This window comes from Budorcas taxicolor, chromosome 18 (assembly GCF_023091745.1).
Source record: "Budorcas taxicolor isolate Tak-1 chromosome 18, Takin1.1, whole genome shotgun sequence".
Taxonomy (NCBI): Eukaryota; Metazoa; Chordata; class Mammalia; order Artiodactyla; family Bovidae; genus Budorcas; species Budorcas taxicolor.
Window position 1 is genome coordinate 6120611 of NC_068927.1, and position 71312 is coordinate 6191922.

Below are 71312 nucleotides of genomic sequence, written 5' to 3' on the forward strand. Positions count from 1 at the left end.
GGTAGGACAGGTGCTCTGGTATTCCCATCTCTCCAAATTTCCCACAGTTCATTGTGATCCACACAAAGGCTTTGGCATAGTCAATAAAGCAGAAATAGATATTCTACTGGAAATCTCTCACTTTTTTGATAATTCAGTGGATGTTGGCAATTTGATCTCTGATCCTCTGCCTTTTCTAAAACCAGCTTGAACATCTAGAAGTTCATGGTTCATGTATTGCTGAAGCCTGGCTTGGAGAATTTTGAGCATTACTTTACTAGAGTGCGAGATGAGTGCAATTGTGTGGTAGTTTGAGCATTCTTTGGCATTGCCTTTCTTTGGGATTGGAATGAAAACTGACCTTTTCCAGTCCTGTGGCCAATGCTGAATTTTCCAAATTTGCTGGCATATTGAGTACAGCTCTTTCACAGCATCATCTTTTAGGATTTGAAATAGCTCAACTGGAATTCCATTACCTCTACTAGCTTTGGGTAGTGATGCTTCTTAAGGCCCACTTGACTTCACATTCCAGGATGTCTGGCTCTAGGTGAGTGATCACACCATCGTGGTTATCTGGGTCATTTTTGTAGAGTTCTTCTGTGTATTCTTGATGCCTCTTCTTAATATCTTCTGCTTCTGATAGGTTCATACCATTTCTGTCCTTTATTGAGCCCATCTTTGCATGAAATGCTCCCTTGGTATCTCTAACTTTCTTGAAGAGATCTCTAGTCTTTCCCATTCTGTTGTTTTCCTCTATTTCTTTGCATTGATCACTGAGGAAGGCTTTCTTATCTCTCCTTGCTATTCCTTAGAACTCTGCATTCAAATGGGTATATCTTTCCTTTTCTCCTTTGCTTTTCGCTTCTCTTCTTTTCACAGCTATTTGTAAGGCCTCCCCAGACAGCCATTTTGCTTTTTTGCATTTCTATTTCTTGGGGATGGTCTTGATCCCTGTCTCCTGTAGTGTCACGAACCTCCGTCCATAGTTCATCAGGCGCTCTGTCTATCAGATCTAGGCCCTTAAATCTATTTGTTCCTTCCACTGTATAATCATAAGGGATTTGATTTAGGTCATACCTGAATGGCCTAATGGTTTTCCCTACTTCCTTCAATTTAAGTCTGAATTTGGTAATAAGGAGTTCATGATCTGAGTCACAGTCAGCTCCTGGTCTTGTTTTTGCTGACTCTATAGAGCGTCTCCATCTATGGCTGCAAAGAATAGAATCAATCTGATTTTGGTGTTGACCATCTGGTAATGTCCATGTATAGAGTCTTCTCTTGTATTGTTGGAAGAGGGTGTTTGTTATGACCAGTGCATTTTCTCGGCGAAACTCTATTAGCCTTTGCCCTGCTTCATTCCGTATTCCAAGGCCAAATTTGCCTGTTACTCCAGGTGTTTCTTGACTTCCTACTTTTGCATTCCAGTCCTCTATAATGAAAATGAAATCTTTTTTGGGTGTTAGTTCTAAAAGGTCTTGTAGGTCTTCATAGAACCATTCAACTTCAGCTTCTTCAGCATTAATGATTGGGGCATAGACTTGGATTACTGTAATATTGAATGGTTTGCCTTGGAAATGAACAGAGATCATTCTGTCATTTTTGGACTACATCCAAGTACTGCATTTTGGACTCTTTTGTTGACTATGATGGCTACTCCATTTCTTTTAAGGGATTCTTGCCCACAGTAGTAGATACAATGGTCATCTGAGTTAAATTCACCCATTCCAGTCCATTTTAGTTCACTGATTCCTAAAATGTCGACATTCACTCTTGCCATCTCCTGTTTGACCACTTCCAATTTGCCTTGATTCATGGACCTAACGTTCCAGGTTCCTATGCAATATTGCTCTTTACAGCATCAGACTTTACTTCCATCACCAGTCACACCCACAACTGGGTGTTGTTTTTGCTTTGGATCCACATCTTCATTCTTCCTGGAATTATTTCTCCATTGATCTCCAGTAGCATATTGGGCACCTATCAACCTGGGGCGTTCATCTTTCAGTGTCCTATCTTTTTTCCTTTTCATACTGTTTATGGGGTTCTCCAGGAAAGAATACTGAAGTGGTTTGCCATTCCCTTTTCCAGTGGACCACATTTTGTCAGAACTCTCCACTATGACCCACCTGTCTTGGGTGGCCCTACACAGTGTGGCTTAGTTTCATTGCGTTAGACAAGGCTGTGGTCCATGTGATTCGATTGGTAGTTTTCTGTGACTGTGGTTTCAGTCTGTCTGCCCTCTGATGCCCTCTCTTAGTGCCTACCATCTTACTGGGGTTTCTCTTAGCATGGGCATGGGATATCTCTTCACGGCTGCTCCAGCAAAGCGCAGCCGCTGCGCCTTACCTTGAATGTGGGGTATCTCCTCTCGGCTACTCACCGCTCCAGCGCCACGCAACCACCACTCGCCGCTCCCCTCTCCCACATAAATCAAAGACAAATATCATGATATCAGTTATATGCAGAATCACAGACATAGAAAACAAATGTATAGTACCAAAGGGGAAAAGGAATAGAGGGAGAGATAAATTAGGAGTATGGGACTGACAGGTACACACTATTATACATAAAATATATAAGTATCAAGGATTTGCTTTATAATTCCAGGGTCTATATTCAATATCTTGTACTAACCTACACTGGAAAATAATCTGAAAATACATATATATGTAACTGAATCACTTTACTGTACACCTGAAACTAACACAATATTGTAAATCAACTCTACTTCAATTAAAAACAAACTCCATGGAGGAATGTGTGTGTGTGTGTGTGTGTGCATTTCCTAAGGCCACAGTTCTATCAAATTTGACAACTCCAAGTATTCCTATTACAAGAACCCAGATCAAGAAAGAAAATACACACTTCAGTGCTACTAGATTGGAGGAGGTTGGCATGGCATCTATAAGGGTCTTATTCAAGTTATTTAAGAACTGACTGTTCACAGAGTTGAGATGGGTCCTGCGTTTCATACATTGGACTCCCTAAACACAGGGCAAGAGAAACCGTGCCTGTACGACTGTGTGAGTATGTGTAAGCAGTGACCACCATCCTTATGGAAATCTCTCTGGAGAGTGTAGGAAGCAGAGCAAAGTTTACCACATCTTCTAAAAAAGATTTCGTTGTATTTATTTGGCTGCACCAGGTTTTTGTGGCAGCACACAAACTCTTAGCTGTGGCATGTAGGATCTAGTTCCCTGACCAGGGACTGAACCTGGGCCCCCTGCATTGCGAGTGTGGAGTCTTAGCCACTGGACCACTGGGAAAGTCTCTACCACATCTTAACTCTGTGTCCTGTTCCAGGAAGACAATAGAAGCAGGATGGAGCAGAAGATGGACTGGCAGAGTCCTGGGAGCAGAGGCAAGGAAGAAACAAGACAGCGGGTGGAGCAACAGTAGCAAGTAAAGCAGGAGGCAGTGACAGAGAAAGGGGAAGATCAGGAGCTCATGGAATAAAAATAAAGGACAAAACCAGACGAAAACAAGGGGTTGAGGAAAGGCCAAGGGTACAGAGAGGAGAGGAGAAAGGGAAGGAGAGGGAGGCAGCAAGGCACACAGAGAGTGAGTGCCAGGTCCTGGGTTGAAGGAACAGGTGGGTCATTCATGGTAGAATGACCTGTCCTGCAGACATCAAGAAGGCATTTGAGTTACACTCTTTTCTGCATTTCATGCTATATCTATTTAATTCTGATCTATTGTTACTCAAAACTGCTCATGAAGACAGAAGCCAAACTTGGAAGGTGAGCATGGTGTGTCCACCCTGGGGTTTAAGTGAATCTAGCCCTGAGGGCCTCCAGAAGCCCTGGGCAGAAAAGCAAACCACCATGGATAAACAGTCCCAGGAGGGAGCACAGTGTTCCAAGTTACTACAGAGACACCACGGCTGTATTTCTGGTCTGTTGGCCAAAGTCGAGGGTTCCATGCCAGGGCAGTCAGAGAAGGCAAAGGGCTCGGAGTGTGTGAGCTCCTCCTAAAGGAGGTATTTTTGCTGGAAAGTCCTCTCAGGAATGTAACCATGGTATTTTTCCTCATCACTTGCCGAGACAAATTTGGATTTCCCCTCAAGAGATGTGACAATTTTCAGAGGAAAGAGAAAGGATGGTATGGCACTCGGGAATATGTATGCGGTGGGGGAGTGGGTTTTCGTATTGAATGAGGACCTGTCAGACTCCAGACACCCTGCGTGTTCTCTCAGACAGAGGGGGCTGGAGAACCTTTCGTTTCCTAAGGGAGATATACATGGGGCCAAGTTGGTAGGGCTTCCCTGGACATGTGCTCTCACAGGGTCGAGTTCTAGAATAAAGCAGTAATAGCTGAGTGGAAAGAGATGCATGCACCCTTCATGTCTAGGAACTCAAGATCCCACTCGTGTACCTCCAGCCACATCTCAAAATCACAAAATGTGCAGTCCCAATGCACCCACACCCAGGATCTGTCCCTCAACCACCTGACCTGGGTGAATTCTCACCCCTGAGAACCCAATGTTGAAACACCAGAGCAAAGCACCCTGCATTCTTAGGAGACCCCTCCCCACAACTTCTAAGTAACAATCCAGTGGTGTAGCAGTGCACAAGAGCAGGCCTGCCCCAGCATGGTGATGAGGCGCAGGGAGATGCAGAGACCACCAGGAAACGTGGGAGGCGGGAGCGTGGGGGACTTGGAAGGGTTTAGGAAAAGACCTTCCTGCAGTTTTCCTGTCTTTAATGATGCAATAGTGACAGAATGCAGATAAATAATTCTAGTGACTTATATTGCTTTAGACTCCTCAACTATGAGATGCAGATAATCATAGAACTTCTTTTACAGGATTACTGACAAGGTTACATACTTAATGCACAGAATTCAGTTGAGGTTACACCTGAAACCAAGCAAACATTCAATAAATTTGGATTTGTACTGTATATTCCATGGTTAATAGTTTTTGTTACTAACATTGCTCCAAGAAATAAGGATCAATCTCTTTTACACCTCACAATACTCACAGAAATATATATATTTCCCCCCAAATTTATAAGTATATTTTCATTCCTAATTATAGTATTAATTTCAATTATACTGTTAGTATAAAAGTAAAAAAATAATATCAATGAATCATGGTGGTGGTGGTTCAGTTGCTAAGTCATGTCCAACTCTTGCGACTGCATGCTGGTAGCCCACCAGGCTCCTCTGTCCATGCGATTTTCCAGCCAAGAATATTGGAGTGGGTTGCCATTTCATAACTATCTCAATTTTGTATATATTAAAAGCCAACAACAGGATTCACCAGGGTATACAGTATTAATCATGGTTATACTGTTATTTATGCAAATTAACAATGTACTGAAATCATCCCATGGGCTTCCCAGGTGGTGCTAGCAGTAAAGAACCAACCTGCCAATGCAGGAAAAGTAAGAAACTTGGGTTCGATCCCTGGGTCAGAAAGATCCCCTGGAAGAGGAAACAGCAACTCACTCCAGTATTCTTGCCTGGAAAATCCCACGGAGAGAGGAGCCTGGTGGGCTGCAGAAAGCTGGACATGACTGAAGCAACTAAGTACGCGCACGCACAAACACACACACACACACACACACACACACACACACACACACACACGCGCGCGCGCGCGCGCGCGCGCGCGCGCGCATAAATCATCCCCATTTCCTAAAGGGAAACCAATATTTCCAAAAAGAATGCCAGCATTCTTATGACTACTTTCTTGGCCCTAGTTATGAGGGTCCCAGCATAAGAAAGAACTCTAGGATGTCACAAATTGCAGAGATTAATCCCCACAGTCATTATTCCCCATTTTCCTTCAAAGTTGGCCATACATTTTCTTGGACATAGGACTTGTCCCTACACCCTTATCCCATGCTGGCCTCTCTGCAGACTGAGGCCACGCCCTGGTCTTTCCCCTTCCTCTGAGAATGCCCAAGTCCAGACAAGCACAGAGCCAAAACATACCCCTAACAAACAACATGCAATCATTTTTAGGTTATAACCACACACCCTGCCTTTGGCCTCAGGAGAAAGTCACAATTAGGTTAAGGATCAGCTGCTTGTCCCCATGCTCTCTTCCAGGGCCTCTCAGTGCCACCAATGAACTCAGCTGACCTCACCTGCATAAGCAAGGGGTTAGAAATGGTACACTGTATTCTGTGGTGATGTAATAGTCAGAGATATCAGTGCAGTGACAATTCATGTCTATTTCACTATATACTCAGATACACAGATGCAGCAATAATTATAGTTATGCTTATATACAAAGTTAGCTATACATATAACCTACTTATTAAATAGAAATTTATTGAATACTTATTTATTCATTTGTTTGTTTCTTGGCTCTGTTTCCTGAGCAGACCTAGAAGCACTGACACCCTGAAAACAATGAGCACATTTAGTGCCCAGATTGTGGTTTCCAAACACCATAATGCATTAAAAAGAAACCAGAGCCCTTTAGAAAAAGGGTTGAATACAGGGCTGGGGCAGGTAAAACAGGAGATGAATTCATCTATGTTAAAAGGACACACAAATCAATATGAAAGGGCTCCCAATGTCCAAGGCTGGAAAAATTTTCCTAGAAAACTACAGAACAACTGGAACAATTAAAATATGGGACAAATTTTTCTAGAAAACTAAATATATAATATTGAATTATACCTCAAAGAGCAAAACAAACATCCATCAGCCCATACCAATATTAATAAAATACTGAATAAGCTAAATAAATGGGAAGAGGGGAAAAATATTCCATTTGGAAGAATTCCAAATAACATGTTGAGACACCTGCCTTCTAACAAGTGGAAATTCATTTACTTCCCCTTAAGTATGAGGTGGACTTGCCATATCCCAAAGAATAGAATATAGAAAGAAGAAAATAGCGATTTTATAACAGAGAAATAGAGAAGAAACCATCTTAACTAAGCAATCAAGACTAATTTCAGCAGTGATCATTTTTACTGATATCACACATCCCCTGACATAATGCAATGAGAAAATAACTCTAACTTTGAGTATACTTTAGAAATATACTTTTTCTCTTTTCAAAGTGAAGTTTACTTAAATATGTAATGAATACATTATATTTGAATTACAATTCTTTGTAAACCTGTTATAACACTGTAGTTGTTGTTCTTGTTTAATCTCTTAAGTTGTGTCTGACTCTTTTGTGACCCCATGGACCATAGCCCACCAGGTTCCTCAGCTCATGGGTTTTCCAGGCCAGGATACTAGAGTGGGTGGCCATTTCCTTCTCCAGGGGATCTTCCTGACCTAGGGCTTGAATCCACATCTCTTGCATTGGCAGGCAGATTTTTTACCACTGAGCCACGAGGGAAGCCCTTATTATACTTATAAGCTTATATGACTATATGTATAATCTCTAACTTTAATGCAATAAATAAATAAATAAATGCCGACAGTTACAGATTTACCCTCATTTTGTTGTTGAAGTTTCTCATCTAGTATCCACCAAGTTAATGCAAAAAAAATTAATCTCGAAATTTGACTCCTGGAGCGTAGGGGTCTTGCCTTCTGGTGTTTCAGGATGTTTGATGAGAATGTGACCAAATGAGGTTCTTCCCTATGAGTCTGCAGTTCACACTGTTAATGACAGGAGGTGAAGAGGTCTAAACCTTCATGATGCATATACATGTTGAAAAATATTCCTAGTAATTTCCAGATTTTCTTATAAGCATGTCCCAAATTTCCTTCACACACTCTGAGCTCAGTTTTCATTTTTGCAAGCTAAGGCAGGAGTCCCTAACCTTTGGGCCACAACTGGTATCTCCTGTCAGATCAGCAGCAGCATGAGATTAGAAATAAAGTGCACAAGGGGCTTCCCTGGTGGCTCAGCAATGAAGAAGCTGCCTGCCAATGCACGAGATGCGAGTTTTCACTCCCTGGGTTGGGAAGAGCCCCTGGAGAAGGAAATGACAACCCATTCCAGTATTCTTGAAATCCCAAGGACAGAGGAGCCTGGCAGGCTCAGTCCATAAGGTTGCAGAGAGTCAGACGTGACTTAGCAACTAGACAAAAATACAAAGTGCACAATAAATGTAATGCGCTTGAATCATCCTGAACCACCCCTCCTCTTCCTGGTCTGTGGAAAAACTGTCTTCCATGGAACCGGTCCCTGGTGCCTAAAAGCTTGGAGACCTCAGGGTGAAGGAGATTTTAGGAATCTGTGTAATGCTTGGTTCATATCACCACTGCTTGTCAGGGAGGTGAGTAAGGCACACAAAGGATAGGGATCAGATCTAACCTAAGTGATCTGGGGGTATGGCTAACTCCTGCTCCTGTCAGCACAACACTTCCGTGTGGATGTAACTCTTCCTGTTTCCACCTATGGTTCTGTATTTATGCTTTAGGAATGACTAACATTAGAGTGGGAAAAAAAAAAACACCACAACAACAAAGAGTGAAAAAAATTCAGTGGACTTTCCCCTCAAGCTAGGCAATTGCCTTTCTAAATATTATTTCATGATCTTGGCCCCAAATGATTCACCTAAGAGAAAACAGACAGCAAGATAGCATCACTAAACCTGTGAATTCACCCATGATGCTGCACCAAATGTTACTAATCCCAGCACCAGATGTGCGGCTACTTTGAAGGGTGATGAAGGGTGACGTTCTGGGGCTCTGTGGCTGGTGAGTTAGACGCTCTTCTTTGAAGATCTTTACAGATAAAATAAACAACTGTTAATGAAATGATTAAATAGGGCCCGTGAAGATCCTCAGAGCCTGGGGTCTGGGTTTAGGCAAACAAACCGGTCCATTAGATTGTAAGTGACAGAAAACTAACTCGATGTAACTTAAGCAAAAGAGGAAGAATTTATGGGCTCTCCCAGTTGGGAAATCCAACAGTGTCTCTGGCTTGAGACCTGGTTTGATGCAGAGACTCAGCAGCTTCAGGGCTCCGGTCCACCTCGCCACCTCATACTCTTTTTGAGTCTTCTGGTATCTTTCCTTAGATGGATTCCCCTCTGTCAGCTCAGCCACCCCACTGACAGAAGGCAGTCTTTGCTCTCTGCTGGCATAGAAAGTTCCAAGGAGACTGTCCCCCAGGGTCACATGCCCTTCACTGATCAGTCACTAAGGTCTGGGCTGAGATGCTCTGATTGGACTGGCTTGGCCCAAGCCTTGGCTCCTCTGTTCAGGGGAGGGAGGGGCTGGGTGATTCAGGTACCAGAGGGGCCACATGGGTGAGGGAGGAGAAGAGAAAAAGGGAGCACCACCTTCAGAAGACAGGGGATGGAAATCAGAGCCCGGACAGCTCTCTGAAGCGACAGTGTTGTCTGAGCAGAGAAACCCGTGACCTCAGGATGGCCTTCCACCAGAGCTAACAGAAGATGCCAAAGGGGGCCTCCCGCGCCATCCGTGGCCCTGATAACATTCTGAACAAGGTCTCCCCATGGACAGCTATGCAGAGACGCCTCTCCGTCTGTTGGAGCCTTGTGGCTCTGACCCCTCAATCTGGAGCTCCTCTCTCTCTCTCGGTGGGGACAGGCTTCCAGAAGCAATGCGTGTACGTGACCCGGCCCTACCTACAGCTGATCGGTAAGAGACAAGTCTCAGAACTGAACTTGTCAGACATCCGATGGGGAACCTTGAACCTTGCACCTTGAACCTTGCCTTGGGGCCACCAAGGCAACTGTTCCTATGTGGCTAAACACAAAACATAGGAATTTGAGAGCTTGCTGTGGCTCGGGTTTTCATTCAGAAACAAGAAAAGCTGGGGGCTCAGAAGTAAGTAACAGAGATATAGAGAGAGGTGTGGAGAGGGGTATAAAGACGTTTGGAGAGAGAAGTAGGCACAGGGAAGAGAAGGAGATCTCAGGATCTTTCTGGTTTCTAATTCCATCCCTCTTGAAGTTCAGCGGCTCTCCATCTGATGTGCCATGCGGCACGCTCTGATTTCTCCCCTCTCTTTCTAATGAGCTCACCAGAGTTCTCTTACTTTCGACCAGCGTCCTAACCACCACAGCAAGAGTGAGGAGACGGGCCAGTGAGCAGGGAGGCTGTCTTCTAGGCACAGGACTATGATCCTACACATCTCTGACAATACCCGCTCGGTCCCAGGGGTGCTGAGATGGAGCAGTTTCACAAAACCCTTGAGTACCAAGCCAGACCACCACAGAAACATGTCAGATCGGAAGAACTGAGTGATCTTCTCCTTGCGCAGGCGGGAGAAGATGAACTCAAGATGGTCCTCGGCTGCTGGGATGTGGCACTTATCCACTCCATCATACTAAGAGAGGGCTGGGTAATCCGCAGGCAGCAGGACAGTCCAGGTGGTTTTGCAAATCACCATGCATTTCTTCAGATCTGTCTGGGGGCCATCTGTCAAACTAACTCAAGTTCCTCATTTCTGTCTCATCTAACTTGGAAGCCAGCGCAGCAAAGCAGAGCAGAAAAGTAATGGGCATTCCTCAAAACCACTGCAAGGCCTATTAACAACCCTCAGATGCCTGACGCAAAAATACTACCTTCAAAACATTCAGTAGATTGCTTAACGCCAGACAGCATTTCTAGGAGCCATCCTAAAGACAGGCTGACACCACCTAAAACAGCTCCTGCCCTGGTCTTTTTTAAAGCCTGGATCCTTGGTGCTCCCATCCAAGTGGAATCTTCAGTACCACCTGGCCAGCAACCTCGGATTCTAGTTCTGTGTCCACCCCCCGGCTCTTGATAGCACATGACATCTAGGCACCTGCCACTGTATTGACATATTGTCTCTATTTTCCTAGCAGGCTCAACGTGCCCCTAACTGGGATACATTATGACCTTTTCACTGGTATTGACTTAGTAGGAAGGCCTTGGAAGACTCTGGGTTAGGAAAAATATTTGGTAAAATGTGACAAAAAGCATAGCACCAGGGAGAAATGGCTGATTCCAGGACTGAAGCAGGGAACATGCAAAATGATCCCAGGGCATTGTCCTGTGCCACAAACCAAGGATGTAGTTTCTTCCAGCTTTATTGAGGTATAGTTGATAAAAATGATGTATATTTAAGGTATCTGACATGATGGTTTGATATATGTATACATTGTGAAATGATAACCAAGTCAAACTAAATTAATACATCTATTACCTCACATAGCTGCATTTTCTTTAAACAATGATTCTGGTGCTGTGAGAACACTTAATATGTACTCTCAGCAAGTTTCGAGTATACAATACAGTCACTATGCCGCACACTCTATCCTTAGAACTTATAACTAAAGTTTGTTCTCTTTAATCCAACTCTCCCCCATTTTCTCCACCCCTAGTGACCATGGCTGAAAAGAATATACAATGTTTAAATGAACACATAAAAGTTACAGATGTACTGAGAGGATATAGGAGTTGATCTCAAAGAACACTCAGTGGCTCAGTTCAGTTCAGTCACTCAGTCGTGTCCGACTCTTTGTGACCCCATGGACTGCAGCACGCCAAGCCTCCTTGTTCATCACCAACTCCTGGAGTTTACTCAAACTCATGTCCATTGACTCAGTGATGCCATCCAAGCATCTCATCCTCTGTCGTCCCCTTCTCTTCCCACCTTCAATCTTTACCAGCATCAGGGTCTTTTCAAATGAGTCAGCTCTTTGCATCAGGTGGCCAAAGTATTATAGTTTCAGCTTCAACATCAGTCCTTCCAATGAATGCTCAGGACTGATTTCCTTTAGGATGGACTGGTTGGATCTCCTTGCAGTCCAAAGGATTCTCAAGAGTCTTCTCCAAAACCACAGTTCAAAAGCAACAATTCTTCTGCACTCAGCTTTCTTTATAGTCCAACTCTCACATCCATACATGACTACTGGAAAAACCATAGCCTTTACTAGACAGACCTTTGTTAGCAAAGTAACGTCTCTGCTTTCAATATGCTGTCTAGGTTGGTCATAACTTTTCTTCCAAGGAGTAAGCGTCTTTTAATTTCATGGCTGCAGTCACCATCTGCAGTGATTTTGGAGCCCCCAAAAATAAAGTCTGTCACTGTTTCCACTGTTTCTCCATCTATTTGCCATTAAGTGATAGGACCAGATGCCATGATCTTTGTTTTCTGAATGCTGAGCTTTCAGCCAACTTTTTCACTCTCCACTTTCACTTTCATCAAGAGGTTCTTTAGTTCTTCTTCACTTTCTGCCATATGGATGGTATCATCTGCATATCTGAGGTTATGGAATAATTTGCCCAGGATGGGAATACGAGAGAACCTGACCTGCCTCTTGAGAAACCTATATGCAGGTCAGGAAGCAACAGTTAGAACTGGACATGGAACAACAGACTGGTTCCAAATAGGAAAAGGAGTACGTCAAGGCTGTATATTGTCACCCTGCTTATTTAACTTCTATGCAGAGTACATCATGAGAAATGCTGGACTGGAAGAAACACAAGCTGGAATCAAGATTGCCGGGAGAAATATCAATAACCTCAGATATGCAGATGACACCACCCTATGGCAGAAAGTGAAGAGGAGCTAAAAAGCCTCTTGATGAAAGTGAAAGAGGAGAGCGAAAAAGTTGGCTTAACACTCAACATTGAGAAAACGAAGATCATGGCATCTGGTCCCATCACTTCATGGGAAATAGATGGAGAAACAGTGGAAACAGTGTCAGACTTTATTTTTTGGGGCTCCAAAATCACTGTAGATGGTGATTGCAGCCATGAAATTAAAAGACGCTTACTCCTTGAAAGGAAAGTTATGACCAACCTAGATAGCACATTGAAAAGCAGAGACATTACTTTGCCAACGAAGGTCCGTCTAGTCAAGGCTATGGGTTTTCTTGTGGTCATGTATGGATGTGAGAGTTGGACTGTGAAGAAAGCTGAGCGCCGAAGAATTGATGCTTTAGAACCATGGTGTTGGAGAAGACTCTTGAGAGTCCCTTGGACTGCAAGGAGATCCAACCAGTCCATTCTGAAGGAGATCAGCCCTGGGATTTCTTTGGAGGGAATGATGCTGAAGCTGAAACTCCAGTAGTTTGGCCACCTCATGAGAAGAGTTGACTCATTGGAAAAGGCTCTGATGCTGGGAGGGATTGGGGGCAGGAGGAGAAGGGGACGACCGAGGATGAGATGGCTGGATGGCATCACTGACTCGATGGATGTGAGTCTGAGTGAACTCTGGAATTGCTGCGATTCATGGGGTCACAAAGAGTCGGACACGACTGAGCAACTGAACTGAACTGAGTATAGGATTATGCTCCAAAGGAACAAAATAAGTATCAATAACTATATGGATATAAAGATTGAATATAAAGAAATAGATGAGGCAAAGAGGCAAATCTTCCCTACAAAAAAATTCCACGTAACACATGTAGATACCCATAGAGGATTTTGTTTCCTTCTTAGAGTGCAGGCTGGACTTAGTGACTCGCTCATTTTCAAAGAATAAAGTATGGAAAGGTATAAGTAGTGACCTTACAATGCAGAAACCTGGTGACACCTTTGTAAGCACATGATCAAGGTGAATATCACCAGTGATGATTCAAACTGATGTCATGTATCACCTGATATGATACAATGAGAAGGGGGAGACACCTCTGTGGTGTTCTCTCAAAAACCCGTTATTACCCAAATCTACACAAGAGAAAACACCAGACAGACAACAATGAGGGACATGCTACAAAATGCCTGACTGGTGCTCTTCAACACTCTCAAGGCTATGGAAAACTAGGAAAGGCTGAAAACTGCAACATACTGAGGTAGACTGCCGGCACATAAGGAGACAATGTCATCTATTATCCAGGATTTGAGCAGGGAAGTGAAAAAGGATGTGGGTGGCAAGACTGAGAAACATGAATAAAGTTTACAGCTTAGCTCATAAGTACCAGTATTAATTTCACAGTTTTGACAAATGTACCATGGTTAAGTGCCATGTACTTCCCTTGTATTTATTCCTTAGGGAAACTGGATGAAACGTATACAGGAACTCCATATTAAATTTCCAAAATTAAAGTTCATTTAAAAAGTTAAAGTCTGAAACCAAAAGTGGGGGAAAAAAAAAAAACGGCCTTTTTTAGGGATAACCAAAATAAAGCAAAGGAGTCAGGGCAGGTAGAACTGGTGACAAGTATCAAGTAACCTAATGCAGAGTTCCAAAGAATAGCAAGAAGAGATAAGAAAGCCTTCTTCAGCGATCAATGCAAAGAAAAAGAGGAAAACAACAGAATGGGAAAGACTAGAGATCTCTTCAAGAAAATTAGAGATACCAAGGTAACATTTCATGCAAAGATGGGCTTGATAAAGGACAGAAATGGTCTGGACCTAACAGAAGCAAAAGATGTTAAGAAGAGGTGGCAAGAATACATGGAAGAACTGTACAAAAAAGACCTTCACAACCCAGATAATCATGATGATGTGATCACTAATCTAGAGCCAGACATCTTGGAATGTGAAGTCAAGTGGGCCTTAGAAAGCATCACTACGAACAAAGCTGGTGGAGGTGATGGAATTCCAGTTGAGCTGTTTCAAATCCTGAAAGATGATGCAGTGAAAGTGCTGCACTCAATATGCCAGCAAATTTGGAAAACTCAGCAGTGGCCACAGGACTGGAAAAGTCAGTTTTCATTCCAATTCCAAAGAAAGGCAATGCCAAAGAATGCTCAAACTACCGCACAATTGCACTCATCTCACATGCTAGTAAAGTCATGCTCAAAATTCTCCAAGCCAGACTTCAGCAATATGTGAACTGTGAACTCCCTGATGTTCAAGCTGGTTTTAGAAAAGGCAGAGGAACCAGAGATCAAATTGCCAACATCCGCTGGAATATCAAAAAAGCAACAGAGTTCCAGAAAAACATCTATTTCTGCTTTATTGACTATGCCAAAGCCTTTGACTGTGTGGATCACAATCAACTGTGGAGAATTCTGAAAGAAATGAGAATACCAGACCACCTGACCTGCCTCTTGAGAAATCTGTATGCAGGTCAGGAAGCAACAGTTAGAACTGGACATGGAACAACAGACTGGTTCCAAATAGGAAAAGGAGTGCATCAAGGCTGTATATTGTCACCCTGCTTATTTAACTTCTATGCAGAGTACATCATGAGAAACGCTGGACTGGAAGAAACACAAGCTGGAATCAAGATTGCCAGGAGAGATATCAATAACCTCAGGTATGCAGATGACACCACCCTTATGGCAGAGTGAAGAGGAACTAAAAAGCCTCTTGATGAAAGTGAAAGAGGAGAGTGAAAACGTTGGCTTAAAGCTCAACATTCAGAAAACGAAGATCATGGCATCTAGTCCCATCACTTCATGGGAAATAGATGGGGAAACAGTGGAAACAGTGACAGACTTTATTTTTTGGGGCTCCAAAATCACTGCAGATGGTGACTGCAGCCATGAAATTAAAAGACACTTACTCCTTGGAAGGGAAGTTATGACCAACCTAGATAGTATATTCAAAAGCAGAGACATTACTTTGCCGACTAAGGTCCATCTAGTCAAGGCTATGGGTTTTCCTGTGGTCATGTATGGATGTGAGAGTTGGACTGTGAAGAAGGCTGAGTGCTGAAGAATTGATGTGTTTGAACTGTGGTGTTGGAGAAGACTCTTGAGAGTCCCTTGGACTGCAAGGAGATCCAACCAGTCCTTTCTGAAGGAGACCAACCTTGGGATTTCTTTGGAAGGAATGATGCTAAAGCTGAAGCTCCAGTACTTTGGCCACCTCATGCGAAGAGCTGACTCATTGGAAAAGACTCTGATGCTGGGAGAGATTGGGGGCAGGAGGAGAAGGGGATGACCCAGGATGAGATGGCTGGATGGCATCACGGACTCGATGGACGTGAGTCTGAGTGAACTCCGGGAGATGGTGATGGACAGGGAGGCCTGGCGCGCTGCGATTCATGGGGTCACGAAGAGTCGGATACAACTGAGCGACTGAACTGAACTGAACTGAATAATGACTGCAGTTAATTTGTGAACCCATCATCAGTCTTTATTTCTCTCACAGATACGCCCAAAAGAGCAAAATAAAATACAGTTGGCTATTTATCTCCTAAGCATCTCGAGAGCCCTGCAGAAACTGTGGAATGTCTCAGACATGAACACCAAAGGGGAAGTATTTTAGAAGGGCGGCCTAGGCTAGGTATATCTCGTCCGTAGTGTGTAGGAGTAACACTGCTGTGTTTAACGTATTCTGAATTTATTGAACTTCTTAAATACACATATTTTCCTCAAATCTGAGGAGCTTTCAGCCATTAAATTTCTACTTCCTTCCTTCCTTCCTTCCTTCCTCTCTCCCTCTCTCCTTCCCTTCCTCTTCTCTCTGGGATCAGCATTATGTGTTTAATATAATATGTTTGATGGTTTCCCCAGTGTCTCTTAGGATTCACTGACTTTTCTGCATTCTTTTATGTCTATCAATTGGACAATCTGTATTGATCTAGCAATAGATCTACAGACTCTTCCTTTTACAAGCTCACATTTGCTGTGGAACTTCTCTAGTGAATTATCCACACCAGTTATTGCATTGTACTTATTTACTCCAGATATTCCTATTAGTTTATGTGTATTATTCATATTTATCAATTTCCTGAGTCATATAATTGTATTTTAATTCTTCAGTTTTTAAAGCATATTTATATCTGTTTTGATGTCCTTTTCTACTAAGTTCAACACGTTAGCTCCCTCAGAGAACACTTTTACTGACCGATTGTTTTCCTGTGTATGAGAGTCTGATGTGACTGAGCGCATGCGTGTGGGCACACACGCCATGCACACACACACGGCTTACTTTCCTATTTCTTTGCATGAATTCTTGAAAACATGGCATTTTAGACAGTCTACTGAACTGACTTTAGATGCTGTTGCTGGGTGGCTGTAGTTGATGGATTTTTGTCTGTTTAGTGACTTCACTGGACTAATTCTCTAAGGTCTCTTTCTCCTTCAACATATGTATAATTGCTGTCATCTTGTTGCCCAGAGCTTGAAATTCCATTCCTACATCCTCACTGCTTCCCTACAATAACAAAATGGCATTTCTCCCATCTCAACTAGAGAGTATGGGGAGCTTAATGGAAATGATGGTGCAGGAGAAAGGGATTCAGTAAATCTGCATTTGATGTCCTTAGGAAATGTATGTATGAAAATGGCCAGAATCAACACAGACGAAGGTTTGAGAAGTGAATTACAATACAGAAACCAAACAGGTTTCAAATTGTTCTCTGGGAGCACACAAGTGAGGCAGAGAAGAATCACACTGCAAAGCCTTTGAAAGCTAAATTCATAGCTGAGCCACAGTGCCTAAAAGCAGGCCAGAATGTGTGCTCCAAACTAAAACAGGTTGGTCACTTACTACAACGGAAGATTTTCAAAGGAACCATGTCCAAACAGAAAAAACAAACTCATAAAAAGAGAGACCAGACTTATGGTTACCAGAGATAGGCACTGGGGGAAGGGGAAATTGGAAGAAGGCTGTCAAAAGCACAAACTTCCAGTTATAAGACAAACACCTGAGATATGATGTACAATATGAGCAAATATGATTACCACTATTGCCAGGAGCCAGCGTGAGGAACTCCGCCCATGGCAAAGGTCATGAGGAAGGAGGCTTCAGCATACGCAAAAGCGGGATCGAGCCTCAGGAAACCCCCTGTTCTCGAGCATCTACCCCCAAAACCAGAGTCTGTTTTATGCTCTCACCTACACCTCTGACTTTATGGGGGGCTCTCCCCCATCACCATTTCTCTTGGAGAAGGAGTTAACCTGCAGCTCCAGTTAATAAAAATTCCTGGGCGTGACAAGAGTGTTTCAACTTACAAACTCCTCTGAAGGTTCTCTAGCCGGCCTGAGTGGGTTCATCCGGCCACATGTGATTGTTTACAGCCTCCCAACCGTGAGAGGCATGAGATGCTTTAAAGCTTTCTAAATACAGACTCTTTTGAGAAGTTGCAGAATTATTAGTATAGTATAGTGGGTTGATTAGAAATTATATTGGTGAAGGGTTTTTCATTTGTTGAGCCAATATTTGCTGCTAAATCTCCATATTCCCTGCCCTTATAATGAATATAACTAGCATATAGGAGAAATAAGTATTAACCTTTAAGAGTAATCATGTAAAACTTTAGGCTAAGTAAATTCCTTTCTTAGTTGTAACCCACTACACCCTCACCCTATAGGAATGCAACTTTATCTGGTACCTTCAGAGGGTGGCGCCTGGTTTAAGAAAAACACCCTTGGGAAAAATAAGTTTCTTGGTTATCAGAAAGAAAGGATCATAAAATGTCAGCAGGCCTCATGGCCAGAAGATGATGTAAAACCCATAAGACCTTTTTGTATACATTTATGTGAAGCACCTGATTTTGATAAAGGTCAGGCTGACCCTCACGTGACTTTAAAATTTCCATTCATCCCTATGTATAACAAAAAGTATATAAGCAAACCTGAAAAATAAAGAAATGGGATCAGTTTCTGGAAAGACTGATTCCCCCGTGTCATTCTTTCCCCTTCTGGCTGAATTCCTATCTGGTACGTGAGTACTCACCAAGCCTGCTAATTCTGCCTGGGCTTCTAAGATCGGACCAGGGAGGCCTCAGTGCCTCCTCTCCTTTGGGAGAACAGAAAGACGCCTGTGGCCTACGTAGGTGGTGATTGGTATTCCACGTAAACCAAGTTATTCAGCCTCTTTTTCTCCACTAATTTTCCTACTACACTATCCATTTCTAATCTCTCTCTATATCTGTAATTAAATAAGTTTTTTCCTAGGACGCCGATTCCGTCTCCCCTTCGAATTACCCTGGATCCACTGGGGCTGGACCCCGGCACACTATTAAATACAGTGTTTATATATGTTATGTATTAAGGTTGTTGCAAGAGTAAACCTTAAGAATTCTCATCACAAGGGAAATTCTTTTTCTATTTCTTTAATTTTGTCTATATGAAATGATGGATGTTTACTAAAGTTATTGGGGTGATCACTTCATGATGCATGTAAGTCAAATCATTATTCTATACCTCTTAAACTTATGCTGTGCATGTGTGCTAAGTCACTTCAGTCATGTCTGACTGTTTGCGACCCTATGGACTGTATCCCACCAGGCTCCTCTGTCCATGGGATTCTCCAGGCAACAATACTGGAGTGGATTGCCATTTCCTCCTCCAGGGGATCTTCCTGACCCAGGGATTAAACCCTCATCTCAGGCATCTCCTGCACTGGCAGGCAGATTCTTTACCACTAGCACCACCTGGGAAGCCTTTATACTGTGCTATGCATCAATTATATCTCAATACGATTGGAAGGAAAAAATAAAGCAAATTCAGCACAGTAAAATAAATAAAACCATGTCATGTAATATTCAACACGTCCATGACACAGTCTAAAATAGCATAGCACAGGAGCGGACATATGTATATCTGTGGCTGATTTATGCTGATGTGTGGCAGAAACCAACACAATGTTGGAAAGCAATTATCCTGCAATTTAAAATAAATATATTAAAAATAAGTAAATCAATAAACTAGCATAGTCACAATCTCTCTTGATGACCCATAGTGTGACTTGTTGCTGCTCCCAGCTAGAACTCTTTCCCAGAAATTCCTGCTGCACATATTCAGTCTTAATTCCTTATGATTCAGAAAGGTTTTTGGGAACAGAAGTCATATCCTGGAGCCACCTTGGTGTGTGCAGACACCCACAGAAAAGAACACACTGTGGTTTCCAGGTAGTCTGTTCCAGAGGCTCAGGGCACCTTGGGGCAGGTTTAGAAGGGATGTGGCTGATCAGTCCTGGGAGGCTCATTAAGAATCATGTGCATGGAGGGGGACCTTTGGTCCTGGGAAGATGGGTGGGGAACAATTTTGAGGAATCCCAAGGGTTAGCAGCAGGAGTCTGGACAATGGCCAACTTACCCTAGATGAGGAATGAGGGCAAGTGCCTCCCGAGAAGTTCAGTTTCTCCTGCACTGTCCACTTCTGGATGTAAACAGTCAGCCTCCTTGAAAGTCACACAAAGGAACTGAAATAGTCTTTCACTTGTCTTGATCATCTGTAATTAAAAAAACAAAAAACAGGACTGAGGCATGTGCTTGAAGAGTATGGAATGTTTTAGATGGCTTGAGGAGCTATAATGAAACAGCACAGACTGGGTGGCTTAAACAGCAGGCATTTATTTCTCACAGTGATGCAACCTGGGGAGTCCAAAATCAAGGTGATGACAGATTTGGTTTCTGGTGAGGACTCACTTCCTGGCTTGCAGACCACTGCCTTTCTTTCTGTATTCTCACATGGTGGAGAGAGAGCAAGCTCTCTGGTATCCTCTTATGAGACCACTAATTCCATCAGGAAGACCCATCCTTACAGCTGTCTAAACCTAATTACCTCCCAAAGGCCCCCACCTCCAAATACCATCATGCTGGGGGTTAAGGCTTTGACAGACAGATTTGGGTATATGTTATAATTCAATCAATAGCAGGTGGGCAGAATAATGCTCGCCACAAAGATGTCCGTGTTCTAACCCCTGGAATCTGTGAATATGTTACCTTACATAGCAAAAGGGGCTGGCTTTGTTGGTGTGATTAAATTTAATGAGACTGAGTTGGGGAGGTTCTTCTGGATTATCTCTATAGGCCCAATTTAATTGTGTAGATCTTGAAGAGTAGAGAACCTTCCCTGGTTCTCAGTCAGAAAAGTCAATGTGGCTACAAAGTAGTAGTCAGGGAGATGAAACACTGCCAGCTGTGGAGCTGAAGGCAGGGGATCGTGGCGCAAGGGTTATAGGAAGATCACAGAAGCTAGGAAAAAAAACAAGAAAACAGGGTCTCCTCCAAAACCTCCAGAAAAGAACACCAAATGATATCTTGATTTGTAGCCTGATGAATGAAATCCATGTTGAATTTCTAACCTACAGAACTGTAATAAGACAACTCTGTATTATTTTAAGCTATGAAAGTTGTGGTAAATTGTTAAAGCAGGAACAGGTGATTAGTACAGGGAATTTGTGGCAGCCTGGAGTCTAACTATTTCAAGAGAATTTGTTCTGCTCCAGGAATTCACCCAAACTCATTCACTCAGAGCTGTTTTTTAAAGCCCTTGTATTTTAGTGGGGGCATGGAGGTGGGATAAGTTCACTTGTTTAAATGTTGAATTCATGAACCATCCAGTTTCATGGAAGGGACTCAGCTACTGATGCAGCCACACATTAGGTCTTGGCAAGGGCCTGACTAGATCTTGTGGAAGGTCACACAAAGATCTAAGGTCAGTTATGAAACTCTCAGGTCCTCCACTGGGCCAATTATCTGCAACATTAACGGCTTCATTTTCATCCTAAGAATGACCAAGAGCTGTCAGGCCCTCATCGGAAGGTCAAGCACAAGTCAAGGCTTAATACTCATGACTCCTACCCCAAACTACAGGGCTGGCCACACCTGAGCCATTAGCAAGGCCAGTCCACGCCTCGTCATCGGATGAGGAGAGAAGCAGGTTTCCTCTTATCTAAGCCTCTGAGGCCCTGACTAGCTCATCTGGTCTGCACTATGGCTTGCTGGCTTCCTAAAGAGTCTCAGGTCCCCCTGACCCTGAAGACCCTATGTGCAGGAGTCACAGGAGAGCACAAGTCCAGCAAGGAGACATGCAGGTGGAATCAAGGACTGAAGAGCCTAAGTTACTTCACCTTGTAAAAGAGCTCCATTTTGCAAAGGTACTGGGCAAACAGACTTAGACTTTGGATATTGCCTAAACTTGCCCCACTATGCACGAGCCAGTCAGCCCTTAGGTTAAACCTCCTGACTTTAAGTGCAAGAATTTGTGATTTACCTTGGAAGTAATGATTTACCTTTGTGATTTACCTTGGAAGTAATGATTTACCGTGGAAGTAAAAAAACCAATCAGAAATCCACACACAACCCTATAGAAGAGGGTAACCAATCAGTAGTCTTTCAGCCTGAACACCCCCTTTGTTACCCTTTCACCTGAATATTCCCTATATAAGCAGTGTAACCCAAAACTCGGGGCTCCTCTCCTTAGCCGCTGCGTCGGTAACGGTGGGAGCCCCAGCTCGAGCTTGGTAATAAAAACTCTCTTGCTTTTGCATCGGATACCGGCTCCCTGGTGGTCATTGGGAGATTTCGCGACTTGGGCGTAACAGGACTTCGTGAGAGGGCAATTAGGGGTCAGAAAGCAGTTGCCACGTCTTCATAAATTCTGGACACACACTGGTCGTAACCAGACCATGAGCTTCTTCCCATAGGAAGGCTCAGGAACAAGCAAGCATTTGGCTGGAGCACACAAGCAGGCCAGGCACTGGTGGCCCTGTTCTCCTCCAGGGCTTTCCTCCTGGGCCGTGACCCCAGGTCATTACCATTCCCAAAGCCCTTCTCTGTACACAGCAGGTCGATCACTCTCTTCAGAATTAAATCCATTTGATCAGGCACACCCCTGGGCCTCTCACAGTCCCCAGGGTGTTTTGGAGGAGACAGGGCCTGGCAGCCTAGCTCCTCTAGTCTGCCAGTATTACTCCTGAACTCCCACTGTGAGCGCTTCCTGTTTTGAGCAGTGTGGTCCCCACAGAGGTGCTCTGAGAACAGGAAACCAGGAAGAGGGAAGTTGGGCCATTCAGAGGAAAGCCAGATTCTAGACAGGAGGAGGAAATAGGCAACACAGGGCATTCTCCCCATGCGTCATGCCCTTCTCTACAGACTTGTCCATTACTCCATAAGCCATAGCCCTGCGCCTGACTTGGATGGGGAGCCGAGCTTACAGGCCCATCAGAGAAAAAGGGCCAAGCTGCCAAAGGCATCTATGAGGCACAACCCTACTATTCACACACTCACATTCCAAGACCATCTCCGGTATGTGGCTAAGACCTTGTGGGATTTAACAGTCAAACATAACACTCAACACTCCAAACAGGCCAGACATTCCCCCTGTCTCCCTCTCGTAGACGATTCCTGGGTTCCACAGTCTTAAAGAGAGGTTCACAAGACGTAAGAAGTCTTCTTACCCCAGTGCATTCTGCATCTGGTGAGGTTTTATATGGGTAGAGACACAAACTGTACTTGAGACTGAGGAAAAAACAGGGCCAGGAGTCTGACTTGTGGGTGAGGAAGAATTCAAACAGTAAAGTAAGTGGAATGAAGAGGGGGAGGGAAGATGACAATCGGGGTACTTATTTACTCTGTCATACCGATTTGTGAACATTGTAAGCATACAACTCCACGAACTGTAACAAAAGAAGGGCCCAAATGCAGACAGGAATTCATGTGCTTGATGAGCTTTGAGGGCTTTGAGGAGGAGTGATGGGATTAGCAAGAATCTGTCTGGGATGACTGGTGAGCCTGGGAGTCCTAAGGTGTTTGGGAGTGTTGATGGGCTTGGGGAGTTATATGAGTGAGTGTGAGAGTGCATATGTGTGTGTGTTTTATGTCTTACACTTGCTCAGCCGTGTAAGACTTGGAAACCCCATGGACTGTAGTCTGCTAGGCTCCTCTGCCCATGGGATTCTCTAGGCAAGAACACTGGAGTGGGTTGCCATTCCCTTCCGCAGGGGATCTTCCTGACCCAGGCATCGAACCCAGATCCGCTGCACTGAAGGCAGATTCTTTATCACCTGAGCCACCACGGAAGCCCTCATGAGCCTAGAGACGAGGACAACTCACTAGTCAGGTGGTGTGGAGTGACAGGCAGGGGGCTCTCGCTTTGTAGTTTCATTGACAGTGATCAGGTAGAGAGGGCAGCAGGAGCTGGTCATGGATAAGTGACTGAACTGAACGTTTTCAGACAAATGGGGCTTCTTCACGGGACAGGAATTCAGGGAAGCAGCAACCCGTGTCTGTTTTGGAAATCTATCTCTGAAGTTCAAAAGACAACGAAGTCTCTGCTCTCCATTACAGGAGGCTACCCCAAACAGAGAAACAACGTAAATCAAATATTTGAGAAGAGGAAACAGAGTCTTGGTTCTTGGTGAAGTCACAGAACAGAGAGATGGAGACAGGATGAGAGTGAGGCAGAAGGGAAAGGGGAGAAAAAACAGACAACAGATCACACAGAGAAGGGCAGTGGGATCAGAAAGCAGAGTGGGAACAGGAACAGGCATTGAGGAGGAGGAAGGAGCACAGGGTCAGGGAGCGAAGGCGGGAAGGAGAGAACGCGGAGAACAAGGACCACGGAGAATCAGCAGGGAACACGGAGGGAAGGAGAATTGGCAGGGAACACGGAGGGAAGGAGATTCAGCAGGGAACATGGAGGGAAAGCAAGCCACAGTCCTGGAGCCATAGGCTCTGCTTTGGGGCTGCTCGTGATGCAGTTTTATCCTCCCTGCAGTCTACTAGGAAGCCTGGTATTGCTCAAAAAGCAGCACCACTCAGGAATCCACGTGGCAAGAAAACTGGAGTGGGTAGCCATTTCCTGGAGGGTAGCCGATAGGGGATCTTCCCCGTCCAGGGATTGAACCCAGGTCTCCTGCAAGCAGATTCTTTACCGTCTCAGCCACCACCAGAGCCCAAGTACAAAGATTCAGATAACTTGCTCTAACTTTGGGGAATCACACGGCACACTATTAGAGCCAGAACGAGTCCAGATGCCTCTGTAAAAGGACACACTGTAATTCATAGAGGCCAGTTCTAGAAGCTCAGAGGATGCTCAGGCAGGTAAAGAATCCCCCAGGACTCCTAGTTCTGCAGCTCAGGGTCCTGGGGACAACACAGAGGCCATTAGACCCTACATGGGAGGTCCCGTGTGACCAGACCCATGATGGGCCCCAACTAGAGAGAGCTGTGCAGGACAAGGAGATCGGCACGGGTCCCAAAGCCCACGTGAGGATGTATTTGCTTGGGGCTCTGGCCTCACGGCTGTTGTCACAATCAAAGACGCAGCTAATTAGAAGATAGTAAATGTCCTCCCAAAGCTTTTGATCATCTAGGAGAAGAAAGGCATGAAATGGGACAGAGCAGCTTCTGTGGGAAGAGAGGAGTCTTGCTATTTCAACAGAACCAGGAGACGGGGGTGAATGGGGGGATAGAGGGTTGTGGAGCTGCAAGTGGGAGGAAACACTGAAGGATATATCTTTCTAATGCAGAACTCATGAAGTGTGTTTCATCAGCGACCTTGCTGGCATCGCCACCAACACTGTACCATTATTATGCGGGTGACGCAGAGATCCTAGAGGCTTTAACAAGTTTCCACAAGGCACAGCATCCAAGAGAATGGAGCCAGATCCTAGAATGAAATCAATGATGTTTACCTTCTGACTGAAGAGTCTGGCTGGACGTTTATCTCCTGGCTTTAGGTCAGGTGACCGACTTTGCATCACGCACCCAGCCCTTACCTCAGGTTTCTAGCTTTATTTCAGGTGCCCCCAGCTTTACTTCACGTTCCCATCTTTGGTTCACACCTCAGGCTGAACAGCCACGTGCCGGGCTTTATGGAACACACCTGGAACTGTGATGGTCCCAAGGCTTTTCACCTCAGTTTCCTGGCATTTACCTCACGAAGACCTGCTTTAAGTCATCTCGCTGCGCTTATGGCACCTGACCTTTCCCAGGGTTCACGTCACTCTTTAATGCCTTATGGCACTGTTGAGGCTTCATTTACATCATTTCCCATCTTTACATTACTTGGCCCAGCTTTACCTTTGTCTATACCAATTTCCAGCTTTTCATCTGCAGACCTTGCTTTAACCTCACCTGACCCTGCTTCAGGGCACTTCCCCTAACTGGCCTGATTTCAGGTTTTCTGACTTTTCGGCCAGTGATCTGGCTTTCTCTCTCCTATTCTGGCTAAAATATTCTGACCCTGCTTTTCGCCAGGAGCCTGGCTTTATCTCACGTGCCCTACTTTATACCAGGACTTATTACAGGGAAGAAAGGAAGAATGAATCTGACTTCAAATTACATTTGTTTCTTTGCTTTAAAAAAAAAAAAAATTACTTTTGGCTGCACTCATGTTTTGTTGCTGCACACAGGCTTTCTCTAGTTGCAGCAAGCAGGGGCTACTCTCCCTTGCAGTGCACAGGCGTCTCATTGCTGTGGCTTCTCTTGTTGCAGAGCACAGACTCTAGGCACACGGGTTGCAGTAGCTGTGGTGCAGGGGTTAGTTGCCCGGAGGCGTGTGTCATCTTCCCCTGGCCAGGGATCGAACTGTCCCCTGCATTGGTAGATGGAGTCTTAACCACTGGACCCCTGGTGAAACCTTGTTTCTTTTAACCTTTGCTTTCTACTGTTTTTACAAGGTAGTCACTGAAGGAATGTTGCCTATTGCCGAAAATATTCATAATGGCCTATCTCCAACCCTGTGCCCCCATGCCTGAATGTTAAACTAAAAGACCTTTGTAAAGCTCTCAGGAAACATCCTGAACCAGCCCACCTGTGAATAGCTACAGGAAAGAAAAAATTAACACATCCCCTCCCACAGTCTGGCCGAAGCCACATCTTTGCAACAACTCATGGTCTTTTCATCCTCACCTCCCCTTTCTTTGTTCTCTAAAAGAAACTAGCTTCCAGGCCCTGGTAAGATGCTTTTCTAGGACACTGGCTCACCATCTTCTCAGAATCCCGGCATTATGAACAAAGTCCTTATTCCATGCCCCAACACCTGGCTCCTGATTTATTGGCCTATCGTGTGGAGAAGAGAATGAGCTTGGAGCTGGGCAGTTTCCCTTGTGCTGCTATTCCATGGGAAGCGTTACTCCAAATGGCCAACCAGCTGGGTTTCTATGGATGTACAATCCATTCTCTTAAGATGTGCTTAACTGGAGAGACCATAACCTTCCTTACTGAGCAGACTCTGCATGGCTGAAAGTTTTATTTCTGTCTTTGCCACTCAACCTCCCAATGGGCGGACATTCATACTTTCTTGAATAGAAACCTTGTGTATATCAGTCTCAGTCTCATCTGACTCTTTGCAACCCTACGACCCTATGGATTATAACCCGCCAGACTACTCTGTCCTTGGAATTCTCCTGGCAAAAATACTGGACTGCGTTGTTATTCCCTGCTCCAGGGGTAGGATGCTTACCGGGGACAAATAGTTAAATAGTTCAGTCGCTCAGTGGTGTCCAACTCTTTGCAACCCTATGCACTGCAGCACACCAGGCTTCCCTATCCATCACCAACTCCTGAAGCTTGCTGAAACTCAAGTCCATCATCTCCTCTGTCATCCCCCTCTCCCGCCTTCAGTCTTTCCCAGCATCAGGGTCTTTTCCAAAGAGTCAGTTCTTCACAGCAAGTGGCCAAAGTATTGGAGTTAAGCTTCAGCATCAGTCCTTCCAATGAACACCCAGCTGATCTCCTTTAGGATGGACTGGTTGGATCTCCTTGCAGTCAAGGGACTCTCAAGTCTTCTCCAACACCACAGTTCAAAAGCATCGATTCCTCAGTGATAAATGGAGGATAAATGGAGAGTGGATAAATGGAGGATGGCTTTTGACAAGGCTACAGAGGAAGGCTTCCCTGGTGGCTCAGACAGTGAAGCGTCTGCCTGCAATGTAAAGGCAGAAAAGATCCCCTGAAGAAGGAAATGAGAACTCAATCCAGTACTCTTTTTTTTCTAATTTATTTAATTGGAGGCTAATTACTTTACAATATTGTGGTGGTTTTTGCCATACATTGACATGAATCAGCCATGGGTGTACCTGTGTTCCCCATCCTGAACCCCTCTCCCACCTCCCTCTTCATCCCATCCCTCAGGGTCATCCCAGTGCACCAGCCCTGAGCACCCTGTCTCATGCATTGAACCTGGACTGACAACCTGTTTCACATATGGTAATATACATGTTTCAATGCTATTCTCTCAAATCATCCCACGCTCGCCTTCTCCCACAGAGTCCAAAAGACTGTTCCTTACATCTGTGTCTCTTTTGCTGTCTCACATATAGGGTCATCGTTACCATCTTTCTAAATTCCATATATATGCATTAATATATTGTATTGGTGTTTTTCTTTCTGACTTACTTCACTCTGTATAATAGGCTCCAGTTTCATCCACCTCATTAGAACTGATTCAAACAAATCCAGTTTTCATTAGAACTGGAAAATTCCATGGACTGAGGAGCCTGGCAGGCTACAGTCCTGGGGTCACAAAGAGTTGGATACTACTGAGCGACTTCACTTTCACTTTTCACAGAGGAAGCACGCCAGCTCCATCTAGTGTGCTTCTGAAGATGGATCTTCAGGAGCAAATCTGGCAGTTTCTATTGCTGAGCCTAGGGGCTTTCCAGATGGCTCACTGGTTGAGTCCACCTGCCACTGTTGGAGACTCGGGTTCGACCTCTGGGTCAGAAGTCCCCCTGAAAGAGGAACTGGAAACCCACTCCAGGCCTTGCCTGGAAAATTCTATAGATAAAGGAGCCTGGTGGGCTACAGTACATCGGGTCTGAAAGAATCAGACATGACTGAGTACAACACAACAGAACTGCTGAGCCTAACTAGGATCCTAATAATGGAGGCATAACACACCTAGAGCATTATAGAAAGTGTATCTTAGCAGGTCCTAGGCAAAAGAGCTTAAACAAAATTCAGGAGATACAACAAAAACTTAATGAGGCTCCATCAGAGTTATGGCTCAATGGGTAAAGAATCCGCCTGCAATGCAGGAGACACAGGAGATGCAGATTCGATCCCTGGGTTGGGAAGATCCTCTGGAGGAGGGAAGGCAACCCACTCCAGTATTCTTACCTGGGAAATCTCATGACCAGAGGATTCTGGTGGGCTACAGTCCATGGGGTAGCAAAAAGTCAGACACGACTGAGCATACACACAAACACACGCACATATGCACGCAAAGTCAAAGAATTTATCAAGCTCATAGGTGCTATAGGAACACAGACCCTGAGGCCCCCGAGAATATCAGGACAGTAAATATGACCTTCATTGAACAAACTAACCCAGATATAAGAAGAAAATTACAAAATTCAGATGGTGCATTTGGAATGAACACTTCTCAATTGGTAGATGTTGCTTTTAACATGTTCAACAGCAGGGAACAATGACAGAAGAAAGAAGACGCAAAGTGGAACACCACTTTCCTGGCAGCAGCATTGGATTCCTGGAAAGTGCATAACCCGAAAAGAGGTAAATCACCACTGGGGAAGGAATGATGTGCTTACTGTAAGGAGGAAAGACACTGGAAAAAAGATTCAATTCAGTTCAGTTCAGTCGCTCAGTCATGTCCGACTCTTTGTGACCCCAAGAATCGCAGCACACCGGGCCTCCCTGTCCATCACCAACTCCCGGAGTTCACTCAGACTCACGTCCATCGAGTCCGTGATGCCATCCAGCCATCTCATCCTCTGTCATCCCCTTCTCCTCCTGCCCACAATCCCTCCCAGCATTAGGGTCTTTTCCAATGAGTCAACTCTTTGCATGAGGTGGCCAAAGTACTGGAGTTTCAGCTTTAGCATCAGTCCTTCCAAAGAAATCCCAGGGCTGATCTCCTTGCAGTCCAAGGGACTCTCAAGAGTCTTCTCCAACACCACAGTTAAAAACATCAATTCTTCGGCGCTCAGCCTTCTTCACAGTCCAACTCTCACATTCATACATGACCACAGGAAAAACCATAGCCTTGACTAGACGGACCTTCGTTGGCAAAGTAATGTCTCTGCTTTTGAATATGCTATCTAGGTTAGTCATAACTTTTCTTCCAAGGAGTAAGTGTCTTTTAATGTCATGGCTACAGTCACCATCTGCAGTGATTTTGGAGCCCCCCAAAATAAAGTCTGACACTGTTTCCACTGTTTCCCCATCTATTTCCCATGAAGTGATGGGGTCAGATGCCATGATCTTCGTTTTCTGAACGTTGAGCTTTAAGCCAACTTTTTCACTCTCCATTTTCACTTTCATCAAGAGGCTTTTTAGTTCCTCTTCACTTTCTGCCATAAGGGTGGTGTCATCTGCATATGCGAGATTACTGATATTTCTCCCGGCAATCTTGATTCCAGCTTGTGTTTCTTCCAGTCCAGCGTTTCTCATGATGTACTCTGCATAGAAGTTAAATAAGCAGGGTGACAATATACAGCCTTGACGTACTCCTTTTCCTATTTGGAACCAGTCTGTTGTTATTGCCCTGGGCTAAAACATAGGATTGCCAACATCTGCTGGATCATCGAAAAAGCAAAAGAGTTTCAGAGAAACATCATTTCTGCTTTATTGACTATGCCAAAGCCTTTGACTGTGTGGATCACAATAGACTGGGGAAAACTCTGAAAGAGATGGGAATAACAAGACCACCTGACCTGCCTCTTGAGAAACCTATATGCAGGTCAGGAAGCAACAGTTAGAACTAGACATGGAACAACAGACTGGTTCCAAATAGGAAAAGGAGTATGTCAAGGCTGTATATTGTCACCCTGCTTATTTAACTTCTATGCAGAATACATCATGAGAAACGCTGGGCTGGAAGAAGCACAAGCTGGAATCAAGATTGCCGGGAGAAATATCAATAACCTCAGATATGCAGATGACACCACCCTTATAGCAGAAAGTGAAGAGGAACTAAAGACCCTTTTGAAGAAAATGAAAGAGGAGAGTGAAAAAGTTGACTTAAAGCTCAACATTCAGAAAACAAAGATCATGGCATCTGACCCCATCACTTCATGGGAAATAGATGGGGAAACAGTGGAAACAGTGTCAGACTTTATTTTTGGGGGCTCCAAAATCACTGCAGATGGTGACTGCAGCCATGAAATTAAAAGACGCTTACTCCTTGGAAGGAAAGTTATGACCAACCTAGATAGCATATTGAAAAGTAGAGACATTACTTTGCTGACTAAGGTTCGTCCAGTCAAGGCTATGGTTTTTCTTGTGGTCATGTATGGATGTGAGAGTTGGACTGTGAACAAAGCTGAGTGCTGAAGAATTGATGCTTTTGAACTGTGGTATTGAAGACTCTTGAGAGTCCCTTGGACTGCAAGGAGATCCAACCAGTCCATTCTGAAGGAGATCAGCCCTGGGATTTCTTTGGAAGGACTGATGCTAAAGCTGAAACTCCAGTACTTTGGCCACCTCATGTGAAGAGTTGACTCATTGGAAAAGACTCTGATGCTGGGAGGGATTGTGGGCAGGAGGAGAAGGGGACGACAGAGGATGAGATGGCTGGATGGCATCACCGACTCGATGGACATGAATTTGAGTAGACTCCGGGAGTTGGTGATGGACAGGGAGGCCTGGTGCACAGCGATTCATGGGGTCACAAAGAGTCGGACACGACTGAGCGACTGAACTAAACTGAACCGAAAACATAGGAACAAAAACAATACAAGGAAGCCAGGAGCCTCTTGTATGGTAGAAAGAGAGGAACACTCAAAGTAAACGCAGAGATCTAGGGGGCTCCGTTTAACTAGAGGCATGCATGCATGCATGCAATTCCAATCTCCCAACAGGCGCTCCAGGCTCCTTTGATGGTGGGGAACAAGTTGATTAACTTACTAATAGATACGGGCACAACATTCTGTGGTAAGCACCAAACCGACACAGAAAACATCTCAATTCACCCCAGTTACAGGAGTCCCTGAAGAAGCACAAACTCATCTGTTCTTACAACTTCCAGAATGTCAACTAGGGGACCCCACCCTGAAACAGTTTCTTATGATATGTCAGAGTGTTCAATCCCTCTTTGGGGACAGAATCTCCTTTGCAAGTTTAAAGCTCGAGTAACATTTTTGCCAGAACAGCTTGACATCAGGGGCCCACCCACCAGAGCATGCTTTGAGCCTACAGATGGCGCTCATGGAAACCCCAGAAAAGGAGATGGAGCTCTTTCTCCCCTGAGCTATTTGCTTTTACCTGGCAGGACCCAGAAACACAGGTAGTTCAACAGTGTGCTTGGACGGACCTCCATCAAGGATTTAAGAATTTCCCTACTGAAAGCAGCTCTTTGCAGGAAACTGCCCTCAGTAGGAAGCCCCTGTCCACGTCACCTTAGCAAAGCTATATTGTAATTCACTTTTAAATCAGGGACTCCCATGTTCTCAACTCCAACCCAAGCACACTTTTCAAATCTTGTAATCTCACAATACCTTGCCTAACTTGTTGGTTCTTTCCATGGATCAAAGAAGTAGACATGAAGAATAAGTAGTTAACAGGTGACCAGATCTCTTCTCCAGCTTCGCCTTCAGTAGCCTGAACACACTGTGTGAACAAGAGTAACATGTAGGGGAAGATCATGAGGAGTCCACAAGCCTGCACACAGTGGAGGACAGCCACAACTCTCACTCCCCACCTCAGAGATGAACTGAGATTACTTCCGTTTCCCTTTCAAAACTTTCAGGGCTGAAGAGAATCTTCAGAAGTGGCTTTCTGGGGATGCTGAGTCCACCTTCTCCCCAGATTGCTGCCATTCTGATTCAAAGCATCTTTTCTCTCCACCGACATTTGTGGGCATTGATTTTGTAAGGAGTGAACAGCAGGACCCGATTCACTGGGTAACACTACTTTGGGGAAACCTTGGCTAGGGACCTTAGAAACTTAATATTAGACAAAGGATTCTTACTCTAATATGTGGACAGTTTGCTCACAGCAAGCTCTGCTGCTGCTGCTAAGTCACATCAGTCATGTCCGACTCTGTGCGACCCCATAGATGGCAGCCCACCAGGCTCCCCCGTCCCTGGGATTCTCCAGGTAAGAATACTGGAGTGGGTTGCCATTTCCTTCTCCAACGCATAAAAGTGAAAAGTGAAAGTGAAGTCGCTCAGTCGTGTCTGACTCTTAGCGACCCCATGGACTGCAGCCCACCAGGCTTCTCCATTCATGGGATTTTCCAGGCAAGAGTACTGGAGTGGGGTGCCATTGCCTTCTCCGCACAGCGAGCTCTACATATGAGAAAAGTCTACAAAACACCATCAGAACTCTGAACTATTTGGCCAATTCTGGATATAAGGTCTCCCAGAAAGAGGCCTAGACATGTCAGCAACAAGTCACCTATCCAGGCTTTTTCCTTTCCTAAGGACAGTGGGATCTTTTGCCCAATAGACAACAGGCAGTTCAGACTTAAGAACACCCAAGACCCACAGGCACCTGAGGGTCTTCCTGAGAATGGCAGGGTTCTGTCACATTTGGATCCCAAACTATGGGCTCAGAGGAAAACTCTTCTAGGAGGCTTTAAAGGGACATGATCTTGAGTCCCTTACTTAGACTAATGAGTACCAGACAGCCTTTGAAACAATAAAAACAAAGTTAGCCTCAGCCTAACCTTTCAAATTATATGTCCAGGAGAGACAAGGCCTGAGTCTGGAGGGGTGTTAATTCAAGCTCTGGGGAATGACCCCCTGCCTACTTTTCAAAACAACTAGTATAGACTGTTAAGGGGTGGCTCCCTTTCCTTCCAGCTGTAGCAGCTACATATGACAGGCTTCAGGAAGCTGAGAAGTTTAGCCTGGGGCAATCCACCACTGTGTATGTCCCTCCTCAAATCTTTTCTTTACTGGAAAAAAGAGGGAGCTATTGGCTGACTTCTGAGAGAATTCAGGAGTATTCTCTTAGAGAATCCTAACTTAAGACTTCAGGTCACTTCAGCCTGAAATGCTGCCATTGTTCGCACCCCTCAATGCACAACTGCCTACACGTCATTGAGCTAGTGTACTGTAGCAGATGGAACTTAAGGGACCAACCCTCCACTGAGCCTCATGTGGGACTGATCACCGATGGAAGCAGCTTCATGGACCAGAAATCATTGCTCTGACAAGATCCCTACTAAGCACTGAAGACGAGGGACTTTCACTATGCATTCTCCCTGGTGCACACTCACGGGCAATCTGGAAAGAATAGGGGCTCCTCAGTCAAACCGTCAAGACAGAAAGCATGCTTCTGAAATCCTGTCACTATTGGAAACGGTCCATAAGCCCTCCCAAGTGGCCATAAGGCCACCAAAAGGGTGAAACTCATACAACAGAGGGCGAATGGTTAGCTGCCCAAGCTGGAAAAAAGCCAGCAAAGAAGGTGATGATCAAGCCTTGCTGGAGTGAAGGAGGAATCAGGAGCCTGCCAAAGGCACGCCCACAAGCGCCCCGGTTAGGCCTGGGCTCCTAACCTGCATAGTCTCGCCCACAGAGACCCATCCTCGGAAGTGAGGTCAGCTCTGCCTTTCGCGCGTTTGGGCAGGGCCTGGTCAGCCTACACATTGCCTTTGCAAACTCACCCCTCTGCGCCATGAGCTTCCCTTTTTCCAGAGGCCGCCAAGCTCTTAGGCTGCCTGAATCCCCAGACACCCACAAAAACTTCCTGCCTCTGAGAGGCCCGCCTCTCGCCTTAGCAACCGAATTCTTAAGTTGGCCAGCCTGCGCACGGTACTCCGATTGCGGGCGGCCCTTGTCCGTCAAGCATTTTCCCTCTGTCCAGTGTCCACTCCGCCTTCCTGCCCCTGCCTTTCCTGGAGGATAACGGAGGATGAGGTTTCCTCCATTCTGGCGAGTCCCACCTATTAAGACTTAAGCTGCGAGCTTCGGAGAGGACTAGGCCCCAGCCTTCCATTGGGCCCGGAGAAATGTCAGTCAGTGGATGGGCGGGTCCAACAGCGACCTGACGCAAGGTTTCTGTGGCGACACTACTCAGACGGAATGGGGCGGGACGACCTCAGGGGACCGGCTTCGCTGTATTGGGCCAGAGGCGAGGCAGTCCGCCCTCCGTACTCCGGATTGGCTGAGCGAGAGCCGCGCCCCCCTCACGCCGGCGGCTTTCGCACGAGAAGTGGGCCCATTTCGCCCCAGTTGTAGCCACACGTGCTCTCGCGGAGAGAGTGAGTGCAGACCGGGCCGGCCAGATCCGTCGTAGACCCGGGAGCAGCGCGGGCCACTTCAACGGTGAGGGAACACGAGTGGGCGGGGGGAAGGAGGGGTCTGGCGCCCGGAGGGCGACTAAAGCTCCGCAACCGGAAGTACCTTCAGAGAGGCGTCGCACCCGGAAGTGTGGCAGGACGGCAGCCACACCCGGAAGTGTGGTGCTTCCGGGGCTACGGGAACTAATGGTACCTGGCCAATTGAGATGCAGAGTTAAAACAGGTGTTTGTATATCTTTATTTGCTGAGGCTTGGCAGAGCCTTCCTTTGCGGGAAGTGTTGGAGGTTGCAAGTATGTGGTCGTGTTTTTGAATGTTTCATCCTGTTGAAACGCCAGGAGAGAACGAGCCCCAGGAGTGTGTGCAAGGAGGCCGGGCTGAGTAAAAGCTTTTAAGAAGTTTCTTTTGCTGCGGGTCGCCCTCCATCCCACCCCCCCACAGGGATGTGCAGATGGAGGCCGGAGGAGACACTACTGCCCCAGTCGCTGGGGATGCGGAGGACTTGGAGGAGATGCGGTTCCCCAGTGAGGAGGCTGAAGACGGTGGAGGGGTTCACAAGGACTTACCCGATCCTGGAGATGCAAGCTTGGAGAAAGCAGGTATACATTCCCTTCACTAGGGTCTTGGAAGGAATTCCTAAGGGGTGTTATTCTTGGGGAAGTTTCTTGGGGGCCCAGAGAGGAGTCTTTGGGACTCAGGGAAGTAGTTTAAACCATGCTTTGGATCAGTGGGAAGTCATTGGGGACTCGAGTTGTAGTTTAAATCATTGAGGAATAAAAAGGAAATCAGCGAGTGTCAATGGATGTTCACTGGGGAGGTGGTGTGAATATAGGCCCTTGAAGAATCAGAAAGGGATCAGTTGAGGTTAGAGAGGGACCCAGGTTGTTTAGGCTATTTAGATCAATGATGACCAAAAGAAAGTTAAAATGGTCAGTGAAAGCCACTCAGTCCTGTCGGACACTTTGCGACCCCATGGACTATGCAGTCCATGGCATTCTCCAGGCCAGAATGCTGGAGTGGGTATCCTTTCCCTTCTCCAGGGGATCTTCCCAACCCAGGGATCAAACCCAGATCTCCCACATTGCAGGCAGATTCTTTACCAGCTGAGCCACAAGGGAAGCAAGCCCTAATATGGTCAAGGGGGACTATTTAGAAGTTAGTGTCTTTGGGGGCTTTAAATCACTGAAGTGGGAAAGGAGATCTGTGGAGGCCAGTGGACACTCAGTATTTACATCTTTGAGGAGTTGATGGCAGTTATTGGAGGGAATCTTTAAGGAGCCAGATCTTAGTGGATTTAATGGTGATCATTGTTGGAGAGACAGTGGACATCAGTGAGACAATTAGAGAGTCAGAGGACCAGTAGGAAGATCTTTGAAGACCCCAGCATATATATAGTGGTATAAAGTGGAGGATTAGCAGAAATCATTGGGAAATGAGTGCTCATTGACCACTTTGGAATTAGTGGATGTTGATGGAGTCGTTGGAAAGGATCATTGAACATTACTGAAAATCAGTAACGGGTTGTCTTTGAGAACTTGGGAAGTATTGGGAGGAGGTAACTGGGGACTGTCAATGAGAGAGTGAGGGAATATGAGGTCATTGGGATTTTATGGGGAAAGTATTGATACATAGTTGCCAGTGGATAATACTGGTTGTCAATGGGGATCAGTGGACATTGACTAAAATAAATGGGAGGGTAGTCAGTAGAGGGCAATGAATTGGTGGATTTCACTGTTGAATGTTAATAATGGCCATGGGGAAGGGCAATAGAGGTCATTAAAAAAGGCGATGGCACCCCACTCCAGTACTCTTGCCTGGAAAATCATGGACAGAGAAGCCTGGTGGGCTGCAGTCCATGGGGTCGCTAAGAGTTGGATACAACTGAGCAACTTCACTTTCACTTTTCACTTTCATGCACTGGAGAAGGAAATGGCAACCCATTCCAGTGCTCTTGCCTGGAGAATCCCAGGGATGGGGGAGCCTGGTGGGCTTCCGTCTATGGGGTCACACAGAGTCGGACACGACTGAAGTGACTTAGCAGCAGCATGGTGGTTATTGTAGGGAGGGGGTGGATATCAGTGAGGAGAGTCATATCAATGAGAATAAAGGTCGGGGAATCAGTAGGGGTCATTGGAAGCCTTGGATGTTAATGGGGTCAATGGTGGTCATTATTGGGAATGCAGTGGACATGGAGTAGATTAAATTGTGGGTTGGGGCAGTCACTGAAGATCATTGAAGATCTAGGTATTAGTTATGTTAATGTGGGGTCACTGAAATGTTACCGAGCAGCGGTGGGAACGAATAGGAAGTTGGGCGAGTCCTAAAGATCTGGATGTTAGTGGATCATCATGGCAGTCTTTAGGAGAATTAGCGGTCTTCCCCAAGAATATAAATGGGTCACCAGGAGAGTCAATAGTGTCGTTAGGATCAGTGGACATCAGTGAGGATAAATAAGGGGTTAGGGTAATGAGGGGTGCATAACTGCTGACACAGATGATAGTAGATATAATGGTGGCCCTTAAGTAATGAGCAGATATCAGGAGAGTACATGAGGGGTCAGAGTAAATGGGGGTTCACTGAAGATGAAGATATCAATGATCATTCACAGGTGTTGGGGTGCTTTGCAAACTTGGGAATGGCAGTTATTGAAAGGGGAATAATTATTTGGTAGGGAAATAGAGGGTTCAGTAATGAAAGTTAGATGGGCTTATTGGAGTTTTTGTGGGGGAGGTCATTGAAACCTAAGTGTTAGTAGACATCACTGAGGGGCAGAGGAGACACCTGGAGGTGTGTGTCAGTGGCAGGGATCACTGCAGGGCTGGTAGGGATTTGGTGGTTCTGTGGACACCTGGGGTTGGTGGGGGTCCACAGGCAGATGACTTACTGGGGGGCTCCCTTTCAGGATCCAAGGCCAAGGACCAGTCACCTAGCCTGCTGCTCCAGTCAGAGGCTCCATCATGCACCTATGGGCTCTGGAGCCCCGCGGCCTCCGAGGGCAGTCCTCTGGGCGGCCCTGAGATTGGCTCGGGGGGCCCGGGCGGGGACCCGAGTGACGAGGACTGGCGCAGCAAGCGGAAGCACGTGTTTGTGCTGAGTGAGGCCGGCAAGCCCATCTACTCGCGGTACGGCAGCGTGGAAGCCCTGTCGACCACCATGGGCGTGATGACAGCGCTGGTGTCCTTCGTGCAGAGTGCAGGAGACGCTATTCGCGCCATCTATGCTGGTGAGCAGAGGGGCAGGGGGCAGGATCGGCGACAGTGACTGGGGCCTTGGCTGGCTGGCAGGAGGGCCGGCTGGCTGGCTGGCTGCCTAGGGCACTATGGAGCTAGTTAGGAGTGAGTCAGTGTGTGTGGAAGCTGGCCAGGCGTCTGTCCAGGGGGTCTACCTGTCCGTTTACCCTGCTGAGTTTCGATTGATCAACTCACTGGGATATAACTGGCTGGATACTTCCTTGTTGCCTGAGAGCCTGAGCGTGGGAGCTGTGTGAGTTGGGTGTTTTTCTCGCTCTGTTAGTTTTCCTTTCTCCATCTTCCCCACTGCATGCTGTATGCCTGATTCTTGACCATCCCATCATATCTCTGCAAATGTCCCAGCTCCCCTAGTTTGTCCTTACCCTAGTCCTGGTGTCCCCTGAGTGACAGAGTGGGCTTGGACCAATTGTGTGTGCCTTGTCGGGGGTGGGGGGGTGGGGGCTGTGGAAGAGCCCCATGTGACCCCCTCATGCCACCACTGACCCATCTCCCTCCGACCGTCCCTTCCCTCCCCTCCCCCAGAGGACCACAAGCTGGTGTTCCTACAGCAGGGCCCGCTGCTGCTGGTGGCCGTGTCAAGGACTCCTCAGTCAGCCGCCCAGCTGCGTGGGGAGCTGCTGGCCGTGCACGCCCAGATCGTGAGCACCCTGACGCGCGCCAGCGTGGCTCGTATCTTTGCGCGCAAGCAGAACTATGATCTCCGCCGCCTGCTGGCCGGCTCGGAGCGCACCCTGGACCGACTTCTGGACAGTGTGGAGCGGGACCCGGGGGCCCTCCTGCTGGGCGCCGTGCGCTGTGTGCCTCTGGCTCGCCCACTGCGGGATGCGCTGGGCGCGCTGCTCCGACGCTGCACAGCGCCCGGCCTGGCCCTCTCGGTGCTGGCGGTGGGCGGTCGCCTGGTGACAGCCGCCCAGGAGCGGACGGTGCTGGCCGAGTGCCGGCTGGACCCTGCCGACCTGCAGTTGCTGCTGGACTGGGTAGGGGCACCGGCCTTTGCGGCAGGCGAGGCCTGGGCACCCGTGTGTCTCCCCCGCTTCAATCCTGATGGTTTCTTCTACGCCTACGTGGCCCGCCTGGACGCCATGCCCGTCTGCCTGCTGCTGCTGGGCACCGACCCCGAGGCCTTCCATGACATGGCCACCTGCCGGCGCCTGGTCGACGAGGGCATGCACTCGCTCGGAGCCATGCGTGCCCTCAGGGAAGCTGCCAGCTTCTCAAATGCTGCATCGGCCAGTGCCTCAGCCTACAGGGTGCAGGCTGTGGGCGCTCCTGGCCTCCGGCACTTCCTCTATAAGCCGCTGGACATCCCTGACCATCACCGCCAGCTGCCCCAGTTTACCAGGTGGGCTCTGCCCCCGTGGGCATTTGGCTGGGTGGGGAAGCTTATCTAACTGGAAGGTTCAGCCGCTCAACAGACAAGACTCTGGAGAGAGAGCCGGCCGTGCTCTCCAGAGATGCAGTAGAATGGGTCTCTGCCTGATGCGGGAGTCAGCCTCCAGCCTCAAGAAGTCCCCTGTCCTGATGGAGAGGAACACCCCAAGACTCCAGGAGTCCCCATGTTTGATAGGGAGGTTAGGCCCTAAGAAGCCTCCAGTCTAATGGGGGAGGAGGCTCAGCTCCCTTACTTTAATTGAACTCCCTAGACAGAGGGGAGATGGGCCAACCAAGAGAGCTCTGGACTGACCCTATCCCCTACCCTCCTCCGTCAACGCAGCCCTGAGCTGGAGGCCCCCTACAGCAGAGAGGAGGAGCGACAGCGCCTGTCTGACCTGTACCACCGCCTGCACGCCCGGCTGCACAGCACCTCCCGGCCGCTGCGCCTCATCTACCACGTGGCTGAGAAGGAGACCCTTCTGGCCTGGGTGAGTTGAGCAGGGCTCTGAAGGAGTCGATTCCCACGCTGCAAGCCTCTTTACCTCCGCTATATCCCCTCCAGCCACAGCAGCCTCCTTTAAGCACACTACACCTTTGCCTGGGCTGTGGTTTTGTATCCGTCCCTGTCCCTGTCACTCCACATGTCTTTGTTTTTAAATATTTATTTGGCTGTGCTGGGTCTTTGTTGTGGCATGCAGAATTTTTTTTTAAGTTGTGGCCTGTGGGATCTAGTTCCCTGACCCGGCACCCAATCTGGGTCCCCAGCATGGGGAACTCAGAGTCTTAGCAGCTGGACCACCAGGGAAGTTTCCATGTGTCTTTGAAACCCATCAGTCTCAGTGTCTGAAACCTCTTAGACTCATTGTTCTGTTGACCATTCCCTCATTAATGTCTTCCCCTCTCAAGAGGTCCCATTAACTACAGTCACTTTGCCTGTCAATTTCACATCAGCCCCACCCTCTGGCCGTGGGTACCGGCTGAACTTTGATTCTGTCTGTCCCCTGCACTTGAGCACTGCAGGCTTGGTTCCATGCTGTGCCTTCCACTTGGGGTAGCCTTCCCTGTGGTCTCTTCAGGACTGCTGTCCACGCTTCTGGTAAAGGTCAGCTGTTCAGGGGGTTTGGTCAACGTGACTCCATTGGAGATGGCTCTTCCCTTAGATTCTGACATTTAGTGCTCATTTTTTAACTCATCTATTGCATGTCTATTATGTATCAGGCATTATTCTGAGAATTTTATTAAAAATTTTTTTGTTGTTTTCATTTTCAAGCAACTTTAAACTCACAAAGAAGTTGCAAAAAATTATGTGAAGTAGGTCTTTGACTTAGTTTCTCCAGATGTTCATATAACCAGGGGAACTCATCAAAATCAGGGAATTAACATCAATGCAATCACATCTTATCCACAGGCTTCATTCAGACTTCACCAGTCGTCCCACTCATGTCCTTTCACTGGCCCATGATCCAGTCCAGGAGCACATATTCAGATTGATTGTGTCCTCCTAGTCTTGTTTATTCTGGAACATTCCCTAGGTCTTTTTTGTCTTTCACAACCTGGGAATTTTTAGGAAGTACCAGCCAGTTAGTTTGTAGAATGCCCCTCAACTTGTTTTTTTCTAATAATATTTTGTCAGGTCACGCATCTTGAGCAAGCCTCTTGCAGAAGTGTCAGATGTCTTTCTCTGTGTTGTATCAGGAGGACCATGACATCACTGTGTCCCAATGTTGACATGACTCCTGTTCACTTCGTTAAGGTGATATCTGCCAGGTTTCCCACTTTATAGTTAGTCTTTTTGCCGTTTGTAATTAGTCAGTATCTTGTGGTGATTAGGTCAGTGTTTTCTTTTTCACCATATTTTCATCCACTAATTTTAATATCCATTAATGATTTTTGCCTGTGACAGCTGTTTCTCTGCATTTACCATATGGTGATTTTTCTCATTTCATCCTAATGTCTATGTTTATTGGTTGAGATTCTGCTGTATGAAAGAGCTTTCCTTGCTCTTGTTTATTTGTTGAATTTTAAACTTCATATCATGGATTTTTTTTAAATTCAATGAGCTAAAATCTTTTCCTGTCTTTTATTTTTGTGCTCAAACTCTTGCTTAGTCAGCAGAAGCCATGGATTTAGCCAGACTGGCCCCTGTATCTTTTTATTTTTTTCTTTAAATAAAATTTTTGACTGCTCTGTGTAGGCATGTGGGATCTTAGTTCCCTGACAGGGATCAAACCTGTCTCCCCTGTGGTGGAGTATGAACCACTGGACCACCAGGAAGTCCTCCCCCTATGCCTTTTTGACACATCTGTATCACTGCTTAAGTTCTTCTTAACTTTCTGGCAAAAGATAGTCCAAGCTTATTTTGTAATTTCTCTGTGCCTGTCCTAAAATCCACCATCTGTCCAGTGAGTCCTTGAACCTTTTAGTAGAGGATGGTATTTCAACACCAGAATCTGGTAGTCCCAGGATTTTAGATCAGGCGGTCAGGAAATGACATCTAAGTGGAAGGGGAGGTCACAGGGCATGTGGGTGTCTCGAGGAACAGTACACCTGGCAGAGGAAAAGGACTGTGCAGGTGCCATGAGGTGAGGCTGAGCCTGGCTGTGTCTGAGGAACAGCAGGCAGAGGCTAGAGTGGCTGGCACAGGAGGAATGAGGGGGAGAACAAAGGCGGTGTGGAAAGGTGCTGGTGACCGGATTGGGTTAAGCCTCTCAGGTTGGTATGAAGATTAAGTTGAACTAATCCTCACATCACACCCAGGCTACAGATGATAAAAATGTAAGTGTGTGGAACTTAGAACAGGACTTTGTATACAACAATTACTCATTAAATGTTAAGCACTCTTGTCATTATTTCCAGTCCACAGATGAGTGAACTGAGGTCCAGAGAGTGTATATGCACACACACATAGTACCCAGTTGAAATCACTGGTTCTGGCTGATCCCCTGGCCCACTCATGATACAGAAGCATCAGCTTACCTGCTTTAGCACAGTGGCCAGGTTGGACAGAAGACAGGTACGGGGCTAGGGTAGGATGGACAGCGCTGAGCTTGGCCAGCTCGGGACCAACTGACCATGTCTCCTCTCAAACCCGCAGGTGACCTCCAAATTTGAGCTGTATACCTGCCTCAGCCCCCTGGTGACCAAGGCAGGTGCCATCCTCGCAGTGACCAAACTCCTGCGTTGGGTGAAGAAAGAGGAGGATCGGCTCTTCATTCGTTACCCACCCAAGTACTCCACACCCCCAGCAGCCCCAGCGGCTTCTACGGACCAAGCTTCCCACAATGGCTTGTTTGCTGGCCCTTGAGAGGCAGACCTTCCAGACTGGGCAGTGTTGAGAACCACCACCTTGGGCTTTTACCTTCTGTCTTCACCCTGGAAATGGCGCAGGGTTGGGGGGTTGGTGGTGGTAGTATGTCTGTGTGTGTCCAGTCGCTCAGTCAAGTCCAATTCTTTTGCAACCCCTCAGACTGTAGCCTGCAAGGCTCCTCTGTCCATGTAGTTTCCCAGGCAAGAATACTGGGGTGGGTTGCCATGTCCTGTGGCTGGTCCCAGTCTCCCTGGGCAGTGCAGCAGGATCTGGGGAGCTGCTCACCAAAGACACATGGGTGGCAGGGTGATTGCACACAGGTGAGCAGGCTGCCTACCCAGTCCCCTCATGCCCCTCCACCTCTGGGAAAATCCTTAAGACTCCCTCTTCCCCTCCCTCTGCCTTCACTTTCTCCACTTGGATGGTGTTCCAGCCTCTGTCAGGGACCGTCTCCACGCTCGCTCCTGCGACAGGGGCCTGGCTTCTCCCTGGGATCTCAGCCCAGAGTGTCTAGGGCTGGCCAAGGTCTCCCTTGGTGGCCCACGGCAGTTTTGGAATTGGAAATGTAGGACCAAGTCTGTGCCCTGAAACGGCCTGAGGATATTTTTAAACAAAAGAGAACTGCACATAAAAGGCCTAAAACTGATATCCACAAGGACATTTCCTTTGCCCTTCATGTGCTTCATCTTTACCCAGTATAAAATGCCCCCATCAGTGCTGGCTGCTGCTAATATTAATAAGAAGGTGACCTCCAGCGTCCACCTGCCTATGTAACCCAGGGCAAAGTACCCGACTTCACACAGTGACTGAAATCCAAAATTTTTACACAGATCCACTTAGCTTCCATGGCCCATTCTGTTCATTCGTGACCGCTCATAGGCTGTTAAATGAGGATTTGTGAAAGGGGACTGCACCACTTGTGCACCACCACACAGCACCTGCACAGTTGTCCGACTCACAAACCGCACGACCCAAGCAAAGATGAGACAGAGAGCGAGGCCTGCCTGTAATTTCTACGTGTGTGTGCAACACTCAACACCCCAACAACCAAGACCCTAGTCCTGCCTCAGGTTTCGCTAAGCTGGAGCTTGGAGGCTCGTGCTGCACGTGTACGTGCTAACTGTCGCTCAGAGATCTCTGGGTGGTCCACTTCGGTGAGCTGATCGCCCATCGCTCTTCACCCTGGTCAACTGATGCGCAGAGACGCACCGGACACGTGCACGCTGTACCGCCTTTCTGCCGTCGCGTGTTTTTGTTTAACCAATCACCAAAGCGCACGCGTATCAGCTGCGTGCTGGAAAATGGCGGGGAAGCTGGAGCCTCGGGAAGTGAAGTCGCCGGAAGTCGTGGAGGATGGTGAACGTAGTGAAGGCAAGGGGCCTCTGGCATCCAGGGTCGAAGGGAGGGAACCTTCGTCCCCTTGCCCTAGTGCAGTGGGTAGTCACTCGGTCGTATCCGAGTCTGCAACCCCATGGACTGTAGCCCTCCAGACTCCTTCGTTCAGGGGATTTCTTGGCAAGAATTCTGGAGTGGGTTGTCTTTAAGGGATCTTCCCAACCCAGGGAAGAAACGGATCTGCATTGCAGGTGAATGCTTTGCCGTCTGAGCCACCAGGGAAGCCCTTTGTCTCCTTACAATAATGAAATACTGGTACCAGTACTAAAAAAAAAAAAAAAATTATACACTGCTGTCCAACAAAGCGGAGATAAAAACATGTATAATTCTCAGCATCTAGATTAACTTGTCAATTTTTTTGGTTATACGTGAGTTAAATAGAATACCTCAGTATTCATCTTTTCAAACAATAAAGGGGTGGATCTCACAAAACCCACTCAACTGCTGCCACATCTAAGAAAACTTAACAGTAATTCCAATACCGTCATTTCACACCCTCCCAGCACATGCCACACTTTGCATGGACTCTTAAATATTAATCGTGGATGGCCACTCTCAAGAGAGCTTCTTTTCTCCCGGCATTTTGTTAATACTGACGCCCCCTACCCCAGTGAGAGGAAAGACAGAATTGTTCTAGAGGGAGCTGGAAATTGCAGTCTAGGCAAAAGAGGAAAATTGTCGAAGACAATGATCCCCCGCTATGCCACTAGCACTTTTTTTTTCAACTATAAAAATTTTCAAAATGTACTTAAGCACAGAAAATAAAATGAATGCCCATGTACTGGTCACTGTGTATTAACAGTTGTCAACTCCTTTCATCTATTTCTGACCTGCCTACACACTCTTTAGACCACCTTACTGATAATAAACACATTGGATTACATTTTTCCAAACATCTGTGCAGATGACAACAATGATTATGATTATGTACTTGGATATTGTCTGCCTTAGGTTGTGAGCTTCTTGAGAACAGACATTCATTACCATTTCCCCAGCACCTAAAACAGTGCCTACTTGGCAAAAGTAGGTGCTCAGTAATTTTATTTTTTATTGTATGAATAATGAAATAACACAGAGTTCTCTTAGATTATGGCTTCATGTTGAGTGCAAGCTTTCAACAAGAAGATGCCAATAAATTGCCCTTATTAAGCACTTAATATAGCTGCCACTGTGGGGGGAAAAAACTCTAGTATTATTACATTTTTTTTAAGAAAGGAAGTTATGATTAACTTCACCAGCAATGGAGCAAATTGAAAAGCATATCAAGTTGCCCTTTCTAAACCATCCAAATTGGCTTTAGAACAGGAAGAATATCTGCTATTGATTACTCTGGCAGAACAGGACTTCTTTTGCCTTGATGGTAGAAGTGGCCAGCAAAGGCTTTGCTGGAGGCAGTTTGTCAGAATAGGCATAGCATCTAAAACGCTATTTCTTATCTTTGGTCGCGGTGCTTGAAAATCATAGAATACACAGATGTATGGACCAGGCAGGGTCACTGGAATGTTGATGGGAGCAAAACACAGAAACAATCATGGAAATGGCTAACTTTAAGTATATTCACGCTTTACGGCATGCCTATGTGGTGGACATTATTTTTTTTAAGAGGCAGGAAGAAATAAATTCCAATTTAACTCATTACAGTTAATTTTAAAAGGAGAAGATTATAGGAATTCCCTGACAGTCCAGTGAATTAGGACTCAGCACTTTAACTGTTGTGGCCATGGTTCAATCCTTAGTTGGGAAACTAAGATCCTGCAAGCCTTGCAGCACGGCCAAAAAAAAAAGGGGGGGGGGGGGGGCGGCGAACACCGTGATTCGTTAACACAGAGTAAGCTTCATAGGGATCATGTTCTTATGAGGGAAAGCAAGTTAGAATTAAGAAAGAGAGGCAGTTCAGTTATACAGTTATAGCTCTATGTGTGTTACATAGAAAAATGTCTGAAGGTTAAAGGCCCAACTGGTGGCTCTGAACAAGGGACTTGAATTTTGGAGGTTGTGCAGAAGTGAAAGCATGTTTTTAAATTTTAAAGGAAAACGCCAGTAGTAATGAATAACTTTAAAATATAAGAGGGGAAACTGTTGAATGGCATCTGGGGATTGTACATTAATATTGGTCAAGTTATTAACACCTCTATTTTGATGGTTATACTGGTAGAGTTCCCTTAGAAATATGTACTGGAATATTAAGAAATAGTGGGTTATGATATCTGCAATTTGTGTGCAGAAATGCTCTCAAATGTGGAATCTGATGCAGGGGCAAATAGCACTGTGGCCTGTTTCTACAGTTTTCATGTACATCTGAAATTATTTCAAAATAAAATGTTTCAAAGGGGCTCATACTCCATAGGCTGTTTTGTTTTGTCACACTGATTTTTTTAAATTTTTGTCAAGATGTTACTTGAACTATTTAAAAGATTTACCGATCACTCATGATCTTACTTGGAGAAGGCAATGTCACCCCACTCCAGTACTCTTGCCTGGAAAATCCCATGGATGGAGGAGCCTGGTAGGCTGCGGTCCATGGGGTCGCTAAGAGTCGGACACGACTGAGCGACTTCACTTTCACTTTTCACTTTCATGCACTGGAGAAGGAAATGGCAACCCACTCCAGTATTCTTGCCTAGAGAATCCCAGGGATGGGGGAGCCTGGTAGGGGGTCACACAGAGTCGGACACGACTGAAGCAACTTAGCAACAGCAGCAGCATGATCTTACTGTGTGACTAGGACTTGAAATGCAGTGGAGAGGAACAACGGAGCTTTCACAGAAATGGTTGAACAAGCCAGCTGTAATAGACATATGGGGACAATCAGGGGAAACCAGATGTGTTGTGGGTATTTGGTGATATAAATGATCCAATGATTAGTGATGATTGTTAATCTTGGTGAGACTCTTAAACTGCAGTCATCTAAGAAAATGTCTTCTAGTAGTTGAGACTGTTTTTTTGAGATTCTTAATGAATTTCATCTAGGGATGAAATGTCATGAAGTCTGGGACCTACTTGAAAATATTTCAGCACACACACAAAATAGCTGAAGCAAATATCGGTGGATATTAATGATTGTTAGATCTGGGCAGTGAGTAAACTAGAGTTCATCACGGTATCCTATCTAATTTCATGCGCATTTGAAAATCCTCATAATATTAAAAACAAAACAAGTAATCACAAACACTTCCCTTTATTATTAAAGTAGATTTAATTTTTTTAATTCCAAATACTAAGAGTATTTGAAGAACTTAAAAGTATCCAGAGGAGACATACCAACCAGTGATACCAGAGAAAGACAATAAGATTGAGAGCTAAGAAGAGAAGGGAGTTGCATTTTACTTTACATATTTCTGTAGTGCTTGAATGTTTTTAGAATGTTACTTGGGTAAGTGAAAATTAAAGCAATACATGCAATACATCTTACCGAGTTCTGAGTGTCTTCCTCGAGCTTGGGGTGACTTGGATAAAGGACTGTTGGTGAGAGGAGACTTTTACTTTCTACTCCTTGTTCTTCTACAGTTGTTTATGAAGTAATTTAAAAATTCAAATGCAAAATTAAATGAATGCATACTAATATAAGGGGAAAAGATGTAAAGAAAGTGAACATAATAACAAATATTTCAGCAAAATTTAATAAGCTCGAGTTAAGAGCCCCTGATTTACAGCAGGAGTTTTAATGGCTGCAAAGAATTTTAGCCTATGAAGGTGCCATAATCAACTAAGGTATCTTTAAGTTGCTTCTGTATTTTAAGATTATGGACAATGAAACAGTCTTGCCCACCATCCTTAATTATTTCCTAAAATAGATGCCTTGAGGTGGAATTTCTGATCCAGAGGAGTTGAGTAAGTTTTTGTATTTACTACCAGAAAGTTTGAAATGAAATAATGTTTTGGCCTATATGATTGGCAAAAGGTTGAAAAAATATTTGAAGGATAAGAGTATGAGGAAGGAGTCTTCCATGGGCCTCTAAGGGGAGGGCAACTTCAAAATACCAAATTTAGTAACATACATGCCCCTTGATCCATCCAGTAGTCTTCTAGGAATTCATTCAGTAACATTCTGATGCATGCATAAAGAAGAATGTACCAGGATCTTATATTAGATTGAATTGTGTCCCCTTAAAATTCATGTCCACTCGAACCTCAATATGTGACCTTATTTGGAAACAGAGTTTTTGAGACTGTATTAAGTGTCGTGTAGAATAAGGTTGTACCCTAATCTAATAACTGGTGTCATATAAGAAGAGGGAAATTTGAACATACAAAGATAGAATTTAAGGTGAAAGACACAAAAGAAAGACCCACGTAGAGGTAGAGGTATTGTTATGGCTTCTCAAGAAAACTAATGCAGACAGTCACTGTGGCATTATTTGTAACAGCAAAAGCAGCAACCTAAATGTCCATCAATAGACAACTTTAAAAGATCATTAGTGTATATATTATCGAATAGAAAAATGCAGGGACTTCTCTGGCAGTCTACTGGCTAAGTCTGCACGTTCCCAAGGCGGGGGGCCCAGGTTCAGTCGATCCCTAATCAGGGAACTAGACCCACGTGCCGCAGCTAAGAGTTAACATGCTGCAGCTAAAGATCCTGCATGCCACAACTTGAAAAGCAGATGCCACATGCCGTAACTAGAGATCGCAAATGCTGCAGTGAAGATTGAAGATCCTGCGTGCCACAAGACCCGTGCAGTCAAACCAATGAATATTTTTCAAATAAAAAGGAAAAATATGAACTGTGAAATGCCATTTGGGACATGACACCATCTTTATCAGAAAATGCTTGCATGTGGTTTGCCTGTATGTGATGTGAATGATCACTGAGTACACACAAATAGCCTGTCGCACAGGTGGCCCTGCAGAGGGTAACTGAGGAACTTAGGTCTTGAGGGAGGGACTTTGCATTGTATACCAAGGTGGGTAAGCATTTCTTCCTTTACTCTTTGGCTGTCATGTGTGTTTTATGAGCTTCTTTTCATCTTCTCTGCTTAATTTTTCTTAGAGAGCAAGCAGTGAGTCACTAGGAGTTGCCCTTTTCTCACTGATTTCACAAGAGTTTAAGATGTTGGTATTTTTACCGGTTTTGTTGTTGTTATAAGTAACACAGGCTCACTTTTAAAAGTACCTAGAAATATATGTGGCAAAATTACGTTTGAATCAAGACCTAAATAAAGTCTGTTCATTAGAGTTGACTGCTATATGTCTCATCTCTTAATCTATAGTTTCGTCTTCCCCTCTTTTCCTTCTTTGTAGTTTATTTGTTGAAGAAACCTCGTTGTCCTATGTGTGGAATTTCCCAGCATCTGGATGATGCTGACTTCATCCCCATTGTGTCATTTAACATGTTTTCCTATTCCTCATATTTCCTCTGAATTGGTATTTAGAAATGGAAATCTGATAGTATTCCTTTTTCTTTTTTTCTTGGTCGGGGTTGGGGGATGGGGAGCAGAGTCCTTCACAGGTGGTGTTGTGTTCTTTCATCAGGAGGCTCACAATATCCAGGGGTCTTTTGTGGATGTTAGCAGCCATTGCTAAACCATGTCCTAAACCCGTCGCTTCTTTCAGAATTTGCAAGTAGTGGCCTATGATTATTGGAAAGAAATCCATATGAAATCATTCTGTCCCATCGCTTTGCCTGCAACTTCATACTGATTGAGAACAGCAGTAACAAAACTGCCTCACTTCTCTCACCCCTGAATTTTGCTAAGGGTGGTGTCCTGCAACCTCTCGGGGAGAGCTGACCAGTAGAGGTTCTGAGTCACCCACCACACTCCCTCAGCCTCAGGGACAAAAGACAGGGGTCCTGTAGGGACCCTGCCCTGGCTGGGGGGCTGCCCCTCGGCCGACCCTTGGTTCAGCCCAGGGTGTTCTCAGAACCTGCGGAGACTTTCTTCCTCCCTGCCCAGGCAAGTGTGGGCCTTTCCTCAGTCCCCTCTCACTCTCACTGCACGCTGTAATTCTGGTTTTCATTCCACAGGTCAGACCGAGTCTTCAGAAAAGACCGAAGACTTGCTGGAAATGGTGAAAAAATTGCAGAAAGGTCATGTGTCTCCTTGTGTCTGAGGCTTAGCTTGAAGAGGTTTTAAGACAGGAAGATGTGGTTCAATCCCCGACCCCTCAACTCACAACCTTGGGAAATTATCCCATTGCACTTTCTCCCTCTTATACCATTTAGTTCTTTCAACCAAAAGCACAGCTTCGAAATTCAAGACATATAAGCTACTCCCCAACACACAAATGCATGTGTGCATACACACACACACACACACACACACACACCAGCCATCCATTTCCTGGACCCATAGGCCAGCAGCAAATATTTTTAAATTTTCTGGTATTTTTCTGGAGATTTAAAAAAAATCCATTTTGGGTGTATATTCTTTGTCCTTTTTTATATACAAATGGCAGATGGCAACACAAACAGCTTTGCACCTGGCTTTGCTTGTTGATGGGAGATTGGGAGCCAGCCTGCATCCAGTATCTACGTCAGGGCTGGGGCAAAGTACTGGCTGGGTTTGAGGTTGGATCTTCCTCTCCCCTAGTCCATCAGCAGCTTAAAATACTACAATCCACTGGTCTGTTCCAAATAAATGAAAACCTTCCCTTCCCTGACTCTGTGGCTACAGCACTGGAGCTGCTGCCTAGGCTAAAATTAGGTAGAGGAATAGGGGGATTGAAAATGTAGAGTGACCCTAACCATCCTCCGTAAAACAAAGACCTCAGGGAGTCACGTCCTAATCAGCACCTCGGAGAGCACTCAGTCTCCAAGAATTCACAAGAGCTGGGGTTGGTGGCCTCCTAAAAATCCAGAAACTGACCTTCAGGATGTCTCGGGGTGGTAGTGACACCCAGCAAAGGTTGGGCAGATTTCCCCCCCCAATTCTGCGCTTTCAATCTTGAAGCCAGAGAGGACGAGAAGGGCTTCCGCATTCAGAGTACTGAAATTTGGACTGTGCGAAGTTAGAGATGACTCCCTAAAGAGGCAGTGATCTCCCTGTCATTGGAGAATTTGATAGCTGTCAAAATGCAAGTGGTATCTTCCTCATATTTGAACACCAGAGTCCAGATACGCAGAAGCGACAACCCACCCTTCCAGGCTTTCCATACGGTGGGGGTTTTCAGGAGGTGTCCACTGTCTCCCACCTCATTCAGAATTAAATGCACAAGCCTCTGCCACGGCCCAGAAGACCCTGGGCCATCTGCCACCCCCACGTCTCCACCCTGCCTCCTGCTACTCCGCTAGTTCACTAGACTCACGCCAGCCCTCCCAGGCCCCTTAGCCGAATGTTTTAGGCATATGTCTCAGTCACTGCAGGGGCTTTGCATTCATGGTCCTTTTGCAGCATCCACTGCCACCAGCATTGACATCACAAATCTTTGCTCAGTGTCCATCTTTCCCACCCAGAATGCGGGCCCTGCAAGAGTTTCTCTTGCATGCTCCATAAATGCTGATCGACAGCAGCAGAGACACAGTGCCAACACCCACCCTGCTCCTTCTGCCCAGGACAGCCAGGCACCTGCCGTCTCTGGCTCAGTCTTCTATTTCCTTCTGCAGAGGGAAGCCTGGAGCCACAGATTGAAGACCTGATTAACCGGATTCATGAGCTTCAGCAAGGTAAACTCCGGGATCTAAGAAGGCCCACTGGCCAAGAGGGGCATGGGCTGGGGAAGCCCCCGCTGCATCACCTGTAAGATCCAGGCCCCTCTGGACTGTCTGAAGGTGGGTTTACAGCATCCCAGTCTGCAGGATACAGCAAGGCTGGAGGCCACCTCACCCTGTGTCTTCGTCCTTTCTCTGGCCCAGCGAAGGAGAAATCCAGCGAGGAACTGGGAGAAGCCCAAGCTCTTTGGGAGGCCCTGCGTCGGGACCTGGACTCCTGTAAGTGGGACCAGCAGAAGGGCGCAGAGAGCTCGTGGCCAGTGCTGACCTCAGGGTCTCTGTGCAGGCTGTTCCCTCCACCTTTGATGCTTTCGTCCTACATAACCCACATCACCTCGCGCTGTTTTGAGTCACCTTTCAGCTGAAATTTCACCCCAACAGGTCTACCTTGGCGGCCCCTTCTAAACACCAAATACCACCTCATCTCGCACGCACCCCCCAGTTTGATTTATTTCTTCATAGCTTTTATTCCTGCTTGTCATGGTGTACTTTTGCATTTCTCATCCTCTCCCCATTCTACTGTGCACGTGCTACACAAGGGAGTCCTGGAGTCCTTCACCCCTTCTTACAGGGCATGTGGGCTCCCAGGGGGAAAAAGCTGGATCAAGATGGTCCCTAGCAGGAGATGGGTGCAGGGCCCGCAAGAAGACACTGCCCTCCCCTGAGGTTGTTTTATCTTGTGTGACCTGGGGCCTTCCCTTTGCATGAAGTTGCAGTCTGGGAATAGGATGAGGCCCCTGGAGACTCAAAGTGTCCCTTTGTTTTCCAGTGAATGGAGAGAAAGTGCACCTAGAGGAGGTTTTGAGCAGAAAGCAAGGTATTTACCAGCCCTTTCATCCTCATTATTCTACCCGGCCCCCCTACAAAAGCCTGAAGTTCCCAGGCAGCCAGAGGAATCCCCCTGAGATCAGAGGCGAGGTGCTTCCCTCTCTGCTCAGATCTGCCCCTCAGCTGCCACCTGACTTGGAGTAAACACTGAAGTCCCCTCAGTGCCCTGGCCAGTGTGCTGTGAGGCCCCTTCTGCCCCATCTGACTCCTCAGAGCCCCCTGGTCCCTCTCCCTGCAGAGGCACTGCGGACCCTCCAGCTGTACTGCCAAAGGAAGGCGGAGGAGGCACAGAGGTAAGAGGTCCTGCCTGGTTCTTCCCCGCCTCATTTCCCGGCCTGAAGGAGGAGGGGGCAAGAGCTAGGGGAAAGAAATCTTGGACACACACTCATTTCCCCTTTGTATAAAATCGAGTGGCTAGATGAGAGCCTCTCCTGCTTATCTTTGATAAGTGGTAGTGTTCAGCTGAACTCATTTAATCATTCATTGCTATTTCTTTATCAAGTGGATACTAAATTCCATCCACTGGTATTATTTTAGGTCTTCCCCTATGGTTTATCCAGCTCTCCTGCCATCCAAAACATTTGTTTATCTGTCTGCTCATGTATGCCCCCAGCCACCCATTTACACACCCATCCATCTACCGACCCATCCAACCACTCTCCCATACATCCAACCAACTATCCAACTCTCCAGCCAGCCAGCCAGCCATTAATCTTTCCAGCCTTCCATCTAATCATCTTTCATCCAGCCAGCCATTCTTTCTTTTCTCCACCTTTCCAGTCATCCATGTAGCCATTCATTTCTTTACCCAGCCAGCCAGCCAGCCAGCCATCTGTCAGTCTTTCCTGTACTTCTCCATCCATCCATTATCCTTCCACTCATCATTTCTCTAACCAGACATCATCTCTCCAGCCTATCACTCACCTATTCAATTCACTGTCCAGCCACCTATCCATCTGTCTTTCCATCCTTTGAACCTTTGCTTAACACATTCTTGTGACCAGAGGTCTCACACCCTGGGGCATCAAGATTTTAATAACGTGGGAAAACCTGATGACAGATAGTTAAAGTGTATATATGCTTAATCACACCACACCTACCACTGTCCGAGGAGCAGATAGTGTTCAGTTATCAACCAGTCCTCACAATGACAGTCCCACCATTTTACATGTGAGGAAACAGATCCACAGAGGTTGAATAACTTATATAAGATTATAGTGGAATAGCAGATCCAGGCTTCAACCCTGGGCTTTAGAATGTATGAAACTAAACCAATGTACCCTTCACAGGGATTTCTTGGAAAGGCACGGTTTGATGGGAGACAGAATGGACAGGGTAAGAGTGTCAAGAAAGGCTTATAAGGTTCACACTTGATTTTTAAAAAGGAGAATGATAAAGATTCTGAACAGACTCCCAGCCCCACTCCGGCTAGAAGGCTTAATGGCTCATTCAGAGACTATAACTGAGGGTTTTCTTTCCTTTCCCAGGAACTACATGTTGGCAGAGCACACAGAGCAGATTTCTATCCAAAACTCTCAGATCACAGAGACTCAAGGACAGAGGAAGCTGGGGTAACCCTGGGGTGACCCTGGGTCTAGGGCTTGGAGTGGCCTGGTGTGGGGGATGGGAGTGGGGCTTGCCTGAGGGAGAGCTTGTTGGAAGGCAAGCTTGTTGCAAGGCGAGCTGTTGGATGCAAGGCCTGGACGATAAAACCCATGAAGGGGCTCCTAGCAGAGGGAGCCCTAGGCACAGATCTGAAGCCCCAGACTGGGCCAGGCTGGGTGTCAGTCCTACCCTGTGCTTGCTTATTCCTGGATGCCTGCCCCTAGGTCGCCCATGGAAGAACAGCTGGAGGATTTGATAGGCCCACACAAGGACCTCTGGGAATTCCACGTGAGCCATTATCATTGCCTCTGTTGAAGCCCCTCCTCCCCTGGCTCCAGCATGTCTGCTGATGGGCCCAGGGTCCTCCTACTGCTCAGGCCCAACGCCAAGGGGTGGTCCTTGACTCCTTTCTTCCTGTCACCCGCTCAGCTCAGTCCACCCAGCCACCTCTCACCAACCCCCACTGCCACACTCAGCCTCCGGCACCCAGACTGTTGCCCTGGCCTTTGCTAACCTCGCTCCCCTCCTGCTTGCCTAGAGTACTCATCCTGCAGTAGTGAGTGGGAACTCTGACCCAGACATGGCCAGGCCATCCCTTCATTCAGCCAGTGTCTCTGGATGTGTCCAGCAGCACTCCAGAGGGGCCAAGTCTTTGCTGTTCCCAAGCTGGTTAGAGACACAGGGTGGGCATGCCCAGAGTCTAAAACAAGAAAATAAGTCAATGGATCCTGTAATGCCAGTGGGGAAGTCCTCTGTGAGCAGGTGTCATCTGAACACAGACACGGATTAATAAGCAAGGAAGCCACGCAGTTGTCAGAGTGCAAATGTCCCTGGGAGGGAACCGTGCCTGGTGTATTTAAGGAAGAGCAAACCATGGGGCTGGGGGATGAAATAGTGGGAAGAGGTGAGGTTTAAGAGGAACACGGGGACCTGGGGAGTGACTGAGGGGGAAAGTGTCTCTCCCCGAGCCCCCCAGGCCCCAGAAGCTGCACACCGAATGAATGGGTAGCTGAATGAAGGCATGAACCCACTAATTCAGATAAGGACTTTCCAAGACACGCGGAGGAGGAGAGGACCAGGAGAGCTGCAGGGACAGGGCTCCTCTCTCTCCTAGCAGATGCTGAAGCGGCGACTGGCCTGGGAGATCCGTGCCCTGCAGAGCAGCAAGGAGCAGCTGCTCATCGAAGGTGGGACTTGGGCCCGGGGCGGGGGCGGGGCCGGGGCGGCCTGCGGGAGCCCCGGCGCCGCCCACGACGCCCCGGCCGCCCCCAGAGAGGCAGGCGCTGGCTCGGCTGGAGGACGTGGAGCGGCGGCTGCTTGCGCAGCCCGAGGCCCCCGCCGCCCGGGCGGTGATCGGCGGGTGAGAGGGCCGGGGAGGTGGGGAGGGACCGAGGCCTGTCCCAAGCGCTGGCTCCCTGGAGGGCGGGGCTCCCCCCGCGCCCGGACCTCCCGGCGGGCCCCGGGGATCCTCAGCGCTCCTTCCCCGCAGGCTGAAGGCGGAGCCGGAGAAACTCCGGGGGGAGGCCCCCGCCCAGACCCAGAGCACTCCAGAGGACCGGGCCGGCGCTGGAGAGGTAGAGAGCCGGCAGGCGCGCCGAGACAGAGCGGGCGGCCAGGGCCCGGGGTCCCTGCGGGAGGCGCGCGTGCGGGCGCGGGGCGTCCTCGGCGGGTGGGGACCGGGCCCGCCGCAGCAGGCCTGACGCCCGCCCCGCGCACCCCAGCAGGCCGGCCCCCCGCTCCCCCTCCCAGCAGGCCTGACGCCCGCCCCGCGCACCCCAGCAGGCCGGCCCCCCACTCCCCCTCCCAGCAGGCCTGACGCCCGCCCCCCAACCCCAGCAGGCCGGCCCCCCAGCTCCCCCTCCCAGCAGGCCTGACGCCCGCCCCGCGCACCCCAGCAGGCCGGCCCCCAGCTCCCCCTCCCAGCAGGCCTGACGCCCGCCCCCCAACCCCAGCAGGCCGGCCCCCCACTCCCCCTCCCAGCAGGCCTGACGCCCGCCCCGCGCACCCCAGCAGGCCGGCCCCCCACTCCCCCTCCCAGCAGGCCTGACGCCCGCCCCGCGCACCCCAGCAGGCCGGCCCCCCACTCCCCCTCCCAGCAGGCCTGACGCCCGCCCCGCGCACCCCAGCAGGCCGGCCCCCCACTCCCCCTCCCAGCAGGCCTGACGCCCGCCCCGCGCACCCCAGCAGGCCGGCCCCCCACTCCCCCTCCCAGCAGGCCTGACGCCCGCCCCCCCAACCCCAGCAGGCCGGCCCCCCACTCCCCCTCCCAGCAGGCCTGACGCCCGCCCCGCGCACCCCAGCAGGCCGGCCCCCCACTCCCCCTCCCAGCAGGCCTGACGCCCGCCCCGCGCACCCCAGCAGGCCGGCCCCCAGCTCCCCAGTGAGGGCGACCTGGCGCCGCCGATGCAGCTGGTCCCGACGACCGCCGCAGGCCGGTAGGACCCACCCGGCCCCACCTTCCTTCAAGCTCGCCCGGAAATAAAGGCCACGTTTGCGGACCGTGCTCCTCCTCTGCGGGCTGAGTCTGTGCTCTGGGGTCTTTAAGGGTCGGGGTCGTGCCCCGCTCCTCTCTTCGCCCGAGGGGGTGGGGCGGCCAGGCAGCCTGTGCGGGGCCTCGGCCGGGCTCCGCCCACCAGCCCCTTGGCGGGCTCGGGATGTCTCAGGGTCTGCGTGAGTGTCAAGGCCACTCCATTTCCTTGGCCTCATCTCGGATTCCTGAATTTTATCAGTAAGGGCTAAGATGTGTGCTCAGTCATGTCCGACTGCAGCCCAGGAGCTGTAGCCCTCCAGGCTCCTCTGTCCATGAATTTCTCCCAAGAATACTGAAGTGGGTTGCCCTTTCCTTTGCCAGGGGATCGTCCCCAACCAGGGATCCAGGGAGTCTTTTCCGTCTCCCGCTTTGGCAGTCTGATTCTTTACCACTAGGCCACGTGGGGAAGCCTCAAGGGCTAAAGGGGACGTGGCAAGAACTCACTGCAGGTCCTGTCAGTCTGCTGGGGTTCAGAGCAAAATCCCAGCCTGCAGAGCCCCTGCATTCCCCCACAGCTTCCTCCCAAGCCTCACCTCTCACATCCTCATGTGCGCTTCTAGCCGCACAGATGATTTTCCCGCCTTCTCCCAGCACTTCGTCATCTCAGGGCCTCTGCCCTGCTGTGTCCTCATCTGGGTTGCCATTTCCCCAGTCTTCCCAGACCACAGAGCCCGTTAAGGATATCTGCTGCTCAGGAGGCTGGCCTGGGGGCCCCACTTGCTACTTACCAAGCACTGTGGGTTTAATAAGCATTTGCTGAACATCTGCTTGTGCCCCAGGCTCTGCTGGAGGCCCTGCTGAGTTTAAATAGCAGGTGGGGGAAGATCTCAGTGAGGAAGTGAGCCAGATGAGGGAGGGTGCCCTGGGCAGCAGGGTTGGGTGGGCACAGGCTGAGTGTGTGGAGGGAGTGGGGGAGGGTAGCTGAGTTGGCTCTGTTTGAGGAGCATCTGGAGGAGGCCAGTGTGGTGACGCAGAGGGAGGTGAAGAGGGATGGGAGATAATGTCAGAGAATCCCTGGCGGGCCAGTTCAGATGGCTCTCGTCTCTCTAGACTATTCTGAGCACGAGACCTGGCGCACAGCAACTGTCGGTAAATGTTGGCCATCACTTATGATGATGATGAGTCATTATATCCCAGCCCACCTATGTCACACAAATGGGGACAGCCCAGAGAGTCCGCTGACATCCCTTTCCTCCTAAGATTCGAATCCTGGCTCCCCTGGTCACTGAGTGACCTCAGGCAAAGTGTTTAATGTCTGCAAAACTCAGTTAAACACCAAAACTCTGCAAAACACCAAGTGCACAGAACTTATTATAAACCTGGTCAACTTCTCCTTCCAAAATCTCCCCTGAACCCTTAGCTAAGTGAAATTGCCCCTCATGTGAATACAGTGCAATACACAAGGAGATGGTTGGCACGTGGGACTTCCTCTCTCAGACTGAACTCTGAAAGTGGAGACTAACTCGACCCAATTGGAGGAAACTCACATCTCAAAAGGCACAGAGAAAAATGCAAGTTCCACCACAAACGGCTTTTGTTTGCTAAGTTCAGAGGTTTTACAAATATCTGCAAGGTTTTTGAGATGAATAGGGTATGTTTGCTGCTGCTAAGTCGCTTTAGTCGAGTCCGACTCCGCGACCCGGTAGGTGGCAGCCCACCAGGCTCCTCTGTCCCTGGGATTCTCCAGGCAAGAACACTGGAGTGGGTTGCCATTTCCTTCTCCAATGCATGCATTCATGCTAAGTTGTTTCAGTCATGTCCGCCTCTGTGCGACCCCATGGACAGCAGCCCACCAAGCTCCTCTGTCCATGGGATTCTCTAGGCAAGGATACTGGAGTGGGTTGCCATTTCCTTCTCCCAGGGAATGTTTGGGACTTGGTAAAAAAGAATAGGTGGGCTTTGAATTGTTTCTGGAGCCACATGTCTGATGTTGTGAAGATTTGTAAGAAAAGTACAGTTTTTAATTCCTCAAAGGATTGGGCACACATGAATGATATGGAAGCTGCCCTACTCACCCAACTACATTATCCTCAGTTTGCTTGTTTATATCAGGGAGAAGATTTTCAACTAAGATGGAAGTCAGAAGATTCCCTTGTCCTAGGTTTAGAGCTATGTGTCTTGGGAATGTTTTAGTAACCCTTCCACGAAGGCTTCAGAAGGTTTTTCCCTGCTGTGGGTACATAGTTTCATTTTAGCTTAAAGGAGAAAGCCTTGGGGAAAAAAAACTCACGTCAGGCTCTGAATATCAGCTTCCAACTTGGTCAACATCTGACCATTCTTTAAAAAGAATTCCCTTAAATACCTTGTCAGGTTTTAGCCGAGACAAAGAGCAAATATTCTTGGCAGTATTGCACAGTTGCTTGGATGTGTAGGGCTGGAAAAATTTCTACCCTCTTCCCTTCTAGGTTATTTGGCTGGCCTAATAATTAAATTGATGTGAGAGAGTAATAGGAAAAATGAATTTATGGAGCCCCATAAAGATATGAAGGCTTAAAAGACATCCAGGTGACAACATCCTATGTAACACCAGAGCTAAGGAGAGGGGTAGGGTCTGATGATACAAAGGGGAGGAAGGTAATTCACAGGAAAGCAGAGGAGATGCTGCAGAAACAAAGATTGCCTGGTCAGCACATACATTTCTTAGGTAAAACTGAAACCACACACCTCAGATGGAACTCAGACCCAGCCAAAACTCAGATTATGTCTTGAACCCACAGGCTAGGACTTAAACCCACTGTCTTTCAATTGGAATCCCACACCGGTCTTAAGACAAGCTCGAGTTCTTCATGTCTCATCACAGAAAGAATTCAGTGAGAGGCAAAGTGATAGAAGATAAGAAATGAATTTATTTAGAGAGATACACATTGCACAGACAGAATGTAGTCTATCTCAAAGGTCGAGAGTAGCCCCGAAATACTGGGTGGTTAGTTTCTGTGGCCTGGGTAATTTCTTAGGCTAATAAGTGGGAGGATTATTCCAACAATTTGGGGGAAGGGATGGGGATTTCCAGGAATTGGGCCACCACTCTGGCTTTTTATGATCAGCCTCTGAATGGTCATGTGACCTGTGGCTGTATCATTCAGCATATGCTAATATTTACAATGAACACATGCTGCTGCTGCTGCTGCTGCTGCTGCTGCTGAGTCGCTTCAGTCGTGTCCGACTTTGTGCGATCCCATAGACGGCAGCCCACCAGGCTCTGCCGTCCCGGGGATTCTCCAGGCAAGAACACTGGAGTGGGCTGCCATTTCCTTCTCCAATGCATGAAAGTGAAAAGTGAAAGTGAAGTCGCTCAGTCGTGTCCGACTCCTAGGGACCCCATGGACTGCAGCCCACCAGGCTCCTCTGTCCATGGGATTTTCCAGGCAAGAGTACTGGAGTGGGTTGCTGTTGCCTTCTCCAAATGAACACATAATGAGGTGCAGAGTCCACTGAAAGTCACATCTTCCACCATCTTGTACCTCACTGGTTCTGAATAGTTTATGTTGTATCCTTACCAGCTTTGTCATTCTTTTGAAGGTTGTGCCCAGCCCCTTCCCTCCTGTTTCAAAATGCTATCTTTGATAATACTTTTCTTTCTGGTACAGGCCTTCTTTCCAATGTAAATTAGGCAGTGGAAGGGAAGGTAAAGAGCTTTTCCTGAATCTACTGAGTTCTTGGTTGCCTTTAGCTAAAAAAAATAATCCTCATGTGTAACTGGCATATTTTGGGGTGGCAAAATCCATTCCCCTTCAGCTGCAAGAGATATTCCTAAGGAGAGTACAAAAGATACTAACCTCCCAAGACCCAAATCATTCCAAAAACACAGCCAAGAGAGATGTAGACAGTTGCCTTGAAAGCTGGCAACAATCAGTAGAACATTAGTTGCCACTGGCGTTTCTTTCTGCATTTCTACCCTGCATTTCTTTCTGGTCACATCTTGGGGCCCCCAACTTGATTGTTCCAAAGCTAAGGTCTCAGGACACAAAATCAGACAAACAAGAAAAGCAAAAGCTATTCTGGGAGAGAAAGGTTCAACAACTAATGGGTACTAACAAAATGAAGGGTAAAAATCATGATCATTTCAATAGACACACAAAAAGCATTTGACAAATTTCAACATCCGTTTATGATAAAAATTCTCAACAGAGTGGGTATAGATTGAATGTACCTCAATATAGTAAAGTTCATATATGACAAGACAACAGCTAAAATTATACTCAGTGGTAAAAAGCTGAAAGCTTTTCCTTTAAGATCAGGAGTAAGACAAGGATGCCCACTCTAGGCACTTTTATTCAACACAGTATTGCAAGTCTTGGCTAGAGCAATTAGTCAGGAAGAAGAAATAAAGGCAATGAAATTGGAAAAGATGAGGTAAAACTGTTATTGTGGACAACATGATTTTCTATATGGTAAACCCTAAAGACTCTACCAGAAAACCATTAGAACTAATACACATATTTAGTAAAGTTGCAGGGTTAAGCAAAATCAATGTACAAAACCTGTTGTGTTCTTAAATACTATCAACAAACTACTAGAGAAATCAAGAAAATAATCTTGTTTATAATTGCATCAGAAAGAAGAAAATGCATAGGAATAGATTTAACCAAGGCAGGTGGCAAAAGATCCATACACTGAGAACTGTGAGACATTGATGAGAGAAACTGAAGAAGACACAATGGATTGGAAAAAATAATATTGTAAAAATGTCCGTGTTACCCAAAATGACCTACAGATTCCATGCGATCCTCATTGAAATCTCAGTGGCATTTTCACAGAAATATTTAGAACACATAATACTAAAATCTGTATGGAAGCACAGAATATCCTGAAAAATTGAGATATTGAGCCAAAGCAGTATTGAGAAAGAGGAACGATGCTGGATGAATCATACTTTCTGATTTCAAACTGTATTACCAAGCTATAGTAATCATAACACTGGCATAAAAACAGACACATAAAGCAGTGAAATGGAATAAAGAGCTCAGAGATAGACCCAAGCATATATAGTCAATTTATGACGAGCATATACAATGGGGAAGGGACAGTCTCTTTAGTAAATTGTGTTAGGAAAACTGGACCCCTATTTCATACCATACACAAAAGCTAACTCAAAATGGATTAAAGATTTGAATGCAATACCAGAAACCGTGAAACTCCTAGAAGACAACATAGGCAGTAGGTGTTTGACATTGCTCTTTGTGATGTTTTTTTGGATCTGACTCCAAAGGCAGTGACAACCACCACAACATCAAATGTAAATGAATGCAACTTCATTAAGCCAAAGAATTGCACAGTGAAGGAGACCATCAACAAAGTAAAAAGGCAGCCTACTGAATGGCAGAAGACACTTGTAAATCACATATCCAGTAAGGGGTTAATATCCAAAACAGATAAAGAGCTCATAGAACTCAATAACAATCCAACTGAAAAATGGACAGACTTTTTTTCAAAGCCATTCACTTGGCCAACAGGTACATGAAATGATGCTCAACATTACGAATCACTAGGAACATATAAATCAAAGCCACAATGAGCTGTGATCTCACAACTGTCAGAATGGCTGTCATAAAAGGAAAAGAAGTATTGGTGAGAATGTAAATTTGTGCAGCCACTGTGGAAAAAGTATGGAGCGTCCTAAAAAAAAGTTAAAAATAGAACTACCTTATGATCCAGCAACTACACCTCCAGGTATTTATGTGAAGAAAATGAAAGCCTGACTAGAATGGATATATGCACCCGTATGTTCACTGCAGTGTTATTCACAATATCCAAGATGTGGGAACAACCCCAGCGTCCAGATCATCAGGCAAGAGATCCTGGAGGTTGGGGATCCCTACCCTAGAGAAAGAGTGAGCCAAGGACTCACAGTAAAGGGTAGAAGAAAAATTCCTCTTCCTTGTCTCCAGAACCTGCAGAAGGGAACTTGGGAAAATTAGCAGAACCCACCAAAGGGTGGAAACTGTTACCAGGGTCAGCTTTCCCAGGTCTCTATCTGTGATGCCTAGTCAAGAGAGGGAGGTAAAATTTTACATTGCCCTTTTCTTTGCAAACTCAGAGTCTTATTAATTTGGTTCTGGGGATCAACTGTGAATGGATAGAAATAAAGTGCACAATAAATGTAATGCTGCTGAATCATCTCCAAACCATCCCCCCTCCTCCCTCATCAGTGGAAAAACTGTCTTCCACGAAACCAAAAGATTTTCCCTGGTGCCAAAAAGATAGGGGACCGCTGCTTCAGGGCATCTTGTAAAGGGATAACCTTACCTAAATTAAAAAGTTCCCCCTGGATTATCTTTGATAGGTTTAACCTGCTATTTCAGCTGTAAAACACAATTGTATTCACCTGAGACCTCAGCCCCACCCTAAGTCAGATCCACTCTGATGCCAGACACTCTCCTTCCCGCATCACGGCAGGCAGCCTCCAGCAGGTTTCCTGACCCAGAGCAGAAAACGAAATGCTCAAATGGCCTGGAAGCTCAAGAAGCAAAAGCTGGGGATCCAGGACCAAGTGGACTCACCCAGCACCTCCAGGGACAGTGAGAGAACAGCAGGTGCCCGCCCTGGTTGCTCTGGGCTCCTGGCGGCTGTCGGTGGAGGCGAGTCTGTTTGGGGTGGTGTAAAACCTTTAGAGTTTGAGCAAAAATTGATTTCGATCAGGCAGTATCCAGTCAAGTAGGTGGAAAGAAACTCTGAGAAGTTGTACAAAATGAAAGACTTTTATAGACAGAAAGGAGCAGGAACAGGGGAGTTTTATGAGTCAAAAAAAGCTGGTTGGTTATTGCACAATTATTTCCTTTAGGGCAGCAGTCCCCAGCCTTTTTGGCACCGGGGACTGGTTTTGTGGAAGGCGATTTTTCCATGGATGGTGGGGAGGGGCGTTGGTGGTTCAGAAGGTAATGCCAGCGATGGGGAGCCGCCCAGCTCCCAGTGGGTGGCCCAGTTCCTAACAGACCATGGACTGGTACTGGCCCCAGGCCCGAGGGCTGGGGACCCCTGCTTTAGAGGCCCTGACTGGTGCTGGTCAGGGGGTTTCTGGTGGACTTCTGGTGAAGATGTCGTCTCTGGGAAAGCTGAAACGGTCTCGGTTTGGTGACGCGGGACTTAGGATAAGCAACTCTGTTCTGGGCCTGATGTCTGGTTTTTAACAAAGGCTTGAGGCATTGTTTATATCTTTGTTGAAAACATGGGGTGGAGGTGACACCCCAGGCTTTGAAATGGCAGATGCAGATGGCAGATGCAATTTGGTTTCCGTGTCCTCTTTGTGCGCGTGGGTTCCCAGTGCTTCAGCTGACTTTGCAAGAAACACAGCTGGTTGGTTTTTGCTTTATGTCCGCACCTGAAGTCAGTTCTTGTTAACCGTCAGTACCGAAAATACTGCTTTCAGTTAAAAAGAAGCTCAAATCAACTGTTGTAACTCTCTCTGTTGAAAGAAGCCGCAAAGATTCTTGTGCTGCTGTGCACATAAAAGCATCTTGCTGGAAGGCTGGGCTCCACTGGGAGTGAGAATCTGTTTCATTTGCCTTCTCATTTCCTTAGAAAATTTAGGAGTAGCTTCTGAATAGATATGGTGGGCAGCAGATGTATGTCAAAATGAATTTTAATTCTCATGTTCTGGCCAAGGCAGCAGTGCCTGGGAGCCAGCTCTAGGTGTGAGCTAACTCCCTGCTGCAGAACCCTAGATGGCTGGCTTTGTTTTTTATACACTTGCTTAATGTGTTAGTGAAATAAATAGAAGGAAAGAAAAAAGAGGAAAGGGGAGAGGGAGAGGGCATAGGGAGAAGGAAGAAAGGATGGAAGACCCTGAGTTCTCGTTTCCTAGGGAGGGATTATTCAGTAAACAGTGAACTTGCTAGACAGACCATGAGGGGGTTGTGTATTTCTCACCGTCTCAGACCCCATTCTGTGTCTAGGTGTAATGAGGTCTTCAGGGGGATGTGGAAGAAGTTACGAAACCAAAGCAGGGTCAGAGAGAGACCTCCATCCTGGATTCTAAGCTAGGAAAGGAGCTGTGTGTTATCAGACACTCAGATACACGAATTTGAGGAAGAGCAGAGGTTAGTAGCATAACTTCAGAACTTCTACCACTTGTAACTTTTTACAGAGCACTTCTTAACACTATAGACTTTACATACATCCATGATCTCATTAAACTCTCAAAATAATAGTGTAAATAAAAGAGGTACATGTGGCACTCACAGTGAGGTTCCCCTTGTAGTAGGGAGAATTCTAGCCCGAGCCAATGATCCAAGGCTGCCTGGAAGCCATCCTTCTGATTGGGGGCGGGGCCTATAACCATAGAGACGCACGTGGGGCGGGGCCTTCTTGGGTGGGGAGGTTCGGAAGGTGGCCCAGAGAGTCCCAGGGAGGGTGAGTATCCCTGAGCTTCTCAGCTGAGAGCCTGGAACACACTGGGTGCTTCCTGGTGAAAAAAGTTCAGATCCTGAGAGGGGTTCAGTACTGTTAGGGTTCACGAGGGGCTCATAGCTATAGTTAAAATATGGCCCATTGTGGCGACCCGACAAACAAGGGATGAAGTCACAGCGGCCACCTGGCCCTGGTGGGCATCCTGTTTCTTCTTTAAGGCGATATCCTGTTTTTCCCTGCTGGTGCCAGTTTCTTAAGACTATGTGACCACCCGACTGTGAGACCCCTTCGACTACGTGACCACAAGACCCCAGCTGCGGGCGAAAGAGAAACTGAGGCCCCCTCCCTCCCGGGCACAATTCCCCATCCATAGGGTATAAGAAGGGCTGGCTGTAACAGGAGAGCGCTGGTTTCTCTCTGAAGCCAGTCAGTTTCTCTCTTTCTTCCTGTAATAAATCTTTCTCTGCCTGACTGCCTGGCTTGCTCTCTCTTTGTGCACGCTCGCCTTCCGTTTCTGGGGCTGAAACCCGGGAGGGAAGACCCACCGCGGCTAGGGGGGCTCCTCTGCTGAGCCCGCCTTCGGTAGGTCCTTCCCTTGGACCTCCGAGAAAGTGGGCGGAGGCCCCGGGACAGGACTCTCCACTTGCCTTGCTGGATTGACGTCCACACGCCGGCTCTCATTTCCTGGGCTGCAGGGGTGAGTGAATTCCTGGTCTCTCTGATCCTCTTTCTTGTCTGGTTTTTGAAGCCCTAGCGCTAGGCGGAGGGTACCCTCGGCCCTTCGGCCCTGGTCTCACTTTGAAATAGGGCGCGCCCATTTCACAGTGGACCCTGTTGCTGACGAGAAGGCCGTGAGAACGGGGCACCTTTTCTCTCGGCCCTTTCTCATTTTTTCACTCACCCTTGTTTGCCTTCCCTCTCTGTTCGACTAGGATGGGAAATTCTCAGTCTAACCTGCAAAATCTACCCCTTTAGGCTGCCTTCTCCAAAACCAAAACCCCTTGGGTTTTCAAGGAGAAGTAAGCCCAAAGCGACTCACTTATTACTCCAACACGGTCTGGCCACAATATCGACTGGATATGAGATCCCAGTGGCCAGAAAAAGGAGCCCCTGATTAGACTACTTTACAGGAGCTCGATAACTTCTGCCGCCACGATGGCGAGTGGTCAGAGGTCCCTTCTGCTCAGGCTTTCTTCGCTCTCCGGCCCTCTCTCTGTACTTGGTGTTCTACTTCTCAGATACTTTCAGCCCATTCTGCGCCACATCCTCCTACTACTGTATCTTCTGATCCCTGTTTGGATTTTCCCTAAGACCCTTCTGACCACAGTGTACCTCCAATCACCTCTAATCCTATCGTAGCAGAGCCGGTCCCACAACCTCCACCTTACATTCCACCCCCACCTTCCTCCTCCCACCCGCTACTACCTACCCGAGTCTCAAGTCCCCATCTGACCTCCCTAAACCCCCTCCTCATACCCGGCTGAGAACAGCCTTAAAGAAACAGGACCCCAATCCCTCCTGAGAGATGGCTGATACAGAAGGCGTTGTTCGGGTACACGTCCCATTTTCCCTCTCTGATTTATCTCAAATCGAAAAATGTCTTGGCACTTTTGCCTCTGACCCTGACACTTATTTAAAAGAATTTAAATACCACACCCAGTCTTATGACTTGACCTGGCATGGTATTTGCATTATACTCTTCTCTGCCCTCCTCCCAGAAGAAGCAGGAGGAGTCTGGCAAGCCGCTCAGGCTCATGTCGATGAAATACATCAAACTGATGATACTAAGCCTGTAGGCTCAGCTGCCGTTTCCAGGGCCGACCCTAATTGAGACCACCGGGCAGGGCGTCCAGGTTGAACAGTCTTTACCACACTTGTAACAGGGCCTAGATGACTTCTGGCGACTTGCCTTATTGCAGGCCTCCAAAAAGCAGGATTTCACTTTGACTTTTCACTTTGTGCATTGGAGAAGGAAATGGCAACCCACTCCAGTGTTCTTGCCTGGAGAATCCCAGGGACGGGGGAGCCTGGTGGGCTGCCGTCTATCAGGTCACACAGAGTCAGACACGACTGAAGCAACTTAGCAGCAGCAGCAAAAAGCAGGACATAAAGCTATTAACTTTGATAAACTCAGAGAAATAACTCAAAGACCAGATGAAAATCCAGCAAAATTTCTAGCTAGATTAACAGAAGCCCTACAAAAATATACAAAATTAGATCCAACTTCAACAGAGGGTACTATTGTCCTTAATACCCATTTTATTTCCCAGTCGTCCCCAGACATTAAAAAAAAAAAAAAAGCTAAAAAAGGCAGAGGAAGGCCCTCAAACCTCTCAATGAGATCTTTTAAATTTGGTTTTTAAAGTTTTCAGTAATTGGGGAGAACAGGCAAAACTAGAAAAGGCTCAAAGAGATAAATATCATCTCTTAGCCACTGCCCTGCGTGGCTCCAAACCTCAATCTTCTGCGAGAGAAAAGAAGTCATCTAGGCCCTGTTACAAGTGTGGTAAAGAAGGGCACTGGGCGCCTTTGGGCCCATGTCCTTACTGTGGCATAAAGGGGCACTGGAAGGCAGACTGCCCTAATCCCCTCTAGGGACCTGGACATCTCCTCCTGGTCCTGAGCAGGAGTCCTCAGACCCAGCTCTGCCGAGACCCCTGAGACTTGCCGCCAAAGACTGCAGGTGCCCAGGGCCCCAGGCCCCAACTCTCCTCACCTCTGCAGAGCCTAGGGCAACTCACAGTGGCTGGTAAGCCGATCTCTTTGCATATCTCTTTGCATATTCTGCCATGCCTGCTTATTCTGGAAAAACTAAAGTCTCTCAGATCTTTGTTGTGGGAGTTGATGGTTTGGTGTCTACACCACTGCACACTTCAGAATACCCTATTCTCTCATTCTTTCCTCACACTCCCCGAATGCCCCACTCCAATCCTTGGAAGGGATCTACTCTCCAAGTCTTTCTTCCCTATTCCAAATCTTTCTCCTGACCTGGCATGGTACTGCTTCTCGAACCTACTATGTCTTTACCCCCCTCATTACCCTCCTCCTCTGTAAGCTGTATAGTCTAGGAAATTGATCACCTCTCCATCGCCTTCCACCATATTCCATTTATATTCATCTAAAAGACTCAACCAAGTTTCCCAATCAACCTTAATACCCTGTTTCCCAGATACATCAACAGGGGTTTGAACCCATCATCTCTAAGCTGCTGTGTCAGGATCTCTTGTGCCCTACTCACTCTCCTTGTAACACGCCTGTCCTACCTGTTAAAAAGCCAAATGGCTCCTACGGCCTGGGTCAAGACTTGAGACATTAATGCTGCCGTCGTCCCTGCTGACCTAGTAGTCCCCACTCACCGGTAGTCCCAAATCCCTGTACTCTTCTTGCCCTTGTTTATCCTCCTACTGCCTATTTCACTGTACTGGACCTCAAGGATTCACTTTTTGTCCTCCCTTTACATCCAGACTCTCAAGATCTTTTTGCATTTACCTGAACAGATCCAGACCCTCATCGCTCCCAACAATGAACATGTTCTGTCCTTCCCCAAGGATTTCGTGATGGTCCTCATTTCTTTGGCCAAGCCCTGGCCTCAGACTTAACCTCCATCAATCTTGCCCCAAGCTCTATCCTCCAATATGTAGATGATCTCCTCCGTTGTAGCCCCTCACTCATACACTCTCAGCAACATACAGTGCAACTCCTCAGCTTCCCAGTAAGTTGATCAGGGCTGCTGAGTGTCTCCTGTTAAGGTTCAACTTTCCCTTTCGTTGGAGTTCTCCTGACACCAACGAAGAGACATATAACTACTGATAGAAAGTCCCTTATATCTGCCTTACCACTCCCTATATCAAACACAGAAATCTGTCGTTTGGGGCTTGGCTGGGTATCTACACCCCTGGATCCCCAATTTTGCCCTCCTAGCACAACTCCTATACCAGGCTTCCCGGGGGATCTTTTGGACCTCTTGAGCCTAAGTCAAACATCCGATCAGCCTTTAATGCTCTAAAACAAGCTATCCTCTTGGCCCCAGCTTTAACACTGCCTGATCTCTCTCGCCCTTTTATACTCTATACTACTGAGAGACATAAAATTGCCCTAGGAGTCTTAGGAGAGGTGCAGGACCCTTCCTTTGGCCCCATTGTTTATCTGTCAAAACAACTGGATACCACCACACACAAGGATGGCCAGCCTGCCTGCGTGCTCTGCCCACAGCTATGCTTATTGCTCAAGAAAGCAAAAAACTTACTTTTGGGATACCCACGGTCATTCCCTCTCTTACTCTTACTCAGTAAGTGGGTCATTTACCCACTTACTCTCACACAAGACCACGGCTCTTCTATCACCGTCTTGTATCTAACTAATCCACGTCACCCTCCTAGAATCTCCCGAGTTCTCTTCTGAACGCTGCCCTACTCTTAACCCCGCCACCCTTTTCCCTAATTCTTCTGAGCCGCCAACTCACACTTGTAATGAGACATTAAAAAGACTTGATACCTCATTTCTCCCATATCTCCTCAGTCCCTTTAAATAACCCTGATCTTACTTGGTGTATTGATTGTAGCTCCTATACAATCCCCAAAGGAAAAAGAGTAGCTGGATATGCAATTGTTTCTGACACTGAGGTTATTGAATCTCAGCCTCTCCCTGTGGGAACCTCCTCCCAAAAGGCAGAACTTGTTGCACTAACCAGGGCGCTTACACTTGCAGCTAACAAATGAACAAATGTGTACACTGACTCTAAATATACCTTTCACACCATACACTCACATGCAGCCATCCGGAAAGAACAAGGGCTCCTTTCTACAAAAGGACGCCCCATAACTAAAGCCCAACTTATACGTCAGCTCCTAAAGGTAGCCAGTATGCCAACCAAAGCTGGCATCATACATTGTTGAGGTCACCAAGTGGCATCAGACCTCATCTCACGGGGTAACAATACTGCTGAGAGGGAGGCAAAGCAAGCCTCACTCCGAACACCTGCTCATCAACTCATAGTAATCCCTAACATAAATCCCCTCTATCACCCCGAGGAAAAGACATAGTTATTACAGACGGAGCCCAGCTTCAAGGAGACTGGTTGCAAAAACAAGGCCAGTGCCATACAAATTCTTACAGACATACATTGAGCTTTACATATAGGCACTAAACCTCTCTACCACCTTTTAAGACCTCTTATCACTTATCCTAACCTCCTTTCACTCCTACAGCAAATCATTCACTACTGTGTGTTCCTCCGTCTCACCCCAGGGAGCTCCAAGCCTGTTCCCGCGTTCCACACACATCAGGCACGAGGTCACATACCGGGAAAAGACTGGCACGCCGACTTCACTCACATGCCTCCTACACATAAGATAAAACTCATACTAAAGGTATCACTAAAGTGGAGACCTTCTCGGGGTGGGTTGAAGCTTTTCCTACAAGGTCAGAAACTGCCCCAGAGATAACACAAGTTCTTATTCGAGAAATCATCCCTCGCTTTGGCTTCCCGCTTTCTCTCCAGTCTGACAAAGGACCGGCTTTTGTCTCACAAATCACTCAACAAGTAGCCCAATCTCTTGGCATAACCTGGAGGCTACATATTCCTCATAGACCTCAATCCTCAGGGAAAGTCGAAAAAGCAAATTCAATTCTCGCAGCGCAACTGGCTGAACTTTCCCTCGACTACAGAAGCCATGGCTTTGGCTCGCGTTACGGCCACTCCATGGGCTCCGTCTCTCTTAGTCCTTTTGAGCTCACGTGTGGACGCCCTTTTCTCTTAGGCCAATTTCCTACTACACGTCCCTTAATGGGAGGTTGTCTCCCCTCCCTTATCCGCATTAGACACCTCATGAGAAAACATGCAAATTGCTGTCTGCCAAAGCCTCCTCAAACAAATCCTACTGACTTGACACTCATACCTGGGGATCGAGTTTTACTTCAGAGCTTACACCATAAAGATTTATAGCCTCGGTGGACCGGCCCCTTTGAGGTCATCTTAACCACACCAGCAGCCCCTAAATTGGCAGGTCATTCTTGGTTTCATATCTCCAGGTTAAAGTGGGCCCAGGAGACTCTCCACCTCCACCAAAAATTACTCCCCATTCGGACGCCCCTTGCTACTCCAGCACCATCTTGGGCCTCGACAGGCTCCGACTGGATCAAATCCCTGAAGAAGCGGAACAGCCAAAAATAACCAATATTGATAAGTAAAAGGGATGATCAGATGTATTGGTTGCTGGTTGGACTGGGACTCCCTTTACTTCCCTTGTTTGGAATAGGACTGTATTCTGTATCCGCCTTGAGTGGACTCCTGTTAAGAAGCTCCTCTTATGTTTCATTTACTTGCTTATGGTTTCCATCCTTTGCAGTCTTCTTTCACTGTAAATTTAAATGAACTTATTGCCCACTTTTCT

At 47.1% G+C, this 71312-nt stretch overlaps 2 protein-coding genes across 2 annotated transcripts; both read left to right on the top strand.

The window, feature by feature from the left end:
* The first annotated feature begins 34842 nt into the window (after positions 1-34842).
* On the top strand, positions 34843-44713 carry MON1B (MON1 homolog B, secretory trafficking associated). Its single transcript, XM_052656036.1, has 5 exons — positions 34843-35235; positions 37539-37859; positions 38410-39229; positions 39602-39749; positions 42356-44713. Exons 1-5 carry the CDS (start codon positions 35088-35090, stop codon positions 42563-42565), a joined length of 1647 nt encoding a protein of 548 aa, XP_052511996.1. The 5' UTR covers positions 34843-35087; the 3' UTR covers positions 42566-44713.
* SYCE1L (synaptonemal complex central element protein 1 like) lies at positions 43870-56543 on the top strand. The gene is made up of 9 exons (XM_052656159.1): positions 43870-43930; positions 51507-51566; positions 51756-51860; positions 52678-52732; positions 54269-54332; positions 55162-55231; positions 55281-55404; positions 55534-55618; positions 56403-56543. Exons 1-9 carry the CDS (start codon positions 43870-43872, stop codon positions 56481-56483), a joined length of 705 nt encoding a protein of 234 aa, XP_052512119.1. The 3' UTR covers positions 56484-56543.
* The last annotated feature ends 14769 nt before the right edge of the window (positions 56544-71312 follow it).

Coding starts and splice junctions, on each gene's coding strand:
- SYCE1L (XM_052656159.1), top strand. CDS start 43,870: ATGGCGGGGAAGCTGGAGCCTCGGGAAGTGAAGTCGCCGGAAGTCGTG. Junction 55,232..55,280: donor GGAGCAGCTGCTCATCGAAG/GTGGGACTTGGG, acceptor GGCCTGCGGGAG/CCCCGGCGCCGCCCACGACG. Junction 55,405..55,533: donor GCCCGGGCGGTGATCGGCGG/GTGAGAGGGCCG, acceptor CCTTCCCCGCAG/GCTGAAGGCGGAGCCGGAGA.
- MON1B (XM_052656036.1), top strand. CDS start 35,088: ATGGAGGCCGGAGGAGACACTACTGCCCCAGTCGCTGGGGATGCGGAG. Junction 35,236..37,538: donor TGCAAGCTTGGAGAAAGCAG/GTATACATTCCC, acceptor GCTCCCTTTCAG/GATCCAAGGCCAAGGACCAG. Junction 37,860..38,409: donor TATTCGCGCCATCTATGCTG/GTGAGCAGAGGG, acceptor CCCCTCCCCCAG/AGGACCACAAGCTGGTGTTC.